This window comes from Quercus lobata, chromosome 3, assembly GCF_001633185.2.
Source record: "Quercus lobata isolate SW786 chromosome 3, ValleyOak3.0 Primary Assembly, whole genome shotgun sequence".
Lineage (NCBI taxonomy): Eukaryota > Viridiplantae > Streptophyta > Magnoliopsida > Fagales > Fagaceae > Quercus > Quercus lobata.
Window position 1 is genome coordinate 64608728 of NC_044906.1, and position 71402 is coordinate 64680129.

Below are 71402 nucleotides of genomic sequence, written 5' to 3' on the forward strand. Positions count from 1 at the left end.
TAGGATTAGTAACTTATTAATTTGTTAGGTCAATGTATTAAAATTTATAGACCTATAGCACTACTCCTCTATATCTATAAAATATTTAAAAACTGAAGTTTATTTTTGCTACGAATCTGTTTGTTTTGATAGAAAACTTTCTGTAAAGATAATTTTTTGTGTTTTCCAGTGTTTGGTAGTATAAATAAAAATAAGTCAAAGGAAAACTATCTTTGGTTAACAGAAAAAGTATAACTTATTTTTAGAGATTGTTTTCCATTAATTTTTTTTGGAAAACAACTCTATCTCACAACAAGTTAAATAAGAAAAGTTAGAAGATTATTTTTCAACTTATTTAAGGTAATTACCAAACAAAGAAAAATGAAATAATTTTACAGAAAATATTTTTTAGAAAATGACTCATTTCTAGAAAATGTTTTTGCCTAAATAAACAAAGCGTACGTACCTTTTGAGACATATCAGCGTTGAATTTTGGTCCACTTCGATTCAACTTGGTCTATTTTAGTCCACTTCAATCACATTCGGTCCATTTAGTTCCACTTCAGTCCTATTCGGTTCAATTCAGTCCCATTTAGTTCTACTTTGGTCCATTCAGTCCAATTCAGTTTACTCGGTCCATTTTGGACTAATTGAGCCTTAAATTAATTCTTTTTGTAACCTTTTCAATTTTTAGCTCAAAAAATCATGTTCCTCTTTTTTTTTCCTTAATTTTTGGGTTGAAAAATATGAAACTTTATTTAGGCCAAATTATTTAATTTTGGACCAAAAAAAAAAAAAAAACCTAAATAAGCATTAAAAATTAAAAATATTGGCCTTAAAAAAGCAATATTGTACGATACAGGGTCCCCGAACCCTTTGGGCGTTGGGCCCCGGCCCTGTGGTACGGTCCATAACCCCAACTCCTTGTATGAGGCAGGGCCCTAGGCTCGCTAGGCCATAGGCCCTAGCCTCGTGCCACAATGCCAGACCCAATGCCAATTGGACTTGTAATCTTGACCCAGACACACTTTGAGGCCCAATCCGGCCTCTCTCGATCAACTGCAACTTGGACGGGAATGTGATTGCTTGGAATGACCATGTCTCGGCTGCCCGGTATTGCCTTGGGGAATATCGCTGCCATTATCACCACTCCCAATGGAACATCCACTTAGAAACGATAGAATTGGACCCCCATTCCCACTAGTAACAAGGAATAATCATAACACTGCCATTCATCTCGAGCTATAAATAGGGAAATAGAGTGAGAAATAGGGGGGGAGGCTGGAGAGAAAAAGAGAGAAAAGGAGGGAGCAACGTTGTGAGAGGAAGAGAGGAATTTGTAAAGACAAGAGTGAGTGCAACTGGGTCTCCGGGCAAAGGACTACCCATAGTAGGAAACCCAAAACCCACAATACAAATAAGTTGTAAGCCCAAGTATAAGTCAAGCCCATTGGCCATATTTTGGGTGCGCACAAATATAAATGATAGATATTTAAAATATTAGTTTTTTTTTTTTAGACAGATTACCTTAAAATTAAAATTTCAATAATACATTCTTAAACCCCTAAATTTCTATCCACCAATTATACTTATAATTAGAATTTTTTTTTTTTTTAAAAAAAGCTACAATTCTAAACTTATATAATAATTTGAACTCAATGTAAAGGTTGCATGTGTTCCATTCCATCACATAAATATTATAAAAATATAAAATATTTTTAAATAACATGGGCATTATTTAACCTACAAATTTTACATTATATTCTTATTAAATATTTATATTACATTTTTCCACACATAGCGTGGGTGTAAGGCTAGTGTGTATGTATATATATTCTTATTTTTCTTTGAGAAACAAACACACACAAGGGGCTTAATTGTCAGCTCTTAAATTTTGGACAAATTACTTTGTCATTTAAGAGTTCCCCTAAATTTTATTTTTTTAAGGAAAAGTTCCCCTAAACCTTGTGTGTAACGCCCCAGTAAAAATAAATAAATACAAAGTTAGATTTTTTTAGTGCCCCATGTGTTCCCACCTACCCTATCATCTCCCACCACTTATACAGAACTAAGTACTTTTCTAGATGAGTAAAACAATCAAAAACATAAAAATATAAGTACTAAAACTAATAAATAATTGTTAAGAATATACCAATAAACGGTTGGGTTTCACCCCATGCCTAGCAAGCCATAACACAAATAAAACTCTAAAAAATGTAAAAAAAACTTTAAGAAAACCTAAATTATGTTCTACAGCAGATCTCCTCTAAATTTTTTCCTAAAGAGCCTTTAAATGGGTTAAGGAATCCTATTACAAGTTGAATTCCCATTTGAAGAAAATCTCAAGTTTTTATGCTTCACTTAACTGACGTTTTTGGCCAATTTAGCTTTAGAATTCAGACTTTGGTAAACTACAAAGTTGTATCCCTTTAAGTTAGCTTTCCAACTCAACTTGAATTATCTCGATTGGACATCTGAGTCAAAAGTTATACTGCAAATACTAACTGGTGGGCAAGTTGGGATCCTAATCCTGAAATGTCTTAATCCAAACCTAGCCTTGCTACACGTCCGGAGAATCCGAGGCTCCTTGGGAATTCCCAAGTATTCTGGCCTAGTTATTTTCCTGGGCTCCCCAATGATTTTCTAGACCTTTGAGTGCTAGGTTGGGCTTTTTCTCTCCTTTATTTAATGGGGCCTGAAACTTGCCCATCCATAGACCTGGGTTTCTACTTATGGACCCTTAACAGGTTTAGGCCTCTCCCTTTCTCCTTTATAGGAAGCCCAAACGCTTTATGATTTCAATCATTTGTGTTGTTTTTTGGGCTTTGGCACAACATTGTGAATTTTTGAACTTCAACACCTTGTAAATTGTAATTTATTTAAAAACCTCTGTTAATTTATTGTTAAAAGTATAATAAAATTCCTATAGATTTGTATGCCTATATATTCTTCTAGTTATTTAAATTTTAAGTTTATAACAATATTATCAAGTTTGAAACAGTGAAAAGTGTCAAAATGTTAAATGACAACAAAATTATATTTACAACAAAATAATCAAGTATAATCCGTTTCATTCATGATGTGGGCATCTTATCTTTAGGGTTTTGGCCTAATAGCATGTTTCTAAAATATGTAGAATGGGAAGAGGCAATCACATGGTCACTAAAAGAAAGACAAATATTATAATTTTCCAAGACTAAAAACACTCGCACCAACCTGAATAAAGGCTATGTTTAGCCAAAATTTTACATAAGCAAGTAAAAAACACCCCACATTAGGCCCAATAAACTAGCCAAAAAAAGAAGTTAGCAATGAATAGCACCTCGCCACACTTAGGGTCCGTTTGAGATCCGCTTATTTGGCTAAAATTAAAAACTTTTTGCTGAAAGTACTGTAGATAAAAGTAAAAGTTAGCTGAAATAGTACAATAAGACTCATGAATAGTATCAAAAAGTGTAATGAGACTCATGAATAGTAGCAAAAATAAGTTGAATAGTAAAATAAGTTGGTAAAAATAATTTTTGCCAAACACACAATTAATTTGATATTGTTCATCACCAAACTCATTTTAAATTAATCTCTCTCTCTCTCTCTCTCTCTCTCTCCATGTTGTCATCTGTCAACAAGTATGCAATGTAACTCTTTTTTTTTTTTTTTTTTAATTTTCATTACAAATTAAGAAAGAATACCTATTTTAACAAAGTTGTTTGAAGATTCTACCTATATTGCAATAAGTATCTAATTTTTTTACCAAATGCATGCAACAAGGATGCAACATAACTTTTTATTTTATTATATTTTTTACTAGCATGTAATTCATGCGAATGCATGGATTCATTTAAAATTGAACATAATTTTTATTATAAAAATATAAATAATTAGTGAAATCTATATGTGTGTGTGAGTGTGTATTGATAGGTAAAATTTAGAGAAAATCTATTTAGATTCTACAATTGAAGTCCAATTTTGCGCCATATGTCCTAAATTATTTATTTTTAGGGAGAGTTTTATTTATTTATTTTGAAGTCAAATGTAGGACCACATCATAAATATTAATTCAAGTGAGTTATTGCATATAAAAACCGAAAAGTCTAGAATTAATGAACATAACAAAATTTTAAAAAATGGACAATTTACATTTTCTACTTAATGATATTCTTACAAGACTTTTTAAAGAGTTAAAAAAATATATATATAAGAATGACTATTAATAATATTTAAAAATATATATATAAGAATGACTATCAATAATATTTAAATTATATGTAAGAATTATATTGTGCATCTTATTATATATCTTTTAAGTATATCCATGCATATGTACGGGGTTACAATAAAGAATAGCATGTAATGCATGCATATGTATAGATAAATTTAAAATTAAACACATTTTTTATCATAAAAATATAAAATAATTAGTTAAATTATTATTTTTTTAAATGTAAACATAATTAGTCACATATTAAAATTCTTACCTAAATTTAATAATACTTATGATCATTTTTTTTTTCTAATTTTTAATAAGATAAAATTTTTGGTGATATTTGTTGTGTGGTGATTTTTTTTTTGAGTATATGTGATTGTTTATTTATTTTTTATTTATTTTATAGTTCATTAATATTAGATTTTTAGTATTTTGCACTTATTAATTTACTTGGAACACAGATTTAAAAACTTAAGTGGACACATAGCACAAACTTAAGTGGATAATTATGGTGTGATCCTCACATAAATTTAGACACATAGCGTAAAATTGGATTCTAATTTCAAATTCTAATTGAACTTTTTATGAACTTTACCTATTTATATAAAATATATATATATATATATATATATGAGATTAAATTCTATAAGGATGGGGTGTAAAACCCATGTTTTACACCATCTAATAAGTGATTGTCACATCAGCATTTTAATTAAATTTTAATACATCCTACCACACCTAATAACATCTCAATAAATTCCCAATTTGGTTGAATTTATATATGAGTGTTAGAATTGATTGAGTGCGATTGTGTTTATTCTTAAATATGTGATAAGATGATGTGGTATGTTGGGATTGAATGAGAAAAACATGAGTTTTACATCACGTCCTTATAGAATTTAATCTCTCTCTCTCTCTCTCTCTCTCTCTCTATATATATATATATAGATTACAAATTAAGAAAGAAAATCTATTGTAACAAGTTTGTTTGAAGATTCTACATTTATTGTTTAACTTTTTTTTTTTTTTTAACAAATTACTACTTTTATTATTTTTGGAAATATATTTGTAATTTTTTTTATTATACATTTAACATAAAAGTTATAAAGAATTATATATTTTAATAAATATGATTTTTTTTAGGAGAAAATATATTAACATTATGTAAATAAATTATCGAATCTATATATATAACCGAAACTTTTGAAATTCTCACATTTTTTCACATCAGTATTATTAAAAAAATAAAACCCTAAACACCGTAACTATTTCTAACCCAATAACGGTTGTTTGGTTTTTGTGTTTCTATCGCTCATAACTCTATTTCCATCACCCATAACTCAAAATTTGTGGGTCCCACGGCTGAGAAGTCTGTTTGGTTTTTGTTTCCATCACTCAATTTTCTGATTTTTGAGTGATGAGTTATGGAAATTGAAAATATATTTTAGGTGTTTTCAATTTCCAAAACTCAGGGTATGTTTGGTAACTGTTTTTTTCCCTTATTTTTTGTTTTCAAAAACAATTTTCTATTTTTGATACTAAAAAAACTTGTTTGGCAACCCAAAATAGGCAAAAAACAAAAACTATTTTCAAAACTCAATTCGTGAAAGAAACTGAAAACATGTAAATTGCTATTTTCAGTTTCTAATTTTCAAAAGTCAATGAAAACACGTATTTAATTTAATGAATATGTCTCATTTAATGAGTTAACATTAAAATTCAAATCTTAGTAATAACATATTTTAATATTTTTTATTTTTTTCATCAAAAAACTATCTTTTTAATTTCAACTAACCAAACATGTTTTTGATTTCAAAAATATAAGAAAATTGTTTTCTCTTTATATTCTCAAAAACAAGTTTTTGAAATTAGAAAATAAAAACTGTTACCAAATATAACCTTAGTTTCCAATGGCATTTTCGTAATTAAACACACACTGAGGGACCCACGGTTAGAGCAACAGCCACAACTTTTGAATTTTTTTCTTTTCTTTTCACTGGGTTTGGTGAGTTTGGGTGGTCTTCTTCGTCTTCTTTTTTTCTTTTTCCTTTCACACTGGTCTTCTTCTTCTTTTTCTTTTCCCTTTCACGCTGGGTTTGGTCTGGTCTTCTTCATTTTTTTTTCTTCTTCTTTTCTTTCCTTTTTAATTCAAACAATAACCACAAACAATACCCACAAACCCAGATTTCTCAATCATAAAAAAAATAAAGCAAACTCAAATTTGCCCAGGCCATTGGTGCCCCAAGTGCAGCTAATAGCCACCATGCACCCCATTGAAAATTGCAGGTTGCCCATCTAAGGCTTTGTCTGTTATAGCCACACTTCAGCAGCAACACCACAAACCCATCGCACCACCAAACCCACCAATTAGCGGCCACCATGGAAAGCCATCCACCACCATCAATGAACAAGTTGTCTTGAACCCAATCCACCGATCTATGCATAAGAGAGAACAAATAAAAAAAATAAAAAATAAATCCTATTTGGTTTGGCAATGAACAATCCCCATCAATTGAGGTGACATACCTTCAAACGCTAGATTTTGATACTATTCTGGTGAGACTGGTGTGGAGATTTTTGGACTGTTTTGCCAAAAACAGTCTAAAAGAAAAGCAGAGAAAAGTTTAATATATATGAAGAGAAAAGCAAAGAAAAACAGGGGAAAAATAAAGAGAAAAGCCAAGAAAAATCAAGGGGAGAGGTAGAGAAAGACGAGAATCAGCGGAAAAAGAAAAAAAAAAAAAAAGGAGAAAGAAAAGTTTTATGACATTGGGTCAGTGTGTGGGTCCCAATTTTTTTGGTTGAAAACATAACTGAGTGATGGATGCCAAATGGGTGATGTTTAGGGAATTGGGGTATTTTAAGTGATGAATGACGAAAATTAAGTGAGGAGTGATGAGTGATAAAAAGAAAAAAGAAAAAAAACCAAACAACCCCTATTTCTCCCCAAAACAAACCCGATAAAATTTACTCTTTTCCACTCCTAAACAAAACCCGATACAAAAACCTATTTCACAGTCTCAGTCTCTCCTTCAAATGCAAACTCAACCCAACAAACACCGCAAGACCCATATGCAAGAACCTAAAAAGGGAAAAGCTAGATGCCGATCTAAGAGACCGCCTCTCATGGGATATTGAGACAAATCAAGTTTCAGAGACTAAGGGCCTATTTGGTAGAAGAGTTTGAGTAATTTTGTTTGTAGTTTTTTGAGATACATGTGGGTGAAAAAGTGTGTAATGTTGTTTAAAAACTGAAAATGATTTGTTTAACGATTCTACCAAACGAGGCCTAAGACGATTCCGTTGAAGAAAGGCTACAGTTATTTCTCTTAATGGGTTTTCGTCGGCCAAAATGGGAAATTAACCTTGTTTGCCAAACAATATAATTAGTAGGCACTGTTTTCAAACTATATTTTTTAATAACGTTTCGAGTCTAAGAGGCTCAATTTTGGATTATAAATCGAGTCTTTAAGGGTTGGTTTTCATGTTCTAATCGGGTCTGAACAAATATTTTTAAGTGTCTGGAGACCCAGACACAGTTCTTCTCCCACTCTCCTTTCTCAAACTTCCAAAGTCCCAAAAAACCCAAGAACAAAATCCAAAAAAAAAAAAAAAAAACTGTTCGAATCGGAAACCCAAACCCAAAAATCAAAAAATAAACTCTGACCACCGCCTGGGTTGCGCGACCCAGGCCAGCGCGACTTGGTCATGCGACCTGGCCGCACTAGCACGACCCAGGCCAACGTGACTTGGCTAGTGTGACCCAAAGCTGGGGTGGCGATTGGTGGTGGTGGTGGTGGCGGTGGCGTTTGAGATTGGGAGAATTGGGGGAGATGTGGTGGAGGACATGGTTGTTGCCTTTGTGTTTGTTTGTTGGACCTGAGAATTTGGGAATTGGAAAATAGAGAAAGAGAGAGGAAGTGAAGGTGGGTGTGCTTATAAAACATTATACTTGTTTTTTAAAGGGTGCGTATAAATCGAGTCTTAGAGACTCGATTTCCAGGTGGTCGTCACGTGGAAAAAATGCCATATCAAACGTAATCAACCCATAAAAATCGAGTTTTTAAGACTCAATTTATAAGCCCTAAATTGAGTCTCTTAGACTCGAGATGCTAGTAAAAAATATAGTTTGAAAACAGTGCCTACTAATAATATTGTTTGGCAAATAGGGTTAATTTCTCATTTTGGCCGGTTTTCGCCAGAATCTTCTAGTCGTTGGGGAGACGATATGGTATGTTGGGTTTGGTTTTTGATTTTGTTATTAACCTTGCTTTGCTTTGATTTTATGTTTATTTGAATTAAATCTTCAAATGATACAGTATTGAAAGTGAAAAAAAGAAAAAAAAAACTTTGTCTTCTCAAATCTCTTAGATGCAAGACCATTTCATTCAAACTCTTTATCTTTCAAACGCAAAAACTCTCTCAGATCCCATGCCCCACTTTTCTTAGCCTCTCCGTTTATCAAGTTCCAAAATCAACCAAAGCCTTAACTTTGAACACACCCATTTGCAATTTTCTAAGAAGATTGTCACCGCCCCTCCACCCAAATCAGTGTAGGCAAATTTTGTGGTAAATTTTTTTTTTTTTAAATTTATGTGTTGTGTGAGAATTGAGTATTGTTTTCTATGGTTATGTATATTATGGTTGCTTTGTAGATAAAATAAAGAGAGTTATTTAGTACACACTGAATCTAGATTACGGGAACTATATTATCATTTAAATTTTGTGTAATTTAGGACTTTTGATTTATATAAGTTATTATTATTTAAAATTTCATCAATTATTAATACACATTGAATCACTGGATATTTTTTGCGCAGTCTTCTGCCTCCAATAATTTTGTCTCAATAACTTCAAGTTGTATTAGTGATATTGGCTTATAGCATCGTTTTATCTGATTCATTGTTCTCATAGTTTGAATTTTCGCTGACCCTTTTTAGTATTTTACTAATCCCAAGAGAAGAAATTGATGTAGAACATCCAACAATATCAAGTCCCGCTGCAAAAATACATTGCCTTAATGGAGCTTCAGGTAGGACTTAGGAGTTTCACCGTCATTGAATTTAGTTTTGATGATGATTGTTGTACATTGTTTGCATATGGTCACCACGTGCAGACAAATTGTCTGATAATATTTTGAATAGTATTGAAAATGATTGACTTGTGCATAATGACATTTGGACTGATTGTGTATTTTCAAGTTTGGGATCATCTTGAGATGTTGAGACATTGTAGGACTATAGTTTGTTTAATTATGATACCTTAACATTTTTATTGTTTCTTTATTTCCTTCATCTTTCTATTGTTGGTATAATTAAACCCCTTTCTTTAATAAGGCTTTGTTGGGATGCATGTTTGTGTGCTTAGAATTCTGTGGAAAGACAAATGGATTTATCCTTATGTGATGAATGAAGTCCTATTGAAATTTTGAAAGAGGGGTAATACAAATTTTTTAATTTTTTTTAATTTCTTTTGTTTTATTTTTTTATAGGAGAGGAATGAAAGGCTATTCTACAAATTTCTCATTGATAATGTTGAGGAATTGCTCCCAGTTGTCTATACTCCAACTGTGGGTGAGGCTTGCCAGAAGTATGGGAGCATTTTCAAGCGCCCTCAGGGTCTTTACATAAGTTCGAAAGAAAAGTATGAATTTCTGTTTCTGCTGTAACTATGTGCAACTTAGAGCTACTTTAGTCATAATATGAAGGAGTGCTCGGATTTGGCAGGGGCAATATTCTTGAGGTGTTGAAGAACTGGCCTGAGAGGACTATTCAAGCAATTGTTGTGACGGATGGTGAGCAAATTTCGGGACTTGGGGATCTTGGCTGTCAGGTAGTTATGTTGTCAATCAACCTTTTTAAATTCTATATTTATTAAACAAGGTTCTATGTAAATTATTGGGCTGTAAAAGTGAACTAGCCTTCACATGATGGTGTTGGATATGTTTTAGGGGATGGGGATTCCTGTGGGGAAATTGTCTTTGTATACAGCACACGGAGGTCTTTGTCCTTCTGTAGTAAGTTTATTCAAATAAAACTTGTGGTTCTTGCTTCGTTTTACTACATTGTAAATTGTTGGTCACATGATGTACTTTGTTTTAAACCTTAGGGAACATTTCTAAATGCCAAGCAAAACCAAGTTCAAAATAAAAGCCTTGGTTGTAATCACATAATATCCCTTATTCTGATCAAGAATTGTATGGATTGTCTTCTTGTAGTGTTTGCCTATAACAATTGATGTGGGGACAAACAATTAACAGTTGTTGAAAGACGAGTTCTACATTGGGCTTAGACAAAGCAGGGCAAATGGGAAGTGTAGGGACGCGATTTGTAACGACCCATGAATGATGTTGGGCTCGTACACAAAGGGCCCCAACAATATGATTTGTAGAGAGTGGGCTTGAAAGGCATGACCTTGGGCACAGGTGGGCCGTTCAATTGTGGCTTCTATGGAAGCTCTTATATGGGCGGGCTTGGCTTGACTGGCTAAGCCCTCCATTAGCACGGGTTATAGGATTTAAGTCCTCGGACGGCGTCCGAGGAGCCTTGTATCCTTCCTTTTCTCCCTTTCGCGGGGAGGGGGGGGGGGAGGGAGAGACCCCCCCTTTCTTCTGGGGGGCTTTTCCTTTTATACTAGTGTTCGTTTTCCCTTTTAGAGTCCACATGTAAGTTTTACTTTTTGGGGTGCAGACCTATCCTGTCAACCCATACCTAGAGTGGTTTGGGGTCATTGGGAAAGTTAAAGGGCATGGTTTAGAGCATGGGCTTGTCAGATACAGGGTTTTGTATTATGATGTTGGCAGCTTTTTCCCTTGCCCTGCCCCTACACTCAGTTTGCTCCTTTCTTTAGGCATTTAGTGAAGTACCGAGCATGAGGTCGTCCTCGGCAATGGTTCTCCTCGACTTGGGCCCTGGGCCCCAATGTAGAGTGGGCCTGGGCCGCGAATTCTCTAGCCCCACAATAGCCCCTCAAAATCCTGCTGCCCGACTTTTAGTCGGGGAGGAGGGTTTTGGTAATGTTGGGCTTACATCATAGCTTGTTCAAATTCCGTACTCTACTAATATTTGTGTTTTTCCATTTACATGGGAGACGTGCCAAATTAAGAGGCATTCTTTTACCCACTCACGTGGAGTCCTTTGACACTTCTATACTCGAGGCGCGCCTTCACGAGGATCTTCAGATCCTACGGTTACGAATGGCGTTGGAAATTGAGCCAACTCTTCCTTGTCCATGGCATTCCTTGGAAAGTTGCATGAATTGAATGCCACCACCTTACCCTTTATATGAGTAGGATAGGAGGTTGTTCTCCTTACATACAAACCCTTCGGTTTTCTTCAAAATCATAATCCTTTAGCCATAATCGCAGTTTTCATACTCAGTGTTATCCATCCCTTGTGCAATATGTTTGAGACACGGACAGGGGTAATGGAACTACATCCGCCACAAAGGCGCCGGGTCCTTCCGAAACTCAAGGTGGCTTGGTCTGGACAGGGGAGACACAGATTCAAGACAATCTTCTGTCTTGACAAGGGGGAAATGGTATTTCTCCCTCTTTCAGTCAAAATCCGAAGCAGGTACTGGTCGCACCAGATTCTTGGTGCGTCAGAAGTAAGGTTTTCCGCCATCAGTGCCGTCTGCTTTATTGCAGGCGTGGTTACGTGGAGGCTCATCAACTTCCGGCTCCCTGCACCTTTCCTTCAATGGTGCTGGCCTCAAGTTGGGTTCCCTGCACCTTTTCTTCAGCAGTGCTAGCCCGAAGTTGGGCTCTCTGCACCTTTTCTTCAACGGTGCAAGCCCTAAGTTCGGTTCTTTTGCTGTCTGAGTTATAGGCATGTAAAAGTGTTGAGGAATGGCTTCCTTAGACAAAATTTTGGAGCGGCAGCACGTCTCTTCTCTGCGTCTCTTCTTCGGCTTTTTCTTCATTCCCTTGTATCTTTTCTTTTCGTTTGTGTAATTGATTTCAGTATGAGCTTATTTAAGCTCTTTCATTGTACGCTGTACTGTTCCTTTATCTTAATAAGAAGTGGATTCGCTTTCTCTCAAATACTTTTCTTTTCTGCAACAACTACTTTGTGCATGAATATTAAATGTGTACTATCCTTTAATGATGCTTAGTGTAGGAAAAACCTTGAAACAAATTCCTACTAGTTTGAACTTATAAACATTATCAAGTATAATAACGATAATTTCCAGTAGACTAAACTCCTGAAACTAACCAAGATAACGGCTGAGCGCTTCGTAATGCATGCAAGGTGACCGTCCGACAACGATAAACTCTAAATAATTCATCTGAGAGGGTAGCCGAGCAGTGAGGGACTTTGACTGTGTCTTTGACAACATGTGGTCCTATATTGCATCAATCCCCTTGGTATTGAGGATCCGAGGATAGACTGGGGCATCCATGCAGTTTGGGATTGGCCCAACTATCAATGGGGAACTCTTCCCCGGGGTAGATTCTGAGGGCCATATAACGTCCAGGCTGTGTCCAAACCCCGTATTGTCTCTTTTAGGTAGTTGATTTCCCCAGAGGTTTAAGTCTGAGGACCATACAAGGCCTTGATTCTGTCCAAAACTTGTAGTTTTTCTTCTAAGTAGTCGGTTTCCCCAGAGGCTTGAGTCGCCTTGGTTCTGTCCAAAACTTGTAGTTGTTCTTCTAAGTAGTTGGTTTCCCCAGAGGCTTAAGTCCGAGGACCGTACAAGGCCTTGGTTCTGTCCAAAACTTGTAGTTTTTCTTCTAAGTAGTTGGTTTCCCTAGAGGCTTGAGTCCGAGGACCGTACAAGGCCTTGGTTCTGTCCAAAACTTGTAGTTTTTCTTCTAAGTAGTTGGTTTCCTCAGAGGCTTGAGTCCGAGGACCGTACAAGGCCTTGGTTCTGTCCAAAACTTGTAGTTTTTTTTCTAAGTAGTTGGTTTCCCCAGAGGCTTGAGTCCGAGGACCGTATAAGGCCTTGGTTCTGTCCAAAACTTGTAGTTGTTTATTTATTGATTTATTTTCCAAAGGTTAGCCCCTTGATCAAGGTGGGATGGGGGGGTTAGCTTGATGTTGGAAGCCCCTAGAATTGCTTGTTTCCTTGGCACTGTCAGGCATAGCTCCTAGTGGAAACTTATGTTGGAACAATCAACAGCATGTCGCTGGAAATGGAGGCACTCTCGCAGTCCTTTACTTGACAAAGGCTCAACTCCACCGCCACCTGAGCCAACGCGTAAACCTTTCCCACAGACGGCGCCAATTGTAGGGGCGCGATTTGTAACGACCCATGAATGACGTTGGGCTTGTACACAAAGGGCCCCAACAATATGATTTGTAGAGAGTGGGCTTGAAAGGCATGACCTTGGGCATAGGTGGGCCGTTTAATCGTGGCTTCTATGGAAGCTCTTATATGGGCGGGCTTGGCTTGACTGGCTAAGCCCTCCATTAGCAAGGGTTATAGGATTTAAGTCCTCGGACGGCGTCTGAGGAGCCTTGTATCCTTCCTTTTCTCCCTTTCGCCGGGGGGGGGGGGGGGGGGGGGGAGAGACCCCCCATTTCTTCTGGGGGGCTTTTCCTTTTATACTAGTGTTCGTTTTCCCTTTTAGAGTCCACATGTAAGTTTTACTTTTTGGGGTGCAGATCTGTCCTGTCAACCCATACCTAGAGTGGTTTGAGGTCGTTGGGAAAGTTAAAGGGCATGGTTTAGAGCATGGGCTTGTCAGATACAGGGTTTTGTATTATGATGTTGGCAGCTTTTTCCCTTGCCCTTCCCTTACACTCAGTTTGCTCCTTTCTTCAGGCATTTAGTGAAGTGCCGAGCATGAGGTCGTCCTCGGCAATGGTTCTCCTCGGCTTGGGCCCTGGGCCCCAATGTAGAATGGGCCTGGGCCGCGAATTCTCTGGCCCCACAGGAAGGTTTCATGGTTTACATTTGCACCTTGCTCCAGTTTTGGTTCATAAATTTTTGCAAGTGATAGTATAATATACATTCCCTAAGGTGATTTTGACAATTCTTTTCAGGAATATTATGAACTTCTGCATGAGTTCATGTCCCATGTCAAGCAGAACTATGGTGAATTTTCAGTAGTACTTAAATTTTAAATTAGTATACATCTATTTTTAATTAAGATATAAATATGTGGATGAGTTTAAAATTGATCATTACCAAAATATAATTGATTCAATGCTCTACATCATATCATCAAGAATATATCGTATTTACTTTTTTTCACTTGAGCTAGATTAATACATAATATTGCATACTAAACCAAATTAAACAACTTTAACACGCCAAAATAAATAAGAACAATGAAGTGCTCTGTCATAGCATGGGCCAACGTACCTTTCAAATTGGTGAAGAAACATTAGGCACATATCTTTTCTTTCTTTTTTTTGGGTTTTCTTTTAGGTTGAACATTTAAATACTGAAGTTCCTATATGCATGGGAAAATTTTTGGCAATTCCACTAGTTGCTGAAATCACTGTCTTTTTTGGACAGACATGCAATATGTTTGATAAATCCCAAAGTTCAAATACTTAGAGATCATTGAAAATATCAGTATGGCCTGGCCCTTTAGCTGCCCAATAAATATCAGGATGTCTATTTGATAGCATGGCATGATAGGATAATACGGTCATTTTAACAATGCCTTCAATATTGTATCTGATTTCTCTCAAGATGCTAATTAAACTATATTAAGGATTGAATGGGTGAAGTTCTTCTTTTTCTCATTTGTTACCATTAGCAACAACATCACCAGGCTGCATTTCTGTTCCAGGTTTTTTAGACGAATCAATATAGGAACCAGAGGTTGGATGACCCAGAGTTCGTGCTTGCTTTTGAGGAGATTCATGCAACAATTAATCAATTATTAGAGCTAATTTTTTTGAGGATATTTGTTTGTGAATTTTAGTTTTAAAACTGCAATGATTATTCTTCTTATGCTTCTTGTGGATGTGATGTGGCTATTTGCTTCACTTTGCTTAAGCCGTTTAGTTATAGGACCATGTTTCCATGTTTCCAAAATGAAATGGTGATGCTTGAGGTTATTGTTGAAAAATTTTAGGTTCTTCTCTCCCCCCCCCCCCCCCCCCACCCCAAAAAGAAGGATCCTTGGAAAGGAAGTGGAGATTTCTTATGATAGATATTTATCTAATAATCAATCAAGGAGTTCCACTTCCTTTTTTTTTTTTTTTGCAAAATCTGTCTTTGTTGAGAAAAATATACTTAATTATATGCTCAATCTCCAAATTTCCAATTTATGATGGCACTTGGAGAGCCTCTAAAATGGGAAAATCTTAATGAGTGTAATATAAGATTTTAGCAGCATAATAGTGCTCAATACATAAATTTATTGCTTTCCACATTTTCATCTTTTCACATCTTAAGCAAAATCTTCACATGGAGCTCACTGTTATTACTTGGAAGAAGATATTATCTATATTGACGCAAGATTTTGATGTTTGACACAAGCTTTTGTTATTACCAAAAGAACATTTAAATTGTTGCTTTAAATTATAGGAAAGAGGCATTAATTTTCATATTGTTTTTAATCTTTAAGGGTGTTTTTTTTTTTTTTTTTGGTGTAAATTATTACTTAAATTTTAGGCTTGCTACATTTCAACATGTTTTGTTTACTGTCTGATTCCTCAAGGTGAGAACCTTAAAAAGTTTTTCCATGTATTTCATTGGTAATTCTGGCTTTCATGTTGCTTTAAACGTGTTAAGGATTGTGAGAAGGTTTTCTTGGAGGTAGCAATTGAGAGAGTTCTCGCTGAGATGATGACCATTGAGCTCCACTATTTGCTGTTTATGAAGAAACATTTAAGGCAATGTCATACTCAATTTTATTGATTTCACTGTTATTATTATTTATTTTTTTAATAAATATTTGTAATTTTTGTTTAACTATCCCGTGTATCGCATGGGTTAGCGATTAGTATAAATTGAAACCAAAGCTCAAACGTATCCTAAGTTTATTTTATATTTATTTAAGGAGATTTTATTTTTATGAATATTTAAGGAGATTCTTAAATTAATATGTTGATTATAAAATATACACTGGTTGAATATTGAATAGTGGACCCTAAAATGAAAAAACTCCCCCAAAAAGAAAAAAAAAGACGTGGACCCTTGCTTTCTTGACACCCGTGTTATACCTAGCTGGCACCACTACCCTTGCTTACCATCGCGCCACCCACTAACCACCGTCGCAGCCTCTCTCTCCAACTGCTCTATCTCAACCCCGATTGCACTGTCGCCCACTCCACTGCCCAGTAAGTTCTCTCTCTCTGATATTTTTAATAAGCTCTGGTTGGGTGAAAATGGGTAACTAATCATAATTTTCCAACTATATAGTTAGTAGTTCTGGTTCCCAAACTATATTATTTATTAGCATCTCGAGTCTATGAGACTCGATTTTGGCCTATAAATCGAGTCTCAGATACTCGATTTTCATGGTCTAACCACGTCTAATGTGACATATTTTTCCACATGGCAACCACATGAAAATCGAGTCTCTAAGACTCAATTTATAACCCTTATAAACATCAGAGAAGAACCTAGAGAAAAAAAAAAAAAAAAAAAAAAAAAAAAAAAAAAAAAAAAAAAAAAACCAGAAACAGAAAAAGAAGAGAACCCAGGCCACGCACACCATGCGCGACCCAAGCTAGGTAACACGCATCGTGCGTGACCCAGGCCAGGCAGCGCAATGCGTGGCAACCTAGGCCAGGCAACGCGCACCCTGCGCGACCCAGGCAGCGCGCGGCTTGGGTTCTTCTCTGATGTTCTGGGTTCTTCTCTCTTTCTGTTTCTGGTTTTTTTTTTTTTTTTTTTTTTTTCTTCTTCTTCTTCTTCTTCTTCTCTCTGGGTTCTTCTCTGATATGTTCTGGGTAGGTCGCCTCTCCTATTTGATCTGAGTCTCTAGATTCTTTCTCCCTTTGATCTGATTGTTGTGTTTCTAGATTTCTTAATTTTTTTTTTTTTTTTTTTGTGTATTTCGGCTTGTTCGAGAGACTTGAGACTTATAATTTTTTTAAAATTTTTTGGTTTATAAATCGAGCCTTAGAGACTTGATTTTCAGGTAGGAAAAAAATGCCACATCAGACCATGGAAATTGAGTTTTTGAGACTCGATTCATAGGCCAAAATCGAGTTTTTTAGACTCGAAATGCTAGTAAATAATATAGTTTGGGAATCGAAACTACTAACTTGGAAAATTATGGTTAGTTACCCATTTTCGCCATGTTTGATGCATTGAGAATTAAATTTTCTCATCAAAGTAAGGCACTCTTTTTTTGTTTGCTATTTGAAACTGGCTTTAGCTCTGAGAAACTTGACTGTAACTGGTTGTTTTAAAAAATAAGGAGGTAGGCCATGGCAGTGGAAACCCAAGTGTCAGAGCTAGCTATGGTTCCGAAGAAGAGAAGGGCAGGGAAGAATAAGGCCTTTAAGGGTAAGAAAAAACCAAAAACCATGATGTTAGACTGCATTGCACAAAACAAGCCTAAGAAGATTGATAGGAAAATGAAGAAACTTGTTCGAAAGAGGCCAAGAGATTACAATTCAGATAATGATGAGGATGATGATGAGAGAGATGTGGGTAGTGATGGTGAATTTGAAAAAGAAGAGGAAGAAGCAGAGGACATGGATGTGAATGGGGATAATGGGGTTTCTGATGATGAGGAAAATGGCGAAATTCAACCTGGAATCACTATGTTTTTGGAGGGTTCTAGAGCATTCAAGATGGCATTCAAGAGTATTATCAAGAAGTGTCTGCCTGAGGATGCACTTGTAAGCTAGGCTTGTTGTTTGATTGGTTTGTTAAATTGTTTTTTTTTGTTTTTGTTTTTTGTTTTTTGTTTTGTTTTGTTTTGTTTTGTTTTTTTTTTTTTTAAGGTTCTAATACATGGGATTTGTATGAAAAGGTTTGCTTGCTTTGCAGGGTCCGATGTTGTTAGCACACAAGAAGCTCATTGCGGAGAAGCTTGCAGAAGAGGAGGCCGAGTGGAAGGCAAAATTTGCCAAATAACATGTTTTTAGAAAAAATTTAGGAAAGTAGCGCACGGATGAAGTTAATTAGTTAAGTAGACTGTTTTTGGAACTCGAGTTTGGGCTGGAACTTGAGTTTGACAAACTCGAGTTCCAATCAGTATTAGTGCATACTACTTGGAACTCGAGTTTGGGTTGGATCTCGAGTTTGACAAAATCGATTTCAAAAAACAGTTTACTTAACTAATTAACTTCAACCGCATGCTATTCACCAAATTTTTTTCTAAAATGGTACTATTCAGCAAATTTTGCCCCAAGCGGAAATTCAAGGGGGAGGCCAAGAAGGAAAAACACTTGGAAAGTTAATCTCAAAAAACCAACTGGTTATGACAATCATACGTGTGTCTTTTTAATTGTTATCTATCAGATGTCAGTGGTTGCTTATGAGTTTTTAAATGTTAATTTAGGTGGGAGAAAAAGGGTATGTGAGACACATCCTGCAAATTATTTGGATTCGTATGAAAAGTTTCTGAGAGGGGTTGCTACAAAAGGGGGTACTGTGTTTATGTATGTTAATTAAGCTTTATGTGACAAGGGCACTAGTTTTATCTAATTGGTTACGTGCTATATAACACTAACTTTGTTCGTATTTACCATGTGTGTTGCTGGGGTTTCAGTGGTCAAGTTGTTTAATGCTTTAAGTTTTCTATGAATGTTTAACCATGTTCCATTTTGTCTTGAGATTGATTTTTTTTTTTTCAACACTGTTTTATTTTATTGTTTCTGTGGCTGTTACATTTAGATCCGAACTTCTGTCCTCGTATCTTGTGCAGGTCAACAAGGCACAACATGCTCAGAAAGGTTTGGATCCTTTGAGTTATAAAGATGCAAAAGGTATGCTGATAGCCTGATAGATGACACAGCTAGACGTTGAGATCCCCTTTTTCTTTTCCCTACCGTCTTTCTCAGTTATCTGTCTTGTCTTCACATCAATATGAATGTTTTCTCTAGTTATAGCTAAGCTGTGCACCTTCAAAGAAGAATTTGAAGATTAGCAATTTATCAATTATGACCAAGCCATGTATCTGCAAATGCATCTCATCCCAAGTTATATACACTAGTGTTCTGGGATTGTGATTAGTACTTTCAATTTATTTATTAACCGTTTTGTCTATACCAGATTGCATCTCTTTGAACTTCCAAATGAAGGATTTTCTACCTGTTCATAGCTCTTTAAAAAAAAATTCTCATCTGAATAAATTTTCACAACTTTGCCAACGAGCTATACCTCTAATTGCACCTTCTCCCCTTGTAAGAGCAACATGGAGGGAGGTCAAGGTGAGGTTGTGAGTTCTAAACCCTCCAGGTGCATGTTTAACTTACCAATAAGAAATTAAATTTCCACAGTTTCCCAATTTCACTTATCCATTTACAAAATTTAATCTTACATCCAAATACTCACTCTTTTTGTCATTGTGCCCAAGTGTTCTCCATTACTGGACTTTTGAGAAAGATGCATATATGGTATTGTGATTTCTGTTGGAAGTTGCCATGCAGTCCTCCTATCCATCTTTTGCCAAGAGCTGCAACTTCATGTGGTTTATAGGTAATGCATCGTTGTCAAATATTTTGCTGAGTCAGCTATTTAATGCTTATTAAAACGAAAATTCTTCTATTTTTGGGTAGAGAAGGGGAAAAAGACTTGGTTCTAGAGGTTCAATTCTCAAAGCAGATTATCTTGTTTCTATGTTTGAATCCTGGTCACACTTTTGAAACTACCATTTGATCATTACTTGGAAAAGAAGATTGTCTGAGACTTCTCAGAAGACCCATGTTTTGCTGTTGTTGATTTCCCTTTTTTTTACTTCAGATGATTAAATACCATCTTGTTCTGTGGTCAAATGGCCTCATTTATACCACAGCTGTGCTATTTTTATTTAAGCCCCACTTAGTGTAACTTACCAATCCAAGAAATGTTTGCCTCATTATGTTATCGTTGATCTGTTCCACATTCTTTTCTTTGTGCTGTCTCCTTTTAAGTGATTTTAAGCGAATATTGTTTGAATATTGCCAGCAATAAAGAAGTGGAGGAAAGAAGCCTTCTTCTCAGCACTGGGCAAGCCATCAAAGCCCGTTGACACTCCTGCTAAGGTTGTCTAGGATTTTTTTATTTTTTTTATTTTTTTTAACTTCTTGCATACTTTTTATCATTTTCTACAATTTTCTTTGATCTTTGAATTATGTAGACTCTCACTCCCAAAATTTGTCTTGGGAAACTATAAAATGCATTTGCAAACAACATTGATCAGATATCTCACCTGTATCATCTATTTATTATATTTACAAATGCATTCAACTTTATACTTCATTTTCCATAAAATTATGCTGTTAGATGTTTGGTGAGCTGGGAGTGACAGCACTGCATTTAGGTTATTTTGAGGCTTTAACAAATTAAAATGTCTACAGTTTTGTGATATGCAGGGCCATACATCTAAAGGTGAGGAAAATAGAGTAGGGCCTGCCTGGGCTCCATTGCTTGACAATTACATGTTAACGAATTCTAAGTTGAAGGATTGGGATAATATGCTGGTAAGAACTGTTTTTATTTATACCATGTTGAATGTTACTTTAGTAGGGTAGTAGCTCTGTCTCTCTATCAGCACCCACCCATCCAGATCCATTTGGAACTTCATTTTTTGGTTGCATGCAAGAAACAACTGTAGCTGATGAATATGGAAGGATTTCAGAAGATAGTAGTTCTGATGGTGATTAATGTTTAGTAATTCAACAAGGGGACTAAGATAATTATTATTTGTCAGGCAGACTTTCTGTCGGGGTAAATTGAAATCTTGTTGTCATGTTATTAGTTATTTTTTTGGTAAGTAACAAAAAAGAGTTGTTAGAAAAAGAAAAACAAACCTAGTACACCGGCGGGTTACATAGAAGTTAAGTAATGTGTATCATTTATCAATGATCATATGAATGAATTCTTCACTCAATATATGGGGTTTTTTCCCTCTCTACTTGACTTTCTTCCAGTAGGAAATTTCTTTTTGCAATTGATTTCTTTTTACTATAATTGAGCATAAAAGTTGGTTTTTGGATCAAATAGTAAACAATATTTGATTTGTATTAAATTTGGCATACATGTTAATAGCATAGAGAACATGTAGTCAAATAGTGGGATTTTCATACCTCAAAAAAAAGAAGTAGGATTTTCAAAATTTTAATCAAATAAAAAGTTCTAAGGTAGTGTAATGCTAATATTACTTAGAGTTATATTAAGTGTAACTTGATCATGACATACACACACATATATAGCATTACATGTGAGTCTTGTGCATTAAACCCATTAAAATCATGACATGTGGTCAAAAGTGGATACGTTATAACTTTGATAAGTTTAGTGCTTAAAAGCACTTGAACCAAGCCAAATCCGATACATATATGGGAATTATTGTGGCCTAAATCTATAAATTTTTGTATCCACAATTTAGCTCCTTGGAGTGTAATAATTACTTTGGACCAATCCCCATATCTTTTCTCTTTAGCTGGGTTTTTGCTTGTCAAGATGGAGATGGCTATGATGACTAGGCCCAAAGTCTTCATTTCAATAAATTCTTGATAATCTAGAAATAACAAAAAAAAAAAAAAAATCATTTTTCATTTTGGGTCTTGAAATGCCTAGTTTTTTTTGAGTAAAGAAATGCCTGGTTCTTTTTTTTTTTTTTTGGATATATATATATATATTTTTTGAGATTCCTAGTTCAGTTTGCCATATATGAAGATTTAAACTCTAAATGTTACTATATATATTTATGAGGGTCAATTTATTAACGATCTCTCACTTTATCCCCTTTCTGAGCGATCTCAATATTTCCATCAAAGATTCATTGCCAAGTTGGTTCATGTTCTCTTCTTTAGATATAGAATAATCATCGTACCAATAATGCTCAACCCCCACAAAAGAAGGCAATGCCTAAGGAAACAAGATGGTCCCTAACTCCAAATTATCACATTCCAAAAGTAAAATAAATTCCATCCAAATCATACAATATCACACACTCACAAGTCACAATATTTTCATTTTATCCAAAAATAAATAACATTCACAACTCAAACCCATTAAAGTCTCTCTCGATAACAACATTTTTCAACATAATTCTTTTCTTTTCTTAATTTTTTTTTTTTTTTTCAGCAAGAAGATTTAAGCCTTAAACATACTCCAATCTCATATTTACGTCTTTATCACATGTTTCAATCCCAGCCATTTAAAATAAAACTTTGACATACCATGATGGTGATTTTTCAGTACCAACCTGCAACAAAAACTGTGGCATTACAATTTCCACAAAGAAAGAAATAAAAAAAGAAGAAAAGCCAGTGAAAAAGCAGTACAGGTGGCATCCTACATCGTCATTACTCCCTTGTTCTCTTGCAAATAAATACATAGATAGCCAAAAAACTCTTGACTGTAAGGAAAAAAAGGAACTGTTTTGAACGGGGTAAAGGAAACAAAATATCAGCACAATTCAGCTTCAGCCGGAAAGCCCCCTCTGAAAAGACCCAAACAGATATCTCACGCGTTCTCATCAAATTTTTCTCTTCTTCCTTTCTTTCTTGACACTCGTGCTATACCTAGCTGGCACCACCACCCTTGCTTACCATCGCGCCACCCACCAACCACCGTCACAGCCTCTCTCTCCAACTGCTCTATCTCAACCCCGACTGCGCTGTCGCCCACTCCACTACCCAGTAAGTTCTCTCTCTCTGATATTTTTAATAAGCTTTGGTTAGGCGAAAATGGGTAACTAACCATAATTTTCCAACTATATATATAGTAGTTTTGATTCCCAAATTATATTATTTACTAACATCTCGTCTTATAAATCAAGTTTCAAATACTCGATTTTCATAGTTTAATCACGTCTAATGTGTACGTGCATGAAAATCGAGTCTCTAAGACTCGATTTATAACTCTTATAAACGTCAGAGAAGAACCCAGAGGAAAAAAAAAAAAAAAAACTAGAAACAGAAAGAGAGAAGAACCTAGGCAGCGCGCACGGTGCACGACCCAGGCTAGGCAGCGCGCACTGTGCGTGGCCTAGGCCAGGCAGCGTGGCGACCCAGGCCAGGCAGCGCACGGCTTAGGTTCTTCTCTGATGTTCTGGGCGCGCACTGTGCGTGGCCTAGGCCAGGCAGCGTGGCGACCCAGGCCAGGCAGCGCGCGGCTTAGGCTCTTCTCTGATGTTCTGGGTTCTTCTCTCTTTCTGTTTCTGTTTATTTTTTTTTTCTCTCTAGGTTCTTCTCTGATATGTTCTGGGTAAGTCACCTCTCCTATCTGAGTCTCTAGATTCTTTCTCCCTTTGATTTGATTGTTGTGTTTCTAGATTTTTTTTTTTTTTTTTTGTGTATTTCGGCTTGTGCGAGAGACTTGAGACTTATAATTTTTTAAATTTTTTTTGGTTTATAAATCAAGCCATAGAGACTCGATTTTTAGGTAGGGAAAAAATGCCACATCAGACTATGGAAATTCAGTCTTTGAGACTCAATTTATAGGCCAAAATTGAATCTTTTAGACTCGAGATGCTAGTAAATAATATAGTTTGGGAACCGGAACTACTAACTATATAGTTGGAAAATTATGGTTAGTTAACCATTTTCACCTTGTTTGATGCACTGAGAATTAAATTTTCTCATCAAAGTAAGGCACTCTTTTTTTTGTTTGCTATTTGAAACTGGCTTTAGCTCTGAGAAACTTGACTGTAACTGGTTGTTTTAAAAAATAAGGAGGTAGGCCATGGCAGTGGAAACCCAAGTGTCAGAGCTAGCTATGGTTCCGAAGAAGAGAAGGGTAGGGAAGAATAAGGCCTTTAAGGGTAAGAAAAAACCAAAAACCATGATGTTAGACTACATTGCACAAAACAAGCCTAAGAAGATATTGATAGGAAAATGAAGAAACTTGTTCGAAAGAGGGCAAGAGATTACAATTCAGATAATGATGAGAATGATGATGAGAGAGATGTGGGTAGTGATGGTGAATCTGAAAAAGAAGAGGAAGAAGCAGAGGACATGGATGTGAATGGGGATAATGGGGTTTCTGATGATGAGGAAAATGGCGAAATTCAACCCGGAATCACTATGTTTTTGGAGGGTTCTAGAGCATTCAAGATGGCATTCAAGAGTATTATCAAGAAGTGTCTGCCTGAGGATGCACTTGTAAGCTAGGCTTGCTGTTTGATTGGTTTGTTATTTATTTATTTTTTTAAGGTTCTAATACATGGGATTTGTATGAAAAGGTTTGCTTGCTTTGCAGGGTCCGGTGTTGTTAGCACACAAGAAGCTCATTGCGGAGAAGCTTGCAGAAGAGGAGGCCGAGCGGAAGGCAAAATTTGCCTAATAGCATGTTTTTAGAAAAAATTTAGGAAAGTAGCGCACGGATGAAGTTAATTAGTTAAGTAGACTGTTTTTGGAACTCGAGTTTGGGCTATAACTTGGGTTTGACAAACTCGAGTTCCAATCAGTATTGGTGCATACTACTTGGAACTTGAGTTTGGGTTGGATCTCGAGTTTGACAAAATCGATTTCAAAAAACAGTTTACTTAACTAATTAACTTCAACCGCATGCTATTCACCAAATTTTTTTCTAAAATGGTACTATTCAGCAAATTTTGCCCCAAGTGGAAATTCAAGGGGGAGGCCAAGAAGGAAAAACACTTGGAAAGTTAATCTCAAAAAACCAACTGGTTATGACAATCATACGTGTGTCTTTTTAATTGTTATCTATCAGATGTCAGTGGTTGCTTATGAGTTTTTAAATGTTAATTTAGGTGGGAGAAAAAGGGTATGTGAGACACATCCTGCAAATTATTTGGATTCGTATGAAAAGTTTCTGAGAGGGGTTGCTACAAAGGGGGTACTGTGTTTATGTATGTTAATTAAGCTTTATGTGACAAGGGCACTAGTTTTATCTAATTGGTTACGTGCTATATAACACTAACTTTGTTCGTGTTTACCATGTGTGTTGCTGGGGTTTCAGTGGTCAAGTTGTTTAATGCTTTAAGTTTTCTATGAATGTTTAACCATGTTCCATTTTGTCTTGAGATTGATTTTTTTTTTCAACACTGTTTTATTTTATTGTTTCTGTGGCTGTTACATTTAGATCCGAACTTTTGTCCTCGTATCTTGTGCAGGTCAACAAGGCACAACATGCTCAGAAAGGTTTGGATCCTTTGAGTTATAAAGATGCAAAAGGTATGCTGATAGCCTGATAGATGACACAGTTAGATGTTGAGATCCCCCTTTTCTTTTCCCTACCGTCTTTCTCAGTTATCTGTCTTGTCTTCACATCAATATGAATGTTTTCTCTAGTTACAGCTAAGCTGTGCATCTTCAAAGAAGAATTTGAAGATTAGCAATTTATCAATTATGACCAAGCTATGTATCTACAAATGCATCTCATCCCAAGTTATATACACTAGTGTTCTGGGATTGTGATTCGTACTTTCAATTTATTTATTAACTGTTTTGTCTATACCAGATTGCATCTCTTTGAACTTCCAAATGAAGGATTTTCTACCTGTTCATAGCTCTTTAAAAAAAAAAATTCTCATCTGAATAAATTTCCACAACTTTGCCAACGAGCTATACCTCTAATTGCGCCTTCTCCCCTTGTAAGAGCAACATGGAGGGAGGTCAAGGTGAGGTCGTGAGTTCTAAACCCTCCAGGTGCATGTTTAACTTACCAATAAGAAACTAAATTTCCACAGTTTCCCAATTTCACTTATCCATTTACAAAATTTGATCTTACGTCCAAATACTCACTCTTTTTGTCATTGTGCCCAAGTGTTCTCCATGACTGGACTTTTGAGAAAGATGCATATATGGTATTGTGATTTCTGTTGGAAGTTGCCATGCAGTCCTCCTATCCATCTTCTGCCAAGAGCTGCAACTTCATGTGGTTTATATGTAATGCATCGTTGTCATATATTTTGCTGAGTCAGCTATTTAATGCTTATTAAAACGAATTTCTCTTAAATAAAATTCTTCTATTTTTGGGTATAGAAGGGGAAAAAGACTTGGCCCTAGAGGTTCAATTCTCAAAGCAGATTGTCTTGTTTCTATGTTTGAATCCTGGTCACACTTTTGAAACTACCATTTGATCATTACTTGGAAAAGAAGATTGTCTGAGACTTCTCAAAAGACCCATGTTTTGCTGTTGTTGATTTCCCTTTTTTTTACTTCAGATGATTAAATACCATCTTGTTCTGTGGTCAAATGGCCTCATTTATACCACAGCTGTACTATTTTTATTTAAGCCCCACTTAGTGTAACTTACCAATCCAAGAAATGTTTGCCTCATTATGTTATCGTTGATCTGTTCCACATTCTTTTCTTTGTGCTGTCTCCTTTTAAGTGATTCTAAGCGAATATTGTTTGAATATTGCCAGCAATAAGGAAGTGGAGGAAAGAAACCTTCTTCTCAGCACTGGGCAAGCCATCAAAGCCCGTTGACACTCCTGCAAAGGTTGTCTAGTTTTTTTAAAAAAAAACTTCTTGCATACTTTTTATCATTTTCTACAATTTTGTTTAATCTTTGAATTATGTAGACTCTCACTCCCAAAATTTGTCTTGGGAAACTATAAAATGCATTTGCAAACAACATTGATCAGATGTCTCACCTGTATCATCTATTTATTAAATTTACAAATGCAGTCAACTTTATACTTCATTTTCCATAAAATTATGCAGTTAGATGCTTGGTGAGCTGGGAGCGACAGCAATGCATTTAGGTTATTTTGAGGCTTTAACAAATTAAAATGTCTACAGTTTTGTGATATGCAGGGCCATACATCTAAAGGTGAGGAAAATAGAGAAGGGCCTGCCTAGGCTCCATTGCTTGACAATTACATGTTAACGAATTCTAAGTTGAAGGATTGGGATAATATGCTGGTAAGAACTGTTTTTATTTATACCATGTTGAATGTTACTTTAGTAAGGTAGTAGCTCTGTCTCTCTGTCTCTCTATCAGCACCCACCCATCCAGATCCATTTGAAACTTCATTTTTTGGTTGCATGCAGGAAACAACTGTAGCTGATGAATATGGAAGGATTTCAGAAGATAGTAGTTCTGATGGTGATTAATGTTTAGTAATTCAACAAGGGGACTAAGATAATTATTATTTGTCAGGCAGACTTTCTGTCAGGGGAAATTGAAATCTTGTTGTCATGTTATTAGTTTTTTTTTTTTTTTGATAAGTAACAAAAAAAAGTTGTTAGAAAAAGAAAAACAAACCTCGTACACCGGCGGGTTACATAGAAGATTTTTTTTTTTTTTGAGACCAGGTTACATAGAAGTTAAGTAATGTGTATCATTTATCAATGATCATATGAATGAATGCTTCACTCAATATATGGGGTTTTTTCCCTCTCTACTTGACTTTCTTCCAGTAGGAAATTTCTTTTTGCAATTAATTTCTTTTTACCATAATTGAGCATAAAAGTTGGTTTTTGGATCAAATAGTAAACAATATTTGATTTGTATTAAATTTGGCATACATGTTAGGGGTGTCAATTCGGGTTAGCGTGTTAGGTTCATGTCGTGCCGAGGTAGGAGCATTTGACTAAATGGCTCAACCCTAACTTGACTCATTTAATAATCGTGTCATGATCTTTCAATCCTAACCCGACCTATTAATAAGGCGGGTTGACCTGACCCAATCCATTTGACACACTTAATAAACGAGTCGTGTTGGGTTGACACGAATGTAACACAACCCATTTCAACTTGCATAATATTAAATATAACATCCATCTAAAAATAATTTTTTTTACATCCCAAAAAGCAATGCATACATTTCAAGTTTTTAATCCACATTCAAAATAATATAGTTCAACAAAAATGTAACATTCATCTAGAAATAAGTTTTTTACACTCCAAAAAAAGTGCATACACTTCAACTCAAATTCAAAATAACAAAGTTTAACAAAAATAAAATAATATAGTTCAACAAAAATATAATATCCTTGGAACTCGCCAAATGCTAAGTATCAATACTGAAATAATTTGAGCAAACAGTAGACTAATCCTGACTATGACCACAATTATCATCCATAGATTTTTTTTTGATGTACAAATTCATAACATCTTCCACAAGCTCATCCAATTTCATTTGTACAAGTTCTATGCCAAAAAAAAAAAAAAAAGTATTAGTAGTTCTAGGGTCTGTAAAGTTTCAATTTTCAATTATATCCCTTGTAAATTTTTGTAATTACTCATTTTTCTTTTTAAATTTAAAATATATGTTGGATATAAAAGTTATTTGACAAATCTAAAATAAAATAAATATTTATTTATTATACGAGTTAAACGGGTTTTGTTAAGTGGATCATTTCGGGTTGACACAAATAAACTGACGTGTCAAACGTGTCTATTGCGGATTATGCGGGTTGACCTACTTATAACACGTTTCTTATCGTGTCGCTTTCGAGTCAACCCGTTTATAACTCAAACCCATTAAAACCCAACCCTAACCCGAAAAAACCCGTGTCGGGTTCGTGTCGTGTTCACGGGTTGGGTCAAACACCCCTAATACATGTTAATAGTATAGAGAACATGTAATCAAATAGTAGGATTTTCATACCTCAAAAAAAAGAAGTAGGATTTTCAAAATTTTAATCAAATAAAAAGTTCTAAGGTAGTGTAATGTTAATATTACTTAGAGTTATATTAAGTGTAACTTGATCATGACATACACACACATATATAGCATTACATGTGAGTTTTGTGTATTGAACCTGTTAAAATCATGAAATGTGGTCAAAAGTGGATACGTAATAACTTTGATAAGTTTAGTGCATAAAAGCACTTGAACCAAGCCAAATCCGATACATATAAGGGAATTATTGTGGCCTAAATCTATAAATTTTTGTATCCACAATTTAGCTCCTTGGAGTGTAATAATTACTCTAGACCAATCCCCATATCTTTTCTCTTTAGCTGGGTTTTTGCTTGTCAAGATGGAGATGGCTAAGATGACTAGACCCAAAGTCTTCATTTCAATAAATTCTTGATAATCTAGAAATAACCAAAAAAAAAAAAAAAATTCATTTTTCATTTTGGGTCTTGAAATGCCTAGTTTTTTTTTTTTTGAGTAAAGAAATGCCTGGTTCTTTTTTTTTTTTTTTTTGGATATATATATATATATATATTTGAAATTCCTAGTTCAGTTTGCCATATATGAAGATTTAAACTCTAAATATTACTATATATATTTATGAGGGTCAATTTATTAACGATCTCTCACTTTATCTCCTTTCTGAGCTATCTCAATATTTCCATCAAAGATTCATTGCCAAGTTGATTCATGTCCTCTTCTTTAGATATAGAATAATCATCGTACCAATAATGCTCAACCCCACAAAAGAAGGCAATGTCTAAGGAAACAAGATGGTCCCTAACTCCAAATTATCACATTCCAAAAGTAAAATAAATTCCATCCAAATCATACAATATCACAAACTCACAAGTCACAATATTTTCATTTTATCCCCCCAAAAAAAAAAATAAAATAAAATAACACTCACATTCACAACTCACACCCATTAAAGTCTCTCTCAATAACAACATTTTTCAACATAATTCTTTTCTTTTCTTAATTTTTTTTTTTTTTTCAGCAAGAAGATTTAAGTCTTAAACATATATTCCAATTTCATATTTACGTCTTTATCACATGTTTCAATCCCAGCCATTTAAAATAAAACTTTGACATACCATGATGGTGATTTTTCAGTACCAACCTGCAACAAAAACTGTGGCATTACAATTTCCACAAAGAAAGAAATAAAAAAGGAAGAAAAGCCAGTGAAAAAGCAGTACAGGTGGCATCCTACATCGTCATTACTCCCTTGTTCTCTTGCAAATAAATACATAGATAGCCAAAAAACTCTTTAACTGTAAGGAAAAAAAGGAACTGTTTTGAACGGGGTAAAGGAAACAAAATATCAGCACAATTCAGCTTCAACCGGAAAGCCCCCTCTGAAAAGACCCAAACAGAGATCTCACGCGCTCTCATCAAATTTTTCTCTTCTTCCTTTTTTTCTCGGAAACGAAACGAAGACATCAAGACTAACGATTCAAATGGCACCGATTCCCTCAGAGAACGGCGTCGAAGGAGACGATGAGAGAGAAGAAGAAGACGACGACGAAGAAGAAGAAGAAGAAGAAGAGGAAGAAGCAGCTGGAGAAGAAGAAGAAGAGGAAGAGGAGGAAGAGGAGCCGAGGCTCAAGTACCAGAGAATGGGAGGGAGTATACCTACGCTTCTCGCCAGCGATACGGCGTCGTGTATCGCCGTCGCGGAGCGCATGATCGCCCTTGGGACGCACGGCGGCACCGTTCATATCCTCGATTTTCTTGGCAACCAGGTGATCCTACCTTTGAGATTTTTCTCTCTCTCCCTATTTCTTTCTTTGTGAAAATAAAAGCGTGAAATTGGCTTTTTTTGCTTGAATTTGGAGCTTGTTAGGTCTGAATTTTTTTTTCAATTTTGATTTGTTACGATGGTGAACACTCTTTACAAGGAACAAATACAACCAAATCAAGAACTAAGAGGAAGGGAAAGTAAGAATTTAGAAATTGAAATACAATTCAAACACCCCCAAATATAAGCTCATTGAAACGAAGAACCGAAGAGAAGAGAAAAGAAAATAAGATATATATATCATAATGTCTGAGTGGAGATCAGTATAAACATCATACAAAACCAGGAAAACCTCTTTTAGAGGTTGAATTTAAAAATTCATTTATTGTTCCTAGATTTCTAAAATTAAAACCAGCTTATAAAAAAAATCAGAACCATTTATGTAATTTTTTACAATACATTATTCACCCAAAAAAAAAAAATATATATATATATATATATTTTTTTTTTCCCAATACATTGAACTGTCCAAAGAATATGTCATTAGTATCATCGGTTCAAATTTTTTCTACCAGCTAATTGTATATAAGAGCTCCAAGTTTTTCATCATGAAGTTGAGGCTAGTGTTTTGCATTAACCACACTTAGTATCCTGGCTTCGGCTGATTGATGGTTGCAGTGGATTATTTGTTCTAGGCTTTAAATGACATGCTTTAGGTTTGAAATATGTAGTTCGTTTTATTCTTTCCAGGTTAAGGAGTTCCCTGCCCATACTGCTGCCGTCAATGACCTTAGCTTTGACATAGAAGGTGAATATGTAGGAAGCTGTTCTGATGATGGGTCTGTTGTAATAAACAGCCTTTTCACTGATGAGAAACTGAAGTTTGAGTATCATCGTCCAATGAAGGCTATTGCACTGGACCCAGATTACTCAAGAAAAATGTCAAGGAGATTTGTAACTGGTGGTTTAGCAGGTCATTTATATTATAATACTAAGAAATGGTTTGGCTATCGCGACCAGGTTTGTACTAGTCAACTAACCAATAAGATGTGCAAAATACCTAATGCCTTTTGGTTTCTTGAAACTAAAAAATTTATCTGTTTTCTAGGTCTTGCATTCTGGTGAAGGTCCAATTCATGTAGTAAAGTGGAGAACAAGTCTCGTTGCTTGGGCCAATGATGCAGGTGTGAAAGTTTATGATACTGCCAATGATCAGCGTATAACATTTATCGAAAGACCAAGAGGAAGCCCACGTCCCGAGCTTTTGCTTCCTCACTTAGTTTGGCAGGTTTGTCAATGATTAACATGGCTGCAGAATGGGGGCATGCTTATGGATTATGCAAGTACTAGTGCAGTTGTTTCAGGCTTGCAGCAGTAGCTTGTACATGGAGAACACCAACACACACATATATTTCCTCTGCATCATGCCATCAACATGAGTGCTTTGCTGTTTTCTAAAATTTTTCCTTTGCTTGTCTCATCACATTCAGGATGATGCTCTCTTGGTCATTGGCTGGGGAACTTCTGTAAAAATTGCATCAATAAGAACAAATCAGAATAGAGCAACTAATGGGACATATAAGCATGTTCCGATGTCAAGTGCGAACAAGGTGGATATAGTGGCATCTTTCCAAACTAGCTATTTCATTTCAGGAGTTGCTCCTTTTGGTGATTCTTTGGTTGTTCTAGCTTATATTCTGGGGGAAGAAGATGGGGAGAAGGAATTTAGTAGCACCATTCCATCACGGCAGGTACTTTCACCCTTGCCTTTTATGAAATACATTGGTGTTCTATTCCTAACTTTGCACGCAGTAGACTAAAAGTTGAAGCTGAAAAATTATTATTTTATAAATTTTAAGGGTGTGCCTTCTCTTTAAAACCACTCCTAAAGGAGAGATGTTCATAGAATAAATTTTGCAATGAATCTGGGCCACCCATGGTGTTCTTCTTCTTTTTATTTATTTATATTTTTTAACTCGTACAATTTATTTACCAATTCTTGAACCCCACTTTTTTTATGGTAATGATATATGATATTATTTTTGACTTGAACATTTTAAATTGTATTTTCTTTGACCAAAATTTTAAGTTATAATGTTTTGGCACACATTCACTCCTCTTTTATAACATGGTATTCCTAGTAATTTTTCCATGGAATACAGGAATAGAGGCTTTACTTCCCCCTCCCCCCCACCCCCTTCTTTGTTTTAATTTTATTCCTCTTCTGAATATTATGACAGTAAGAGCAGATTCTAATTATATGTTGTAAATTCCCTTTGCAGGAAGGTTTTGTTATTGTTAATTTATGGTGGTTCTCATCCAAACTTCTTTGGTTTACCCTTCCTGTTATTCTGTTCTGATATATATTTATTCTTTGCTCATTGTTTCTGACTTGGGAAAATGTTATTTAAGCAGGGAAATGCACAGAGACCAGAAGTACGTATTGTATCATGGAATAATGATGAGCTTTCAACTGATGCCCTACCTGTACATGGCTTTGAGCATTACAAGGCAAAAGACTATTCCCTTGCTCATGCTCCATTCTCAGGTTGATTTATTTGTTATTGAAGTTCATGCTTTATGTATGTCAGGTTTTTAATATATAAATCATTGTAATACTTTTTTGTGCCAATGTAGGTAGCAGCTATGCTGGTGGTCAGTGGGCTGCAGGTGATGAACCACTGTACTATATTGTGTCCCCAAAGGATGTAGTTATTGCAAAACCTAGGTTAGTATGATTGTCTCTTATTTCATAGCTCCTTTGTAGAATGAAAAATGCGATAATGTTTCTCTGCAACATTATTAATCAGGCTTGATGTTAGTATTTATTCAGTGATCCTGACAAATTAAAGTAAAATTAGCCTATAACTATGTTGATTAATGGGTATGACATCATAGAGCTTTTTCACTTACAACTGACATCATAGGGCTTTAAAAAAAATTATATAGGCTAGTTTTTCTTTAAGCTAATTATATTCCCTGCGTACTTGTCTTTTTTTTTTGATATCAATAAATCTTTATTACTTATCAAAAAAAAAAAACCTATTTTGAAAATATATTTGTTTTGGAGACTTACATGCATTTATGATTTTTGTTAGGGATGCAGAAGATCATATTGCTTGGCTTCTTCAACATGGCTGGCATGAAAAAGCTTTGGCAGCAGTTGAAGCTGGTCAGGGACGGAGTGAACTCCTGGATGAGGTACTAAAGTTTGTCCTGCTTCAATTTATTTTATTTTTTTTACTATTATTTACATGAAACATGAAATGAATGTCCTGTGTTCACTACTTGGGGGTGCCTATGATTCTCTTTCTCTTTTTCTTTTTGTTTTCCATTATTTTTTAATATCTAAGTTGTTAACTTTTGTAGGCAATGCAAAATTTATTTGTTTGGTTGGTGACATGACATAAGATTGCTATAATTCAAGATGCATGCTCACAAAAGTTAATGAAAGTTTTTTTTTTTAATTAATTAAAATAAAACACATGCACCCTATGGGTATTAAACCCCCAATCTCACACAATACTTTACTAACATTCAAGAGCATGCCTATTAAGGTTAATTAGAGTTCTGTTTTTGGTAATTACACACACACACACACCTGGTGGTTCACTTGCGAACTCACACCTTGCTCTTACAAGGGGAGGAGATGCCATTTGAGTTAGAGCTCATTAGCTAGGTTAATAAGATGTTTTATGACTTTATCTTAATTGTTCAACAAATGCAATTCTAGCATATTGGCAGCGCCAATAGGGTGGACTATTTATAAACATAGTACAGGCAGTGAGGGAAGGGGTTTGTGTATTTTTGCAGTATTTAGGTTGAATGATTTTTCCTGTTGCCGAATGTGATGTGCCTGTAGATGTAATGGTGAGGTTGATGATCATTTTGAGTTGGAAATTGTCTCGGAAAGGGGTTTTTGATATTCACTCTTATTATAATTCTTTGTTTGGTCCTGTTAATGTGTCTTTCTCTTGAAAGTGTATTTGGTGTGTAGCACCTAAAAGAGTGTCTTTTTTTTTTTTTATTTATTTATTTATTTTTTTTATGGACAATAGCTTGGGATAGGATTCTTACCATTAATAATCTTGTTAAGAGGGAATTGTCCCTAGTTAATTGGTGTTGCTTGTGTCGATGTGAAGGGGAAACTGTAGATCATCTTTTGCTTCATTGTAAGTTTGCTCATGCTTTGTGGAGTGAAGTTTTTTGATGTTTGGGATTCAGTGGGTGATGCTAAAGGAGGTTGCCTCTTTACTTTTGCATGGAGGAATTGTTTGGGAAAACAGTTTACAAATATTTGGAATATGGTACTAGCTTGTCTGATGTGGTTAATTTGGTGGGAGCACAATACCTGTACTTTTGAAGATTTTGAGAGACCTTTAGATTTTTTGAAGTCTTTGCTAGTTGGGACTTTGTTTGAGTGGTCTCGTATTAGGGGCTATACACGTTGTACTTCCATTTTTGAATTCTTAGAATCTGTTAGTGTTTCTTTTTAATTTGTTGTTGTATTTGTTTCAAGTACAGAGTGTTCATCATCGTGAACATGATGTACTTTTTAATCAATAAAATCTCTATTAACTATAAAAAAAAAAAAAAAAATCATTTGCCTTGTATATGGAATTGGAATCACTGGCTGTTAATATTCATTAGTTTTTTAAGGGTAAGCATATCTCTTCCTACCCCACCCCCCCCCCCCCCCCCTCCCCTCAAAATTTTTTTTTTTTTTTTGATAAGTAAGAATGATATATAAACGAAAGGCTACTCTATGCATGAAGAACATAGAGCAAACCTAGAAAATACAACAAGAAGAAAACAGAACAAAAACAAAAAAGAAAACCAAACAACAGGAAAATTACAAAAGAGAAAGAGAAAGGGAGCTAAGAAAAGAAGGGAGAGAGTCACTAGTCGCGAGTCCCCATGCCCTAGACCAATCAAAAAGAGTCCCACTAAAAGAAGCAAGCAACTGATCACCGGTGCTATCCAAATCTTCAAAAGTCTGCCGATTCCGCTCCTTCCAAACACACCATAGGATGCCCAACGGAACTAAATTCCAAATCTAAGACGAGTGCTTCCCTAACTAATTCCACCGGCCAAAAAGCAAATCTGGAATCGATCTAGGAATAATCCAAGACAAGCCAAAAGTTATAAAGACAAAGGTCCATAACCGATAAGCCATCTCACAATGAAGAAGTAAGTGGTCTACCGTCTCTCCACAATGACGGCACATAATGCACCAGTTCACAAAATCCAATCTCCTCAATCTCAAGTTATCACCCGTTAGGATCTTATTTCAAGCTGCACACCAAACAAAGAAAGAAACTCGCCTAGGGGACTTTGTTCTCCATATAGCTTTCCAAGGAAAGACAATTGAGGGAGAATCCCTTAATTTATTATAAAATGACCGGATGTCAAATTCCCCATTAGGCTTCAACTTCCATCTCATCCGGTCTCCAACATCCATTGGAGGAGTATTAGCTCCCAAAAAACGAAGGAAATGCAGCCCTTCATCCAATTCCCAATCAAAAAATTCTCTAATAAAATGAACATCCCAAATTCTTCTCTCCTCTGCCCCCTGCCTAGACAAAGAAGCTTCTACGATAACCTCCTTATCAATGGCAATACCATACAACCTTGGGAAAGCCAATTGTAAAGGTTGATCCCCATACCAACCATCTTGCCAAAACCTCACTCTATTCCCCATCCCAACAACAAACTGGCAATTTTTTCTGAAATCCTTCCATCCCATGCGAATACCTCTCCACAAACCACACCCATGAACTCCCCTACCCAGCTTTGAGGTCCATCTTCCCCAATCTTCCCCAAATTTTGAAGCTACCACCCTCCTCCATAACCGATCCTCCTCCTTTCCAAACCGCCATAACCATTTCCCCAATAAGGCCTTATTGAAAGTAGTAAGTTTCCTTATTCCCAAGCCGCCATTTGCTATAGGCGCACAAACTTTATCCCATCCTACTAGATGGGTCTTACTGTCACCCCAAAGAAAGTCCCTTTGCAACTTTTCAATTTTATTAGCCACGAGTAGGAATGGTGAATAACGATAGAAAATAAGTAGGAAGACAAGATAACGTACTCTTGAGTAACATCAATCGACCCCCCTTAGACAAGTACAACTTCTTCCACCCGGCTAATTTCCACTCCATTTTTTCCAAAATTGGATTCCAAATTGAAGGGGAATTATGTGAAGCCCCCAACGGCATACCAAGATAAGACATAGGCAAAGATCCAACTCTGCAGCCCAAAATTTCAGCCAGTACATGCACATCAACAACCTCCCCTATTGGAACCATTTCACTCTTGTGCACATTGACCTTCAAACTTGTTACCGACTGAAAACTAAGTAACAACAATCGAATATGAAGAATTTGCTCTACATCTGCATCACAAAATAGGATAGTATCGTCTGCAAACAACAGGTGTGAAACACATTCCCCACCACCCCTCTTACCCTCAACTTTAAAACCATGGATCAAACCAGCTCCCTCCACTCTTCTCAACATCATACTAAACACCTCCATCATGATTAAAAACAGCATAGGAGATAACGGATCCCTTTGTCTTAAACCCCTTGAGCTACCAAAGAAATCAGCTAGAGACCCATTAATCAGAACAGAGAACTGAACTATGGAAATACAAGTACGGATCCACTTACAACACTTCACTCCAAAGTTCATTTTGTTCAACAAATACAGCAAAGCCTCCTAATTCACATGATCGTAGGCTTTCTCAATATCAAGTTTACAAATGACTCCAGGAACCCTACTCTTCCCTCGGCTATTCACACACTCATTCGCATTAAGAACCGAGTCAAGGATTTGTCTCCCACCCACAAAGCTATTCTGAGTCTCAGAGATCAACTGATCTAAAACCACTCTTAAACGATTTGCCAAAACCTTAGCCAAGATTTTATACACACTCCCCACCAAGCTAATAGGGCGGAAATCTCTAATATTAGAGGCATCATTCTTTTTAGGAATTAATGCAAGGAAGGTAGCATTAAGGGATTTTTCAAACTTACAATGAAGAAAAAACTCTTCAAAGACCGCTAGGACTTCTTTCTCCACTACTTTCCAACAATGATGATAAAACGCTATAGTAAACCCATCCGGACCTGGAGCTGTGTCCCTTTCCAAGTCACTAACAACTTGAAGAATCTCCTCACTCTCAAACTTCCTTTCAAGCCAAACCCTCTCCATATACCCAATACGATCAAATTCCAAACCCTCCACAAAAGGCCTCCACCCCTCAGTCTCCTTGTACAAATTTTTATAAAATTGTACTATTTGATTATTTACCTCGGATTCCTCCTCAAAAACCACCCCATCCACTGCCAAGGTCCTCAGATGATTAAACCTTCTATGGGAGTTAGCCATTTTGTGAAAAAACTTGGTGTTATTATCCCCTTCCTTGATACATAACATCCTAGATTTTTGTCTCCAAGAAATTTCTTCCAAGGAAAGAAGATGCTCCACCTGGGACCTCAAATCTGCCCTATGACATTTCTCCCCATCAGTGATACCAAAAAAAACATCTAAATTAAGATTATTCAATGATGCCCATATTGAATCACAAGCTACTAGTTTTGGTTACACATTGGGTAAGCACTTTGGTAAATGGCTAGTCAGTGACCTTGTATGTGACTACGTTACATTATTGTGAGAAATGGTAGAATAGTATTTTGTAGTTGATTACTACCGATTAAAAAAAAAGTATTTTGTAGTTGATTACCTTATTGTCTTAACATTAATAATTTTAATTTACCATATATACTTCATGGCATGGTTTGATCAATTTGGCCACTACATGCAGGTGGGATCTAGATACCTTGATCATTTGATTGTGGAAAGGAAGTATGCCGAAGCTGCATCTTTGTGTCCCAAATTGCTGCGAGGATCCGCTTCAGCATGGGAGAGGTAGCATCTATCTTTTTTTATTACTTTCTGGTGCACTTTCTATAAATAACTGGCAGTGGGCTACCTTCCACAGATGGGTTTTCCACTTTGCTCATCTTCGTCAGCTTCCTGTGCTGGTTCCATATATGCCAACAGATAACCCGAGACTGCGTGATACTGCTTATGAGGTTTGTTAGGACAAAACAGGGTGCCTAAATATATTTAATCTCTTTTCTAATGTGCCAACTTGGGATTCAAGGCCTCTTGTTGCCTTTTGGCTACAGGTTGCTCTTGTAGCTTTGGCTACAAATTCTTCTTTCCATAAGGAACTCTTGTCAACAGTCAAATCGTGGCCACATGTGATTTATTCTGCATTGCCTGTTATTTCGGCCATAGAACCTCAGCTTAATACTTCATCCATGACTGATGCGCTCAAAGAGGTTTGTCAGAAAAACATGCATACACATTCACATAATTTGGAACCTCATGATAGCATTTTCTATTCTATATTCTTGATAACTACATATTATTATTTAGGCATTCTCTTTCTCTGTCAGGCACTAGCGGAGTTGTATGTAATAGATGGGCAATATGAGAAAGCTTTTTCTATCTATGCTGATGTAAGTATTACTGATACTCGTGGGAGATTCTTGCCGAGCAGCCAGCAACCTTATTTCATATATTAGATAAAATACTCTTTTTAAAAAAAAATTATTTATTCATTTATAATTTTATTTTTATGAAAATAATTAGAAAACTATGTACAACACAATCCATGTACACAGGGATTGTACTAGAGTTGTTACAAACATAATTTAAAATTACATAAATCCATATTTGACAAAATGTCTACGTTAAATGCTTAGGAAAAGAAGCTTTCACATCTCTATTTTGTTTCTAACATCAATTTGGATGCTCTTTTTTTGGCTTTAATTTTTCAGCTCATGAAGCCAGAAGTATTTGACTTCATAGAAAAACATAACTTGCAAGATGCAATTCAAGAGAAGGTATGTAAATGCAAAATCGGGTGCAATACTTAGTGTTACAAGCCTTATATGGGTTCCTTTGTTTAAGCATTTTCTAAGTGTTCAAGTCCTTTGATGATTATTCAATGTATTTTTTGCATAAATGTGAGGTCAACCTCTAAAATTTCAGAAACAATGTATCAAGGCCTATATATCTTATTTATTTATTTATTCCAATAATCAAGAGATAATTGAAAAACACACTGGGAACATCACAATATACAACAAAGGCTAAAGAGCCCAATTTGAACTACAACAGCACAAGGGTCATCAATCTTATGTTTGGTTAGTGAAATTGGGTTGGATTAGCATTTGTCAGATATTTGGAAATTTGTTCCATTACTTTTTATGTGGACTATATGGAGGGAATGCAAATTGGCGCACTTTTGAAGATGCGAAAAGTACGGGGATTCAGTTGTTAGCAACCTTCACTAGTTCCTTATATGAGTGATCTTACGCTCTAGGTTTTACAACTAGCCATTCTATTGCATCGTTTATTTTTTAATGTACTTCTTTCTTCTTGTTATTTTTAGGCTTCTTTGTGTCCTTCGTACATGAAGTAGTTTCTCTTTAATAAAATAATTCTTACTTATAAAATACAGAGCCTGACCGAACCACAGCCAACAGTTTTGACAGAGCAGAAAACACAGCACAAACCAAACCACAAAGCTAACAAGAGCCTAAATGAACCACATCATAGAGTTCTGCCAAGACCGGCAAAAACAACAATACAAATCAAACCACTATTAGAATACTTGCTTGAAAATTGAAGAGGAAATGCCTCATCTGCAACAGACCTCCTTGTTGATGGCAGAACCAAGGGTAAAATCCAGCACCTTTAATCCTTGCTTTCACTTGCTTCCTAATGGTTCCAATTAGTTGTTCCTCAGACACATTCCCATGATGCAAAATAGCATTTCAAAGCCTCCAAATGTTGTAAACAGCAGCTCCAAGGCCAAGCTGCAGCAATATGAACTCAACTTGTTTTTCCAATTCTCTGCAGCCCAGGATATAAGACTATCCCTGTTATCAATCAGGTTTCCTTGAGGGAGAACCCCATAATCACTTTCCACACCCTTCTAGAAAAGGAGCACTCAAAGATAGATGGTTTCTACTCTCTATAATGGATCTGGAAAATACACACACCATATCACAACTAATTCCCCATCTAACCTATCCTTGATCATTAATCTGTTTTCTATTGCCAGCCAGCATACAAAGGAATGTCTTGGAATGTACTTTGGGAACCAAAAAACCTTCCACCATTTAACCACTTGGGTCTTCTGTCCAATCAGATCACAAGCCTCAGCACATGAGAATGAGTCTGAAGTGGATGAGACCCATATAGCTTTGTCAAATTCCCCCAACTCAGTTTTCTTTGAATACTCACAAGATCATCATACCTTGCAGGCTTCCAACGCCAAGCTTTATCACATAAAACACTAGCTTCTTCTTCCTTTATTTAAAATTATTATTTAAAATAAGTAATTTAATCTCATAAAACACTAGCTAGCTTAGCATTGACAAAGCTAGCAGTGTCATAAACCACAGAATGGCCAAATCTTTTTTTTGATAGGATGGCCAAATCTTAAGTATAAATGCTCACAGGGTCTACTATATATCATTAATCTGATTGTTGTTTTCATCCTATGATACACATACCTCACAACAAAATTGAACTCAATTGAGCTTTATCCCTGGTATCTTGGTTGGGAACACATTCTGCAAAATACTTAAAAAGGAAAACCGAAGAATTCTTTCCTTTTCTTTGTCCTAGTTTTCATGCTAGTTTTTGTGGTGTTCTTACAAAATTCCTCACTCCTTTTGTGTTACCTATGCCTGTATAGGTTGTGCAACTGATGACGATAGATTGCAAGCATGCAGTTCCATTATTGATCCAAAATAAGGACGTGATTACTCCATCTGATGTTGTTTCACAACTTCTGAATTCCAGCAATAAGTGTGATAATAGATATTTCCTGCACCTATATCTCCATTCATTATTTGAAGTGAATCCACATTCTGGAAAGGATTTTCATGATATGCAGGTATGGTAAACACTGAACCGTGCCTTTGAACTCTGTGCTTCTCAGTGACAATATCCATATTTAATTCAGTTATGAATAATGTGTTCACAGTTATATGATAGTTTCCATCTTTAATTGTTTGGATTCTTTGAAATCTGATTGCAGGATGGAAACTATGAACGAATAAACCTAAGTGCATACTTATCAAATTGGTTTAAAAGTATTGGTTGTAGAATCATCTTAATTTATGCTTGTGAGTCAATTAACGTGTAGTATTGAACTAGAATGTGCATTTTCTTCCATTGGTTTTTCATTAGGGTAAAATTCACCTACCGCTGTGGTTTGGTCCACGCTTATTGAATTCCCAAGTTTTTTAATTTTTCTAATAACAGTTTTGATGGTAAACTACTTACATTAATTACTAAAAAAATTAGTTGACATGTGGGGGACGTGCGTCTCATGTAAATTTTTTTTGATAGGTATGCGTCTCATGTAATTAATTTTAGTTAATGATTTTAACAAGAAGTGATGGGAGTGGTCGATTAGAAGAATTGGATACTAGAAGAGGGTTGTACCTAGTGCCCAAAGCCCCCATTTTTTGCGGGATCTAGGAATGGTTATGGCAGGCAGCCTTACCTTCAATTTGTTTTGGAGAGATTGATTCTCAAACCCGAACCTGTGACTTGTTGCTTTTAGGGAAAGGCACTTGCCATTGTGCTAAGGTCTGACCTCTGGATACTAGAAAAGGGTATGATTAGGAAAAAGTGGAAATTGTTTAGGGAAAGGCAGTAGAACTGAATCCAGCCACCGGGGGTATAAGCTACAACAACAACAACAACAACAAAGCCTTCATCCCAAATTTTGAGGTTGACTATGGATCCTCAACAAATAAGCACAAGGGTATAAGTCTATTTTACCATTTTCTTTATGAATTTTTAGGGAATCTTACGGCCCGTTGGAGATTTTGAATGACATGTTCCCTTTTTTATTTGCATATGCATATTATGACATGTTGGTCTGTGGAGATATGATAGTAGTTGTCTTTGGTGGGTGCTATCACTTTTTTGGTTGAACCTTTATGTAGGGTCTGTAAGAAAATTAATTTTCCTTGGTTGGAGTTTTGTTTTCATGAAAGTATTAAAGAAATACTTGAAACTAGTTATGAACTGTTTATGATTTGCCTCTCCACTGAGTTGCAGTCTCAAAGAAAGTAGAGTTTCTATTACCAGCGCCAAGTCATCTAGTTAAGGAATTTTGTGGTCAAGTAAGCTGTCTGAGGGCATAGTTGTGGAACCAAAACTGTGTGGTCAAGTAAGTTCATAGAGAGATTGTCTTGCAAAGCTCTATGCCATGGATAAGCCCTTTCATTATTCCTTGTTTGCCTAACTTATTGAATTCCTTATTTGCCTAACAAGATCCTGATGGAAGCACAAAGCAATTTGCACTTGCTAGTAGCCAAAAGTTGCTGATACCAATTATTGGTTAGAGTTTTTACCTAATCTGTTCCACAATAATTTACCTTAAAAACGGCCAAAGGAGTTCAAGTACTTGAACACTACAGGATTTTCAACAAACAAAGATTCCTTATGGATTCTTTGGATGTTATGAACATGTTTATTTTATGACAATGTTAAATATGGCTCATGAGTCTTCCATTAAAGTTGAGGTGTATGAATCTGACGATCAAACTGGTTTCAATTTACTTGCATTTCTGATAAATTTGACCTGTAATATGGTGTTCTTGATTACAGTATGGGTATCTTTATGATTTTGTTGCAAGAAAGAACTGGTCTGCTTCCTTATGTTTATTCATTAGTTTTGTGGTAATTATGATTTTGTTGCAATCAAATGAATCACTCTGCCTTTGTAATCCTTTGTTATTGCTTTGAAATTTATTTGTTGGTGTTTAAGGAAACTAGGTTGGGATACTTCTCTTATAAGGTTTGTCCTTGATATTGTCTACAAGGTTCATTGCTTATCTAGTTACTATAGCATCTGATGGGTCCTTTTTTTGTCTTTCTCCCTAGTTCTAACCTTGTATCTGGTTATTGCAACTCTTAGTTGGTGCATTTAAACTGATTTGGAATCACACATCTTACCTGAAGATTCTTGCCCTTTTTATTTATGGTGATAGGTGGAGCTTTATGCCGACTATGATCCAAAGATGCTACTTCCTTTTCTTCGTAGTAGTCAACATTATACTCTTGAAAAGGTTTGAGCTGTCAACAAATGATCAATTGTAATAATTTTGTTAAGTGTATACATTAACTTGTTAAAATAATATCTCAGGCATATGAAACTTGTATCAGAAGAGATCTTCTAAGGGAGCAAGTCTTCATCCTTGGAAGAATGGGAAATTCAAGGCAAGCCCTGGCTGTCATTATAAATAAATTAGGCGATATAGAGGAGGTACTTTCAGCTTCTGTGAGATTGTTATTTGTGTCAGTTAGTTTTGAAGTTTGGTGGTGGGATCAGATAAGAATTATCATTGTGTGCAGGCTGTAGAGTTTGTGACTATGCAGCATGATGACGACCTTTGGGAAGAATTAATAAAGCAATGTCTTAACAAACCTGAGATGGTATGTATCAAACACTAATATGCGACTGAATGTTTGTATGGGTATGATAGTTGAATATATATTTCTGTCTTGCAAGTTCTTCTAAAATTGCTCAACCTAATTACCAGGTGGGCGTGTTGTTGGAGCACACAGTTGGAAATCTTGATCCTCTTTATATTGTAAATATGGTTCCCAATGGCTTGGAGATACCTCGGTTAGTATGATCAGATTGATACTGAATTGTTTCTCAAAAAAGAAAAAGAAAAAAGATTGATACTGAATTTCTGCTAATAGTTCCTTCTTGCTTTCCTCTTCTATCTTGAAAAGGAAAAAAGTCATGGTTTTTTTAAACTAGAATTTTAAGAACTGAATAATAACTATGCAGAACACTAATCTTCATGCTGCTCCTCCTCCCTTCACCCTGCTCCTCCCTTCACCCCATCTGAAAGAAACTGAAGGAAACAAAGAAGAAAAAGAAAGAAGAGCAGCTTATTAAAACTTATGTTTTTCCTGGGTAAAAAATGCTGTAAAATGCTCTATTTCTGCATGTTAAGTTCTCTTCAAATGTCCTTCTTTACAGTTAATATGGTTAATAACTTAGATACACACCTAAATATACTGGAATTTGATACTTTTTGCTGAACTAGCATTGTCATCAGTAACAGTGAGACATGTTCTGAAGCATTAAGTTCTTCACTGATAACCTTGTATGTAAATTCTCTCTTTTTGCGTGCATCTGTCAGGCTTAGGGATCGTCTGGTCAAGATCATTACTGACTACAGGACTGAAACTTCTCTTCGACATGGTTGCAATGATATCCTCAAGGTACTCTGCTCCACATCATTCTTTCTCTCTTTTTATTTATTCATTTATTTTTTTAATTTTATTTAATGAAACACTGAAATGCTTGACATTTTGTTGTGATTGTGACACAGGCTGATTGTGTCAACCTTTTGGTTAAATACTACAAAGAGGCAAGACATGGGATTTACTTGAGCAATGATGAAGAAGAAGCACGAGCAAAACGGAATGACAGTAGTGCTTCTCAGGCGATTGAAAAATCAAGTATGAGAACCACCGAGGTCAAGTCCAAAACTAGGGGGGGTGGAAGGTGTTGCATGTGTTTTGATCCCTTTTCTATACAAAATGTATCAGTCATCGCTTTCTTTTGCTGTCATGCTTATCACATGACTTGTCTTATGGATTCGACCTCTAATGTTAGTGGCAAGAAAGGGTCTGAAGCCACTTCCCGGGAGCCTTTAGTAGAATATGAGTATGATAATGGTGATGTGGCGGATGATGAGGATGATGATGAGGATACCCAGTCAAGTTCGCGTCGTGTGCGTTGTATCTTATGCACTACAGCTTCCAGTTAAAGTTTGTTAATGCGTGTGAGCTTGTGGCCGTGTGTGTGCACGTGTCTGTGCATGTCTGAGTTATTTGTCATTTATTTGTGTGTGCATATATTGTGAGTGGGTGCAATCATTTTTTTCTTCTTTTGTGCGTCAATAGTTGTCAATTTTTGTGTTATAGTTATATATTTTTCATGGAAAGAGTCCAATTTTTTTTTTTTTTTTTTTTTTGGGGGCTAGTTTTGTAGCCTTCGGAGGCCAAGTTTCTTTTTTCTATGGCCATGGTTGTTGTATTGATATATACTTTCATTAGTAGTGGTGTTGAAGGTCGTGGTTTATGGGGAAAAGAAGAATTTTCATCCTTTTATTATTGCTATTTTAGAGTAAATGTTAAAGATGTTTTGCAAGTTGAAAAAGAGACTATCGTTTAAAGCAGGCTCCAAGGCTATGCTAAAAGAAGTTTGCCTCGTCACGGTTATATAAGGATAAATGTAGATCAATGTATGTATATCAAAAGGTTACTTGATGGTAAATTTATTATTCTTTTGTTTTATGTAGATGATATGTAGATTATAAGAAACTATATTAACATGAATGGAAGTTAGAAGAATGAGTTGTCTGAATCGTCTGATATAAAGGATCTTGGCACGAAATGACAAATTTCGGGAAGAGGTGATTTGAATCTTCCAAGTATTTGATAGGTAGCTCTATGATGTGCTTGGGTTTTGGTGGCTTTAAACCAATTTTGGATGGTTATACAGATGCATATATGGTAGTAGGTGACTTTAAAGGTGTGTTTCCCTATTTTTTAGGGAAGACAAGTACATTGTCATGATCAAAGTAGGGAAAAAGATGTCTTGGACGAAACAACTTTGATAAGTTTTGGGTTTGAAGCAAGATGAATAGAAACTTGCACCATTTTCCAACAATTTATATCATAAAATTAAGGGAATAATTCATTGATCTTCCTTGAGAACTCTCATAATTGCACTGGCTATGCATTTAGTTTGGAATTAGACACGTACCAGTCCCTTAAAATGAAAGCTATTTACATTGGTCTCCTCTAGACTTGTAATGTCGTATATATATATATCTAAAAGCTGAAATGTAGCATTTATTGTTGCTTGTGCTCATATTATGTCACCTCATTCGTCACGTCATTGTCTGCATAATCATTCTTTTTCTTATTTAATTTTTATTCCTAAATTTTGTTGACAATATTAGAATATATAATTTTCTTTTGAGAATGTATTAAATATATAAATAAATTGACTTTACACATTCATCTTGGACAGTTTTATCTTTATATATAACTTTGCATTTATAAATTCATTTACTTTATTCAGATATTTATAACTAAGCAATAAAATCAATGAAGAATTTAAAACCAAAAACAATGTCTATACATATCTATCTATACTATTATATAAGAATGGAAGCTTTAAAATAAATTTTACAAAACTCATTTTGTGCCATGTCATTAGCAGCTTTTTTTTATTTTTTATTTTTTTTGCAATTTTTAGTTTTTTACTTTGTTTAACCTTTCATCTTCTTCAACCATTGTCTTCTTTGTTCAAATTTTCATCTTCTCCAATCATGTCTTTTTAAAATTTTCATTTGATTTCCTTTGTATCTTCATAAATTCTTTGGTTTCACTTTTTTGAACCTTTCATCTACTTCCACCCTTCTAACCCTTCATCTCATAAATTCTACGGTTTTACTTTTTTGAACCTTTCATCTGCTTCCACCCTTACTCTTCTAACTTAATTTTCTTATAAATTTCTTTTACTTTATTTCCACCTCTTTCCTCTATTCTTTCCAAGTTGTTCATTGCAAAAAGGTCAATACTCTCTCTCTCTCACTCTCTTTCTCTCTCCAAATTTGTCTCTTTTGATGCATACTTTTTTTCCCCGCTAATAGTTCTTTTTGTTATTGTTGATTTAATTGTCACTTTACATTTGTTTCTCTTTTTGGTAAAGTTGTATCGACTTTTTATGCATATTTAGGTATTTTGGTATTCCAATTCTTGATCAATTTTTTTTTCCTTTTCTATTTTTTTAGTGATCCATTTAGATATTAAACTATGAGACTTTACTAAGTTATTTATTTATTTATTATTTTTATTTTTAAATCATTTTGGGTGAACAAAATTGTAGTTTTTGTAGGGAAAATACTCTTAATAATTGTATTAGAAATACTCTATATATAGTGCCACTTATTTAGATAAAAGCAAAGGTTAATCAAATGGAAATAATTGGATTAGTGACATATTTTAGCTTTCGCAATTGTATTTTCATTATTATTTTGTTGTTGTTGTTATTATTATTATCAATTATTATAATGATGCACATAGAAACTTAATTATGAGATTTTGCTAATAATTTTTTATATTATAATCTCTTTGGGTGGACAAATTTGTAGTTTTTGTAGAGAAAATAATCTTAATAGATTATATATAACAAATTATTTTCCTAATCGATCAAATCAATCATTATTAAGCAATGACTGATATGACATTTTGCGAAGCGATGATTGATAAGACATTTAATTTCTTTTGCAACGTATCTTCATATAGGTTTGTTTTGATTCAATGTATTTTTATGGATATATTGAGATAAGTAATGTATTCAAGAAGAGAGATCAGAATTATACATTGTATACTTTAAAAGATATATAATATTAAAGTAGGATGCCACAATTTGAAATTTTTTAATAATGGGAAAAAACTATTTTTCCCATTCTTTTCTAAATGTCATAATTGGAAAATTTTAATCCACACTATATACTATCACTAGCAAATTGGCTCATAATATGAATAGATGAAAATATTAATATAAAATAAAGTAAAAAATATATATAATTTTTTTATTTATAGAAAACACAAAATTCATTACTTAAAAAAAAAAAAAAAACTTGCCCTTTGTTTGTGTGGTAAACAATTATATAAAAAAGAAAATGAAATGAAAATGTTTTGTTACAGATTATTAATCCTAATATATAATTTTTTGAATTTTTTTAAAATAAATTATATATTACATTTCATTTCAAAATAATCAGATATTTCGACTAGTTTAAATAATAGTTAGAAAGTTATTAAAAATGCAAAATTCTATTTTTTTACCCTCCCATTGAATGATTACATCTCAAGAACATAGAAGTTAAAATTTCACCTAGGTCCATTTAATCCAAGGGCTATAATTTAACCTCCCCAAAAAGGTTATTTTCCTTTTATTTCATCCCAAGTTTATTGAAGGACTTTAAATGTCACTTTATAGGACTTCAAAATGTCACTTAATTTATTAGAAATTAGAGCTAACAAAGAGACATATAATCAAATCTCCACTTATATTCTCTTTTATTTTTTTGTTCCTAGATTTAGTGAGGATGACTTAGTTATGTGAATGTCATATATTTTAATCAAGTGTCTATTTGGAATAGGTTCTTTTGGATTGCTTACTTTTAAAACTAAGCCATTGAATCAAATGAACGCAATATATCTTTTTAACAACTCCAATAGTTATAACCCTTAGATAAAGGAATATAAGTGGAATTTTAATTTTACGTACTTTATAGGCATAAATGTTTTTTTAACCACTATTTGATTGTTGTTTAAGTTAGTTAATAATGTTACACATCTAGCCTAGAGGAGGTAGCGGGTAAATAGCTAGTATTGTAAGTGGGGTAAGTGTTTAATTCCAAATTAGAGGAGGTAGCGAGTACAAATATGACAAATCTTAGAGGAGATTAGTGTAATTTTTTCTAAAACAAATATAGAAGGATAAAGCGAATATGAGCTATACCCATCTTTGTCTATGTAGGTGATGAGGCAAGTATCATATAGAAATAGTGGCATTGCTAGATTTATTCTCTCTCTCTCTCTCTAAATTTCTTAATAGATTCCTTGTTGATCTCTTTTCAACGGCTTATTCTTATATATCAAAGTGATTAGGAGTGCATTTGGATTAACTTTTAGTAAAATATTTATCTATTTATTTAATGAAAGTTGGTTAAAATATAATTGCACTTGTCCGGTTGTACCCAAGAAAAATGAGGCTTTGAAAGGCCTGCACAAAAAGAAATAAACTAAAAACTTAAAAGAGCAAATTGTTGCCAAATAGACACCATATTTATCATACATGACTCATATTAAACTATAGTTAACATTAGTCGACTCTTAAATATTTTTGAACTGAATTCACACTATTTGCAGGAAAAATTGAATTCTAACTCGTGGTTTGGGTCTAAACAATACATTGATTAATGAAAAATAAGTGTGAAAATACCAATTCATCTTTAGAATTAAAGTTTCCATTGAGATATTTTTACGTAATATTCAAAAGCAAAAAAGCTTTTTGACATCAGAAGCTTCTTTTCCCACAAGAGAGAAAACTTCACAACTCCTTATTGGGTCTTGCTAGCATCAATCATTGAATGATTGCCTGATGCTCCTGTAGCCTAAAGCCATAAACTACAAGACATCTATTAGGTTGTCCCCAATGTGGATCACGACATGTTGACTTGGCCCTTAGTATATCTTGATTGTATAATTATTAATTATTTTTGTTTTCTCCTCTTCTTAACAAAGATCTACAACATCTTGGTTTATGTTTGTCCAAACACATTCTTATCAACGATTGTGGTATAAGATGTTTACATGGAATCTGCTTTCTACATTTCTTCCAAAAAATGAATCTTCCTAGACAATAAACGTGCTTTCCACTTTGCACCTTATTTTCTATACTTTCACAAGTTCGCTTTTGTTTTTCTTGCCTATTTTCCGGGATAGAAAATGATAGTTTTACAAGTTCACTTTGACTTGAATTAAAAAATTAATTTCCACAGATCCCATAGATCAAAAGATGATATGATGCTGGATATGCGAAATTTTCATAGTTGTGAATGATATCTAGTCCTCGCCAACACTTAAAAAAAATAATAATAAGCGGTATCTGAAGGTTCTAATTCACTGTTCTATGGGTCCACAAGGAAAACGTATATAATTTGAAAAACGAGCGATAATTTATCTCAATTTGATGAAGTTTCTTAGAACTTGGATTGAATATTATCTTCCCAAAAAAAATTATTAATGTCTTTATCTAATGACATTCTTTTTTGATGAATCATACAAAACAATTATCATGCAATGCATGTCATAGATTTGAAATCTTAACGTATTTATGGAAAAAAAAAAAAAATTCTACAATTAGTCAATAGCTTTATCGTTTACTGGCATCTATTCTTTCTTGAAGAGTTTTTTATTTAAAATTTTTTATGGGACTTTCTAGAAGGGCTTAGTTACGGAGTTGAATCTCTCTATTTACAATTAAAAAAAAAAAAAATCAATCTACCAGTATCTTGTCTTTTATGGTTGGTTCTTAATAATAAAAGGGAGACTTTTCTTTAGTGATATGGGGTGTTTGACAGAGGAGTTTGAGTAATGTTGTTTGGGTGTTTTTGATATAAGTGTGGGTGAAAAAGTGTGTAAGTGTACGTCCGTGTTGTAGCTGGGTTTCTATGGAACGCAGCTCAAGTAGCTGTGTTTTTTATAATGCTTTTTTTGTAGTGTGTGTTTAAAATGCTCAAAAGTGTACTTGAAATATCCTACCAAATGGGTTGTTTCAATCATTTTGCTAATTGACTTTATGTCATGTTTTTTTTTTTTTTTTTTTTTTTTCAGGCGCGTAATAAAATTCTCTTCCTTTCTATATGTAGGGTATTAAGAATTTTCACCACTTTAGTTTAAACTTTAAACCAAGTTGAAAATGGCATATTAAGAGTTAATTTCTTAATGATTTTGGACAAAAAAATTAACAGTCACATAATATTATTTATTTTTTAATTAATTATTATTATTATTATTATTATTTTGGTAGAACATCACATACATTAATTTACATATATAGAGAAGAACATGTTTTCAGTCTGGACCCGCCACAAAAAAACAAATGGATCTTACTTTATTTTGGCTTAAAAATAACCAATCAAACACTTAACCCATTCTTCCAACAAAATCATAATGCTGTTGACAACAACTCTAAGAATCCTTCACCTGCCATTATCGGTTTGAGTGACGAATTTATATATGTAACTTGACCCAATCCAACTTGTGATCACCTCTAAATTCTTTCCACCTCACCAAACACCCACATGAGGCAATTGAGTCAATCAAACACTTAACCCATTCTTCCAACAAAATCACGATGCTGTTGACAACAAATCTAAGGCCCGTGTGGTAGGGCATTTCAAGCACTCATTTTCAGTTTTTAAACAACATTACACACATTTTTACACACTTTTCACCCACACGTATTTCAAAAAATTACAAATAACACTACTCAAACTCCTCTACCAAACGGGAGAATCCTTCACCTGCCATTATCGGTTTGAGTGACGAATTTATATATACTCTCCGTCTCAATTTGTTTGTCCTGTTTGAAAAGTCAAACTTTTTAAAGGAATATCATTTATTGTCTTTTCTACTTTATAAAAATGTATAAGTTTACAAAATTACCTTTAAATAAATTTATCAAATTTTTTTTAAAGAGTTATTATTAATGAGGCAATTAAAAAGGTGCCTCAATTAAATTGATTTTTTAAATATTTGTTAGTTTTATTTTCAAATAGTCTTGAAAATAAAGTAGGGGTATAATAGGAATATTAGTAAATTAATGACTTTTATTTTTAGAAACAAGACAATATTTTGGGACATCTCAAAATGGAATAGAAGACAAACAAACTAGGATGGAGGGAGTATATAACTTGACCCAATCTAACCTATAATCACCCCTAAATTCTTTCCACTTCACCAAATACCCACCTGAGGCAATTGAGTCAACACGGAATATTAGGCGAAAATGGCCAAGTACACTGTTTGGAAAAATATGTATAGATTTATCACTGTTTACAAAATAATTAGGAATCTATTATTTTTTAAAAATTCGAGTTTGTGAAACTCGAATTTGCTGTGTAACTTGAGTTCCATGGAAAATTTCCACCAATTTTTTATGTAACTTGAGTTTCATAAAAAAATAGCATGGCAAATTTGAAGGCTATTTTTTCAAAGAACTCAAGTTTCTGGAACTCAAGTTACACGGCAAACTTGAATTTTACAACCTCGAGTTTCAAAAAGATGATAAATTGCTAAATATTTCGCAAATAGTAGTATATTGCTAAATATTTTGCCAAATAGTGGTATATGACCATTTTTTACCCAATTTTAAGAGCCAAATTCATCCGGTTCCATATTTTCCTAAAGTCTATAGAAAATTCCCAAATCATTTGACTTTTCACGCTGGGAACGCATACTCTAAAAGATAGTATACGCGTGAAAAAAGAGATAAAAATCTCAAGGGGCTGTCTATTTCAACTTATCATGAATCATGATTCATGAGACTGTCACTGAACACTTTTTTTTGTTTCTTTTTGCTTCCATAGAGAACTGGAATTAGGCAATGTGTACTCAAACTGGAATTAGATTTTTTTCAAATTGTTAAATCTTTATAGGCATATGTAACATCTTGGTGCTTGGGGGAAAAAGGTTATTTAGTTTAAAATTTTAAACTATGTAGCCAAATAGTCAATTTCAAAACAAAATATCCATGTTTTGGAATTTGACATTGCGAGTTTTACTTGAAACTCAATACTAAATTCTATATATATTTTGCCACTTAATTTTTTTTGGAATTTTGCATACAACTCAACATTTGAGTTCTACTTAAGAATATACATAAGACTCAACATTACTAATATCGAGTACTACTTAAAACTCAACATGAGTAATATCAAGTTCCAAAAAAATGATATATTATACTACATAATTTAAAAATGTGACTATTTCACTGCAAACAGCCAATTTTCCTGGTACTTGGTAGCTGGTACATGAAATATCACAAAACTTCCCACTCTTTTATTTTATTATTATTATTATTATCTAAGATGTGGACGGATTCCTCCCTCTCATGAAGTCATGACATGATGGTCAGCTTCACGCGTGGACTCTTTACTTTTTTATTTATATTTATTTATTTATTTATTTATATTTTTTGTTTCTCAAAAAAAGAAAGAAAGTGAGGACTAAGGCTGTGTTTGGTTGCCGTAAAACGTTTTCTGGAAAATACATATTTTCCGGAAATGCTAATTTCCGGAAAAGGAAAATATTTTTGTGTGTTTGGTTGTATTTCAAAAAATTTTCCGGAAAATATTTTCTAGTGTTTGGAAAAGAAGAAGGAAAACACAAACCCAGAAAACACACAAGCCACAACCCAGAAAATACATCAAATCCGGCGAAACGCTCGTCCGACGAGCGTCCGACGAGCGGCGCTCGTCGATCGACGATCGCGATCGATCGACGATCGCGATCGATCGACGAGCGCGATCGACGAACGCGATCGTGCACCGCGCCGCTCGTCGGCGCGGTGCGATCGTCGGACGAGCGGCGCGATCGTCCCTCTCTCTCTCTGATCTGGGCTCTCACTGAACTGGGCTCTCTCTTTTCTCTCTCTCTCTCTCTCTCTCTCTCTTTTTCCGGAAGTCATTTGAAGTGAAAACAAAGACAGAATTCATTTTCCGTGGTCAAGGTTGAAAATTTCGGTCAACAGGAATTCAATTTCCGGAAAATAACGTTTTCCGTCACAGCCAAACGCTCCATTTTCCGGAAATTGATTTCCGGAATTCGTTTGAAGTCGAATCAAACGCAGCCTAAGAAAGGACTCCACTCCAGATCCAAACAGACCTAATCATCTCATGCATGCTGGGTTTTTTTTTTTTGCTAACCTTCAATAGTAATTCATTAAAAAAGATAAGAACAGAGAGGGAAGTCTGCCTTACATACTTCAAGTAACTCCACTGGCAGACTACCCGTAAGAAAAGACATAAAGCATTGGGTCCTAAGAGCTAGCTTGGCAGCGCTGTGAGCTGCAGAATTACAAACTCTTCTGACCCAAACAAAAGAAACAGTACAAAAGGCCCTACTCACGCATGCTGGGTTGATATCACTATATATTCAATGTCTGATTTTATTGCGAAAAGTATTATTCATTTTTTATGACAAGTCATGGATAGGTTAATAAACCAATGAAAAGTATTGTTCATCTAAAAATAATTGGCCTTTATGTGTAATATTAATTATAAGTATGTATTCTTCTATATAAAAAAAGATTTACAAATATAGATTTCATTGTAATGTATTCAAAAAAAAAGAAAAAATGATTCCACAGTCCTGGTCCAGCGGTTAAGGTGTTACTGTAGTTACACTTAGGTGGAAAACACCAACTCTAGTCACCTTTACCAATTTTTTTATCATTAAAAAATAAAAAAAGTAAATGAGAAAATGTAGGCCATAGAATCTGAACAATTTTAAACTAGATATGCCTCCTCTCTCTGTCTCCCAATCACAAATTTCTACGTGGCATTGGAATTGGGTCTTGAATCTTTTCACTTATATGATTTTTCTCTTGTTGGTGATTTCTAATATAATTAGCTTCGCAATAATATTTTATTATCCATTTTTTTTTAAATAAAAAAAATAGGAAATATTGCTGCTGTGTTTTACATGTTGGTAATTTTACCTATGTACTTCTTGCTCCTAGTAACTTGCTTTATAGAAAAAGATTTCATGTTAAATTATAGTAACATCTTTATAGGAAAGTTTATTGTAGATTTCTTATTAAGGAGAAATTTTCATTTTAATGACATTATTTTCATGTGCAATTAAAGTGTTTACATTGGTTTATATCAAGTTTCACTTTTATTAACTAATTTTCTTGTAGTAAAAAAAAGTATAAATTTTAGAAAATATATCAAATTTAGATTTAATTTCTACAATTTGTGCATTTCATCAGAGATTTTTTTTTTTTTTTGAGGGTGGCATTTCATCAGAGATTGATTTACAACTTGAGAAGACTTCTTATGGATATTTAGAAATTTGATTTATTTGTAATGGTTCTCTACCTCTTTGAAATTTCACCTAATATGGAGTTGAACTCCAACTTTATCCTTATTTCAAATAATTTTATTTGTAGAAACAAGAAAAATTTTACTATTAATAGTCTAATTGGAAAAATCTTAACAATATTCATAAACAATTTTGGGACGATTACATCAGTATTAACAAGTCTAGGACTGTTCAATCTCCTGCCCTTGAATTTTAAAAGTAAGAAGAGTAGAAGACACAACCACTCAAAAAAAAAAAAAAAAAAAAACCAGCACCAAGCCTAGCTAAAAGTCCTATGGGAATTGAGAGTTAGACACTTGATTTGTGGAATTTAATAACCATATGTTGCTTTTGTGTTTTACATTAACTAGTTGGAATGGATCTATTTCTTTTGAATATTATGAGTTAATCTACGATAAAGTGAGATTCATCTCAACCATTGAATCTATATTATAATCGCTGAGATCATGATCCACCATAAAAAGAGATACCGATTCTTCTTCTTTTTAATCGAAGGATACAATTTTTTTTTTAAAGAAAAAGGGATATGATTTTTTTATTTTATTTTAATACAAGATAGAAATTCCATTATAACCTAATCTAAGTGTATATATGTGTGAAACTCCCTCCTGGAGACTTGAATTCCGGCCTTTGTCCCCCACACTCCACAAGTACTTATAGTTGTGGGGATACGATTTTTCTAAATGCATAATCATGGATATCAATTTTTGTTTTTGTTTTGCAAACCAATTGTGTATTGGAATAATAATATCCACTCATGCCTGAGCTTATCCAATTGTTGATGTTGTGGTTATAATGTTATATACAATAATGGATGTCATCTTTGATAAATATTAATTTTTTCAATTTCTGGATTCCGATATTTCTGGTCAAAATTTTAATTAATAACATCAAGTTCAAGTAGCCAATAATTCAATCTGATGATAATGACTATGGTGACAATGAATTAAGACACACAATCATAGTCTTCATTTGTATGTAAGATGAAGATACCATAGATATTTTTACAATTAAAATTTGTCTTAACCAAGAATCACCAGCTCATTAGTTTTAATCCATCTAATTCAAATTTTCATTATAGCAATTTTACTTTATTTTAGGGTAGTGTGAGATTCCTATTCCTAATACCTGTATTGGGGTTGGAGGAAACTTTTTAATTAGAAAAATATTGCTGGGTCTCTTGAAATTTTAGCTAGTGTTGTGATTCTACTTGTCTATGGTTTGATAATTGGCATTTTGATGGGCCTTTATACCAGCAGTATGGGCACAGAGTGATGTAATAGTAATGATACAGGAAGTCAGTTTAATGCTATAAGTTTTTAGTATGATTGCTTGTTAATGTTTTCAAAGGGATTGGGTGCGTGCTAGGTGCCAGCTATGGCTCATCTGGATTTCTTGCTCTTGCAGGCTCAGGTCTAGGTAGAGCACCACTATGGTCACACCTAGATGGAAGATGCCAACTCAGGTCGTCTCCCTACCCATTTTTGTTCATTAAAAAAAATAAAAAATAAAAAAAATTTCTAGTATGATTTTAATAAATTAGGCTAGTATATTCAAATTAAAATTTCTAGCTAGTATGATAATGACAATGGTTACGTACCTTCGAATATTGTTGGGCTTGGCCTCCAACAATGTTAGGATAGTATGCTTGTTAAATTCATATTTCTGATGAGGATTATTTAGTGGTGTGGCTACTGGCTACTTGCTGTTAATAGAAATTTCAAATTTTAATTGATATGATACATGAGAAACTTTAGAGCTGAAATGGAAACGATTAAATCAATTGTGCGAGATGTTAGATTGATGGAAAAATTATGACTATATATTGTAGTTTGACTGGAACTTGATGGGCAGTGTGTAAATTGAATGCCATGTACTACACAGGTAAATTGAAGGCTTTAGTCTTTAGGTTATTAAACTACTTGACACGTGTCTTTCGTGATGGCGAGAATTAAATTTTTACTATAGCAGTAACAGTTAAGGAAGAAATTCAGAATTTTATCTCATAGTAGAATTCTTCGATATTTTTGGAAGACCCCATTGAATAGGCTGATCAATTGGTTTATGTATTTTATTCGTAGTTGGTGCTTTGAATGTTGTCTTTCTTTCTTTGTTCTATAATTGTGGTTTTATCAATGTTGATTAGTGTTTCTGATTGCTTGTAGTTTGAAGATTTTTGCGTGTTCTAATTGTGGTTTTGGTTCAATAAAATCAAATTCATCCAAAAAGGAAAGTGATGTGAAACTAAAATTACAAGTAAAGACCAGCTATTATATGTCAGTTTTCGAAGCATAATATAATTAATAACACCTTCCCAAGTAGCAATCCCATGCTATATAATGAAGTGCGTAGTGCTTACTAATATAATATATTGAAACTTCAATGAACTTTCCTATGATTTCATTTCAATGGCTTCCTTTTGTCTTACTTATTTTCTTATCCTCTGTCTCTGCAACACTAAAAAATATTCCCAGGTTAAGTCCAATTGGAGGAAAATTTCTACACGATCTTGAAACAGTATCTGCATCTATTTCGGATGACTTAAAAACATTTTACTATGACCAAACACTTGATCACTTCAACTATAGGCCAGAAAGCTACACAACTTTTCAGCAAAGATATGTGATCAACTCTAAGTACTGGGGAGGTGCAACTAGAAACGCACCAATTCTTGCTTATTTTGGAGCAGAAGCACCTTTGGATGGTGATCTTTCTGTTGTTGGTTTTCTTGCTGATAACGCCCAGCAGTTTCAGGCTCTCATACTATATATAGAGGTATAAATGAAATGTTAAGCAGACACATGAACACACACACAATCAATATTCTTCTCTCCCTCACTTCCTTGTGTAATTTATTGCTGAAAAATTGTAATGAGAGCCATAATTAATTTAAAGAAGAGATGATGAATCGTATAGGCCAAAATCATAAACTCAAACAATTTATATTTTAGCTTTTCCTTCAGAAATATAGAATAACAGAAAAGAATAGATGTGACTGACTCTGATTAGTTCATTGAGGATCAACACTCAAAATACAAAAAATTTGAGACTGAAGGCTTAATTTTTCTTGTTGTTATTGTTGTTTTTATTAACCAGGTATAATCAGCATGTTTTACTGACTATCTAAAACTTCAAATTCTGAAATTTGGTTGTTAACCAAAACTTTAAATTGGAAATTGTTACCTTTTTTCATCAGCATCGATATTATGGGAACTCAATACCATTCGGATCAAGGGAAGAAGCACTTAGAAATGCAAGCACTCTTGGGTACTTCAATTCCGCCCAAGCTATAGCAGATTATGCAGAAATCATTACACATGTAAAGGAAACACTACATGCCAATGATTCTCCAGTAATTGTCATTGGAGGATCATACGGAGGAAGTAAGTGATGAAGTTGCTTCTATTTTGATTGAAAGTTTACGAAATAAACTCTAATAGGTTGGTATGTGTATATAACTTTTTCTTCATTTGTTCAGTGCTAGCTTCATGGTTTCGGCTAAAATATCCCCATGTTGCCCTTGGTGCCTTGGCCTCCTCGGCTCCAATCCTTTATTTTGATGATATTACGCCACAAAATGGATATTTTTCTGTTGTCAGCAAGGATTTTAAGGTAGTAGATTGAATATTTTTAGTTTCTTCTATGGGAAAATTACATAAAAAAAGGCCTTAAGTTTATAAAATATTTCAGATTAAGCCCAAGATTTTAATTTTGTCAATTAAAATTCCAAATTTATGAATCGTTTCAATTTGAAGCATCTTTCCATCCCCATTATTCATTTCTTTTTATTATGGGTATTAATTGAACAAAGAAAAGTGGGAAACCATTGTTTAAACTTTATATTTCACCTATAAGCATGTTTATAAATCAATTGGACAACCATTGAACACAAAGTATAGAAAGAGAAAATTTTTGTTTAGAGAGAGAGAGCTTTATTTAGAGTGAGAAAACTATTAACAGAAAATCGAAAACTGATTTTAGATGGAGGCATAATCTTTTATCAATAGCTTCCCCTTTTTTCTCTACTGTGTTACTTCCTAGAAGAACATAAATGAATGAAATAGATGAACAATGGCTTCAAATTGAAGTAGTTGTATAAGTTTGAGAATTTAATTGACAACATTAAAAACTTATGAACTAATCTGAATTTGGGTATAAAATATGGCATTTTTATGTAACTTTCCCTCCTCATTTTCCTGTTCATTTTAACGAATTTAAAAGTTGTCACACTCGAGTGGTGCAGGAAGCTAGTGAGACTTGCTACCAAACTATACAGAAGTCATGGTCTGAAATAGATAAAGCCACATCTCAGCCTAGTGGTCTTTCAAACCTTAGCAAGGAATTCAAGACTTGTAGGTACATGCACATAGATACCCTTTGCCGTAAACTTGTTAGAATCAATAAAGTTAGACAAAAATAATAATTAATTATGTTGTTCTTAAAAAAAAAAAAATTAGGTAATTAATCTTTTGTTTCTATTTTAGACCCCTAAGCGAATCTTCGGAGCTCAAGAATTACTTGGAGTCTGTGTATTCCAGTGCAGCCCAATATAATCATCCTCCAGATTATCCGGTTACCATTGTTTGCGGTGGCATAGATGGAGCTCCTTCTGATGCTAGTATTCTTGAAAAAATATTTGCTGGTCTTGTTGCTTATAGAGGAATTAGATCATGCTATGTTAATGAACCCAGAAATATATCTGAAACAACTGTGGGATGGAGATGGCAGGTAAATAATGCATCTATTTATTCTTTATCACTAATCATAACATTAATGACAAAGAGTGGATAACATATGGACCAATATACACACCTTGTATAATTGTATTATCAATATATTACCTTAATTAATAATATTAATTTTTAGTTATTTTTTAAATTATGAATAATGTACCATTTAAATATGAAGACTTGGACTATTACTATTTTTTTTGAGAGGAGAGGGGAATTGGGTCAAACCCATGACATGAAAGAGAAGGAGGGGTAAGTGCCATTGGGCTAGAGGCCCATTGGTGACTTTAACTATTTCAAGCATGGACGAGAGCGTAAATGACTTGACACAGATTCCTCTTACTTGTTAAGAATTTTTTGATAATGAAAAAGCTTTTAGTTTTTAATACGGCTATGAGGTTCTAAGCTAATATAAGTTATCTCTACAATGTACACTCATGGAGAGTTTCATGAATTGTGCCAGTTATGTACATAGCTCGAATTTTTCTTAACATTTGCATTATTTGTACTCATACAAGTACAAGTAGCACACTATGCGACATGAGTTTGCTTTAAAATAAAGAATAAAAGTGTGATAATTATTTTTGTCTACTTAAGTTTTTGGTATAAATAGTAATTTATCAATAGTTAAAAAAAGAAAAGAAAAGAAAAGATTGTAGGTTGTATTCAAACTATTATGACTCATGCATATTATCTAAGAGCTTTAATATTTTTTTATTATTATTTCTAACCATCTACAAGTATTTCGTAATCAACGTAAGACCTCCAACTTGCAAGCGTTTTTATTAAGAGAGGTATTATCACTCACGCTTATTTAAGAACTTTAAATTTCTGATAAGTATTTATAACAATCAACAAATATTTCATTATCAACATAGGACCTCTAACTTCCAAGTGTCCCAAGACACAAAAAGAAAAGAAAAGAATGCAAGTTGTATCCAAGCTATTATGACTCATGCATATTATCTAAGAGTTTTAATATTTTTTGATTACTATTTCTAACCATCCACAAGTATTTCATAATCAACGTAGGACCTCCAACTTGCAAATGTTTTATTAAGCGGGGTATTATCACTCATGCTTATCTAAGAACTTTAAATTTTTGATAAGTATATTAACACGTAGGACCTCTAACTTCCAAGTGTCCCAAGACACAAAAAGAAATTGAATGTAAGTTACATCCAATGTAAGTTAAATTACATGTTATTGAAAAGAGAAAACATGTACCTAAGTTTTTCCCTACACCTTATTTATATATCTAACAATCCTTCCCTTGGCATAAAATTTATATTGCCATTGAAAAATTGTACTTACTTTTTTTTTTTTTTTTTTAATTTTTAATTTTAGTTTATGTGAAAATGATTGGTCTTGTGCATTTAGACATGTAGTGAGATGGTGATACCAATAGGCCATGGCAATGATACCATGTTTGAACCGGATCCTTTTATCCTAAGCAGCTACATCGAGCAGTGCAAGAGCATCTACGGTGTCCCACCTCGGCCTCATTGGGTCACTTCTTATTATGGAGGCCATGTATGCATTCTTACATATCTTCACAAGCTATTAATTTTTAGAGCACTTGTAGAAGTACTTTATTATGCAAATATTTTGTTGGTTGCCATGTTGTTTTCACAACTAATACTAAAACAAACATTTCTAAAATTTTATGGCATATTCCAGGATATCAAACTGATTCTCCACAGGTTTGGAAGCAACATCATATTCTCTAATGGGCTGAGAGATCCTTACAGTACTGGCGGGTAACTAGATAATCAAACAATTACCACCACACAAACTTTTTAGGTTTACTTGATCGACTATAACAACTTTCTATTTTTGATTCCAGGGTCTTAGACAACATATCAGACACTATTGTTGCAGTTAGTACAGTTAATGGTATGTGCTCAACTCATTTATTTAGTTTATTGATGCCATTTAATGGGATGCATCATACATTATGTCTAGAAGTAGAGTAATTGGGTGTCCATAAGCATTTGAGAAATGCTCAATAATGTTTAAACTTGAGGAGATTTCTTAGCTTTTGGCCAAGAATATTTCAAAGAGAAGAAAATCATAGCCGAGTTCATACTCAAATCAATTTTCAATTTGCAGGATCTCATTGCTTGGATATACTCTTTGCAAAGGAAAGTGATCCAGAGTGGTTGGTCATGCAGCGAAAGGTTGAGCTTAGGATTATTGAACAATGGATCAGCGAGTACTATGCTGATCTTCTCGCCTACAAGAAATAAATTGAAGTCACACCAAAGATGAAAGAAGCAATAAATGTTGTGCAGATCAAAACCTTCATATGTGTGCATGCGTCTATGTATTGCAATAAAACATTATGTAATCCGTTCCATAATTTTTTTTTTTTTTAGACAAAAAAAATAAAATAAAAAACTAAACCATCATGTAGTCTAACATTAAAGTTATTAATTGGCGACTTGACCTTCAAATCTCCTTATGATAAATAGAGTGAATTTTAGTTAACTCGATTAGTTTGTCATTGTGGCCTTAGCAGGGTGCTCACGGGGCTCCCATGGCTCGTTGGCACACTGCCAAGGTCATGGTTCCCTCCTAAAAACTTGAACCCCGCCTTGTCTCTTCCCACACAACAGAAGTACTTATACTTATGAAGTGACTATCACGCCAAAGATGCGTGGTAGTGTGTCAATTTACCCATGCACTTTTTTCTCTTAGTAATTTACTATATAGAAAAAGATTTCATGTTAAATTATAGTAACATCTTTAAGGAGAAATTTTCATTTTAATGACATTATTTTCATGTGCCATTAAAGTATTTAACGTTGGTTTATATCAAGTTTCACTTTTATTAACTAATTTTCTTGTACTAAAAAAAAGTATAAATTTTGGAAAATTGATCAAATTTAGATACAATTTTTGCAATTTGTGCGTTTCATCAGAGTCTAATTTACAACTTAAGAAGACATCTTATGGTTGTTTATAATGGTTCCCTACCTCTTGAAAATTTAACCTAATATGGGGTTGAACTCCAATCTATCATATCATTTAAATGATATGACAAATTTTTTTTCAAGAGGTAGAGAACCATTATAAATAACCATAAGATGTCTTCTCAAGTTGTAATTCAGACTCTGATGAAACGCACAAATTGCAAAAATTGTATCTAAATTTGATCTATTTTCCAAAATTTATACTTTTTTTTTACTACAAGAAAATTAGTTAATAAAAGTGAAACTTGATATAAACCAACGTATTTAATTTAATTGCACATGAAAATAATGTCATTAAAATGAAAATTTCTCCTTAAAGATGTTACTATAATTTAACATGAAATCTTTTTCTATATAGTAAGTTACTAAGAGAAAGAAGAGCATGGGTAAATTGACACACCACCATGCATCTTTGGCGTGATAGTTACTCCATAAGTATAAGTATTTCTGTTGTGTAGGAAGAGACAAGACAGGGTTCAAGTTTTTAGGAGGGAACCATGACCTTGGCAGCGTGCCAATGAGCCATGGGAGCCCCGTGAGCACCCTGCTAAGGCCACAATGACAAACTAATCGAGTTAACTAAAATTCACTCTATTTATCAAAAGGAGATTTGAAGGTCAAGTCACCAATTAATAACTTTAATGTCAGACTACATAATGGTTTAGTTTTTTTTTTTTTTTTTTTTGTCTAAAAAAAAAAAAAATTATGGAACGGATTACATAATGTTTTATTGCAATACATAGACGCATGCACACATATGAAGGTTTTGATCTGCACAACATTTATTGCTTCTTTCATCTTTGGTGTGACTTCAATTTATTTCTTGTAGGCGAGAAGATCAGCATAGTACTCGCTGATCCATTGTTCGACGATCCTAACCTCAACCTTTCGCTGCATGACCAACCACTCTGGATCACTTTCCTTTGCAAAGAGTATATCCAAGCAATGAGATCCTGCAAATTAAAAATTTGTTTGAGTATGAACTCGGCTATGATTTTCTTCTCTTTGAAATATTCTTGGCCAAAAGCTAAGAAATCTCCTCAAGTTTAAACATTATTGAGCATTTCTCAAATGCTTATGGACACCCAATTACTCTACTTCTAGACATAATGTATGATGTATCCCATTAAATGGCATCAATAAACTAAATAAATAAGTTGAGCACATACCATTAACTGTACTAACTGCAACAATAGTGTCTGATATGTTGTCCAAGACCCTGGAATCAAAAATAGAAAGTTGTTATAGTCGATCAAGTAAACCTAAAAAGTTTGTGTGGTGGTAATTGTTTGATTATCTAGGGTCTCTCAGCCCATTAGAGAATATGATGTTGCTTCCAAACCTGTGGAGAATCAGTTTGATATCTTGGAATATGCCATAAAGTTTCAGAAATGTTTGTTTTAGTATTATTTGTGAAAACAACATTGCAACCAACAAAATATTTGCATAATAAAGTACTTCTACATGTGCTCTAGAAATTAATAGTTTGTGAAGATATGTAAGTGTGGACACCCAACCTCAGCCTGAAGGACTGGGCCTAGAATTGGGCTCACAATTTACTTATGGAGTGGACTTGGTGTTTCCTACTAAGGGTAGTTCCACCTTGAATGACACTTTAACTTCCCTTAACCCCAGCAAACACCTTTACCTCCCTCTCCGAATTACTCTCTTGCCCGGTTTCCCTAATTCGCTCCCTTTTTCTCTCTTTTCTCCCTTTTTCTTTCCAGAGTTACCAACCCCCCTTCTTTACTCAAGCCTCCTATTTATATCATGAGGTTTGTAGGGGTATCATGATTGCATTCTAGTCTCACTCGTGTGGGTGGGGTTCGATGTGATTTTTCCTGACATGGAATATATCTCGTTGGAAACGGTGGTAGTGACTTTGGAACTAATTTTTGCCTCCAAAAGATCACTCGGTAGCAATACTTCCCAAGGCAATACCGAGCCACTGGGGAGGTATGTTGTTTCGGGCATACACAATCCCAAACAGACCATAAACGGCCGGACATGGGCTTATCTATCATGCACTCAAAAATGATATGGACTTACTATGAGGTTTGGGCCCAGCTTCAATTCTAGAGAATGTTCAGGCTGAGGCCCAATGGGCTTTAGGCCATACCCCGTACAATAGCCCCCCTTTGATTCGTGTTCAATCACTGAGAGTGAATCAAGAACAACCCAAAAGGTACTAGAGAATCCTCGAGAAGTCCAACCATTAGCCATTAAATGAGCAGGACGATTATTATTGCCCCCTCGAAAGCAATGTAATGACAGCTTGTCACGTCTGAGTGTAATTATGGCTTGGCAGTTTATGAACCGAGGCTACGCGTGTGGATGTTACAAAAAGAAGCTAAAAGGATTTTTCCCGCTCCTTTTCATCAAATGCCTTCCCCTTATAAATAGTACTTTTTGCCCCATCCCACCACTCTTTACACCCCCACTCCTTGAATTTCATCCTCTGTCGAGCATACTCCTTCAATGCATAAATTCTCAACCAAGATCTCCAATTCCTAGAGCCCATAGTAAGTTCCCTCACCCATTCCTTTTCTCTTTTAAAGTTCTTTTATTTATTTATTCTAGTTTCAAAGATGGGGTACTCTCACCTTCTTAACACCGAGGCATCCTTGACTAACTTTAAAGCGACCTATAATGTTTTTGAGGATGTAGAAGTGGCTTACTGGCATGAGGGTAATATCGCTCTTGAGCAGTGCCTTTAGGTAGTGTTTTTCCCCCTGATGGCTATCCTAGAAAGAGGGGTCAGGTTCCCTGTGGACCTTCTGATACTTACGGTGCTTAGATTTTATGGGTTATGTCCCGACCAACTTCCTCCCAATTTTTACCAAGTAGTGAGTTGCGTCAGCCGGTTAAACCAACTATACGACTTGCAATTAGATCACAATGATATCAATTTCATGTATAGTCTATGCAGTAACATTAGGACATATTATTATTTGAAAGTTAGGGATGTACGGGTATGGCTTATATCATGCCTACCTGATTCTAAGAGAAATTCAGTAGGCGAATACGTTCGAGTGAGCGACAATTGGCATGCCAACGAGCTCACCTGCCCAACCTTGCCCCAGGATGTTGGTCGGTACCGTGCATAACTAACTACTTGTACTTGTGCTTTGTTTACTTTTATTCTTGTCCTTTTTTTTAATTTATAGACGGTAAGAGATTTAAGCCGGACATCAAGGTCGTACATGTGAGGGACTTAAATTTTGTTCTCCAATTAGAAATTTTTGTGAACTTCGATAGGTAGCTTCGAGCATCCCACCTTATACTCGATTGCACCCCAGTCTACTCTACTTGGCAACTATTTGGGCAAGCTTTATTAGTAGATAGCCCACTACTATCATACATTGATGTACGCCATCCGAAATTTCTCCCTCCCAACCTTACTGTAGGCGAAGCTCAGGACCTCAACCCCCGATTGGTTAGAACGGAGTCCTTAGTTCCCGTGAGAAACGCATTAGCCACCTCCGTTTTCCAAGGTTGTGCCGTCCATAGACCCGTTGAGGAGTCCAGTACTTTAGTCCAACCAGCTGAACAGGCAGAGGTAGAATCGATAAATTTTTTCGAAGTAGAAGCCGAGCAAGAAGAAGGCAACATGGTGACCAAAAGGACAATGACAATGGAAAGGTTCATTCCCAGCACACACCCATCAGCTTAACAGTAGCTGGTCCCAAGCAGAGATCAGCACCCTCCAACCGCCCAAACCCGAAAAAGACAGCGCACTACTGATCCTCCCTAAGTGCAAGAAGAAGCCCTCGAGGAATCCCCCAGTTGCTGCAGCAGGCGATGTGGTTATCTGGGAGCCCACCGGCGGAGCTCATCCTACCTGGCAGCCTGGATCCAATGTGGCGTCTTCCTCCACACAACCAATTGTAGGATGGCAGATTATTTTAGGCTCAGGAACAAGCCCCTCCCCGTGATGGCTAGCATGAGAACCTGGGCTTAGGGCGAAGGTGCCCGAGTCTTGCAAAGCCTGGGTCAGGGCCTAAAGCTCGCAGAAGATGTGCACTTCTTCTCGGGCGGTGCAAACGAATCCTTATCCTCTTGGCTCTAGTGGCACACCATAGCAATAATTCACTTTTCTTTCCTTTCACAGATAAGTGTTTGCACTTTTCCCTCATACTTGTTGACATTGCGATTACAGGCAGCACAACTGGCTTACATGCTCAAGGATCTACTAAAAGAGGTTACTGAGGATGCTGATCAAGAGAGGGCATTGAAAGATGTAGCGGTGGCCATGGCAAAGGACAAGAACAAGGCTGCCGAGGATGCTAAAAGGAGAGCACGGGAAGCTGAGAGAGCCCGGGCCTTAGCCGAATAGAGTCCGATCGAGACGGGTGAAAAACTAGGGGTGATGGAACTTAAGCTGACTGAAGCAGAGAGCTTAAACTTGGCGTAGGCCAATGAGATTGCGGAGTTAAGGGCAGCCCTTGAAGCGGCCAAGAACAAGTGGTACAATACAAGCTTCGTGGATGCCGAAAATTCTATGGAACCAATCTTCTACCAGTCACGACGCCACGGGTTTGGCGAGGGGTGGATGGCTGCTTTGCGAGCAATGGGGGTGCCAGATGACTCTCCCTTAAGGAACCCCAAGCAAATACCCTATCCCAAGCCTCCTCCCCCTCCAGTTCAAAATCCTACAGATGCCAAGGAAGAAGGAGACATTCCCAATATGAGGGAGCTGGTGAAGGCAATTGACTCCCATGTGGAGTTAGTTGATCTCGAGATCACTAGCAACCCAGATTCCTTGCCATGCAGCACCTTATCTTCCAATCCAGATCTTGCCACCCAGCCTACTGAGGATGTCCAAGCCGAGCAAGCCCCCGATATTGTTCCTCGTCAGCTTGATGACCCTATTGTTTAAAGAAAATTTACTTATTCCTTCGTTTGCTTTTATCTTTATTTCATTTAGTTTGCCTATGGTCATTGGGATGTGGTGACAGAACACTTGCTTTATTTTATCTTCCGCCTAGTTTATTTAGTTTACTTATTGTCACCAGGATATGGTGACAAAACATCAGCTTTACTTAAATCCGTGGACAACTTTTATTGATGTTTGATTTTGTGAACAATTTTCATTAATATATTTGCAGTTAAATTACTTCGGCTACGTTTTTCTTTGCTTGACAAAATTAGAGTGCTTTTTTGACCGGCAATCAAGGTCAAAAGGCTTCTGCTTTTAGATTAAACAGAGGGAGTGATTAGGTTTCCACCTATTCAATAATGAGGATCGTACTGGGAACAGGTTTTCATGCTGAGATAAGAAAAAGACTAGGTTTTCCACCTGTCCGATAATGGGATAGAAACGGGAACAGGTTTCTGTACTTAGAAAAAATAGAGAGTAGGTTTCCACCTGTACAGTGATAGAGATCAAATTGGGACTATGTTTCTGTCCTTAGACAAAATAGAGATTAGGTTTCCACCTGTCTGGTGACAGGAATCGAATTGGGAACAGGCTTCTGTCCTTAAACAAAATAGAGATCAAGTTTCTACCTGTCCGGTGATAGGAATTGAACTGAGAACAGGCTTCTATCCTTAGACAAAATAGAGATTAGATTTCCACTTGTCCGGTGATAAAGATCCACCTGTTCGGTGAAAGGAATCGAACCATGAATAAACTTCTATCCTTAGCTACTAGACGAATCAATAATGATTGCAACAAGAGTGTGAATACACATGCAATGCATATACATTGTTCACATATTACATTATACTCAACCCAAGTTATTACATTCCAACGGTCAGTAGTAGAACTTCTTCAAATTGTGAACATTCCATGGCCGAGAAAGTGGTCTTCCATCCAAATCTTCCAGATAGTATGCTCTTGCTCCAGTAATGACAGTAATTCTATTTGGCCCTTCCCAAGTCGAGGCCAACTTTCCCACACTAATGTCTCTTGCGTTTCCTACCACTTTTCATAGCACTAAGTCTCCAGCATTAAACTCCCTCCTTTTCACATCCCTGTTGTACCACTGATCAAGCTTCTGTTGATATTCTGCTAGTCATATGGTTGCTAATTCCCGGCATTCCTCTAACGAGTCCAGCTACTTCACCATTAATTCATCATTCTCGGTGGGGACAAATCCTGAAACCTGAGCGCTGCATAAATGTACCTCGATTGGTATGACTACTTCCGTTTCCTACGTTAGAGAAAATGGAGTTTCTCCCGTGGACCTTCTGGGAGTCGTTCAATATGCCCACAAAACATTGTGCAGTTCTTCGGCCCACCTACCCTTAGTTCCCTCCAATCTCTTCTTTAAACTGTTTACAATTGCTTTTTAGTGGCCTCAGCTTGGCCGTTATTTTGTGGATATGCCGGGGTAGAATACTTGTTCTTTATACCGAGATCACTACAAAACTTGTGGAAGGTTTTACTATCAAATTGCAATCCGTTGTTAGATACCAGGGACTCTAGTACTCCAAATCTCATTACTATGTTTCTCCACACAAACTTTTTGACATTTACGTCTTAGATATTAGCCAATGCCTCAACCTCCGCCCACTTAGTGAAGTAATCCACGGCCACCAGAACAAACCTATGATTTCCTGTAGCCCGAGGGAACGAACCAACAATGTCCAACCCCCATTGTGTAAAAGGCCATGGGCTACTGATAGGGTTTAGACTTCTTGCTAGCTAATGGATCAACAGGGCGTGCTTTTGACATTGCTCACACTTCCGTACGTACTCGACAACATCCTTGTGCATTTGTGGCTACCAAAATCCCTTGGTCATTGCTCGATGGGCCAATGAACGTCCCCCAATGTGACTGTCGCACACCCCTTCATGGAGTTCGGTCAAGAGCCCATCAACTTTATTGGGGTGCAAGCATTAAAGATACGACCCCCCAAAAGACCTTCGGTACAACTAACGGTCAACTGATAACTAGTACCAAGTAGTTGCCTTACGCACCTTGCCTACTTCTTTTTCATCCTCTAGCACTCGATCCTCGACCAAGAAGTCAATGATTGGGCCCATCCAACACGACTTGGATATTGCTACCACTGAAACACCCACACCTACGTTAATACTTGGCTCTGCCACCAACTCCACTTTAAAGGTACTTCTTCGGTCAGTGATGAATCCAGAGTGACTAAAGAGTCGACATGCCAGTTTTGCCCTCTGGCCATTTGAACCACCTTTACCTTCAAAAACTAATTCATAGTTTGCCTAACCAACTGCAAGTACTCCATCATTTGGGGATCCCTAGCTTCGAAACTGCCATGCACCTAATTAACCACTAATTGAGAATCCAAATAAACCTCAACTTCCCGAGCACCCAAATCTAAAACAGCTCTCAATTCGGCAAGTAAAGCTTCATACTCGGCTTCGTTGTTAGAAGCCCTAAAACCCAATCTAAAAGAATGTTCCAATCTTATCCCTTCCGGGGTAATGATAACAATTCCTGCCTAAGCCCCCATTACGCTAGATGCACCGTCCATAAATACCTTCCACAGGTGAACCTTTACATGACAAACCACCTCCATCTCCTTCCTTAGGGAAAACTCTGCAACAAAATCAACGAGAACCTGACCCTTCACCAAATTCCTAGATCTGTACCTAATGTTAAAAGAGCCCAACCGAGTTCTCCACTTAGCTATCCTGCCTGTGAAATCAGACCTCTTTAATAATGACTGTAAGGGATACTCGATCAATACATAAATGGTATGGGTTTGAAAATAATGGGGTAGCTTCCCGGTAGCATGTACTAGTGCTAACACCAACTTCTCCAAGGGTAAGTACCTCGTATCGGCATCAACCAAAGTTTTGCTAACATAATATATGGGTTGTTGCTCGCCTTGATCCCTCAATAGTACAGCATTGACAGCATGCTCGAATACTGAAAGATACATGAATAAATCCTCGTCGAGCTCTAGGGCTGACAGCATAGGTGCCCGTACCAAATAATCTTTTAAATCCTAAAAAGCCTTTTCACATTCTTCATTCCACAGGAATCCTTTCCGTTTTATCAGAAGCTGGTAAAATGGACGGCACCGGTTTGCAAACTTGGAAATGAACCGGTTCAAGGCGACTAACATGCCGGTCAGCACCTGGACTTCCTTCGGATTACTCGGTGGCTTGAGGTGCTCTACAACTTTAATCTGGTCAGGATTGACCTCTATTCCTCAGTAAGTGATCATATACCCAAGGAACTTGCTAGCCCCCACTCCAAAAGTGCACTTGTCAGCGTTGAGGTGCAACTTATGTCGTCGGAGCACTTCAAACACTCCCTTAAGATCACCAACGTGCCCCTTCTCCTATTTGCTTTTAACCACCATATCGTCAATATACACTTCCA

At 35.3% G+C, this 71402-nt stretch overlaps 5 protein-coding genes, 1 long non-coding RNA gene and 1 pseudogene across 8 annotated transcripts; 6 read left to right on the forward strand and 1 right to left on the reverse strand.

Moving 5' to 3' along the window:
* Positions 1-9203: 9203 nt before the first annotated feature.
* On the forward strand, positions 9204-10526 carry LOC115981274 (NADP-dependent malic enzyme-like). The gene is made up of 5 exons (XM_031103434.1): positions 9204-9215; positions 9675-9826; positions 9910-10015; positions 10134-10199; positions 10443-10526. The coding sequence occupies exons 1-5, from the start codon at positions 9204-9206 to the stop codon at positions 10524-10526; spliced, it is 420 nt and encodes a 139-aa protein (XP_030959294.1).
* A 6937-nt stretch (positions 10527-17463) lies between these two features.
* LOC115982842 lies at positions 17464-21067 on the forward strand (annotated as a pseudogene).
* Positions 21068-24093: 3026 nt separating this feature from the next.
* LOC115981275 lies at positions 24094-24541 on the forward strand. Its single transcript, XM_031103435.1, has 2 exons — positions 24094-24360; positions 24458-24541. Exons 1-2 carry the CDS (start codon positions 24094-24096, stop codon positions 24539-24541), a joined length of 351 nt encoding a protein of 116 aa, XP_030959295.1.
* LOC115982843 lies at positions 24540-27571 on the forward strand. 2 transcript variants are annotated; one of them, XM_031105561.1, is made up of 5 exons: positions 24540-25057; positions 25335-25395; positions 26592-26668; positions 26971-27093; positions 27223-27571. In XM_031105561.1, the coding sequence occupies exons 1-4, from the start codon at positions 24932-24934 to the stop codon at positions 27028-27030; spliced, it is 324 nt and encodes a 107-aa protein (XP_030961421.1). In that variant the 5' UTR covers positions 24540-24931; the 3' UTR covers positions 27031-27093; positions 27223-27571. The 2 variants fall into 2 exon arrangements, with proteins under 2 accessions (XP_030961421.1, XP_030961422.1); XM_031105562.1 differs by having other exon boundaries at positions 26986-27093.
* A 2507-nt stretch (positions 27572-30078) lies between these two features.
* Positions 30079-45800, forward strand: LOC115982844 (vacuolar protein sorting-associated protein 41 homolog). 2 transcript variants are annotated; one of them, XR_004089752.1, is made up of 19 exons: positions 30079-30565; positions 31312-31581; positions 31670-31849; positions 32052-32312; positions 32977-33109; positions 33199-33289; positions 33660-33762; positions 38389-38492; positions 38566-38659; positions 38756-38911; positions 39029-39091; positions 39413-39478; positions 41344-41544; positions 43658-43735; positions 43813-43932; positions 44022-44102; positions 44210-44295; positions 44467-44595; positions 44825-44907. XR_004089752.1 is itself a non-coding variant. In XM_031105563.1 (19 exons), exons 1-19 carry the CDS (start codon positions 30281-30283, stop codon positions 45455-45457), a joined length of 2895 nt encoding a protein of 964 aa, XP_030961423.1. In that variant the 5' UTR covers positions 30081-30280; the 3' UTR covers positions 45458-45800. The 2 variants fall into 2 exon arrangements, 1 of the variants encoding a protein (XP_030961423.1); XM_031105563.1 differs by lacking the exon at positions 44467-44595 and adding an exon at positions 45017-45800 and having other exon boundaries at positions 30081-30565; positions 44825-44906.
* Positions 45801-57526: 11726 nt separating this feature from the next.
* LOC115978646 (lysosomal Pro-X carboxypeptidase-like) lies at positions 57527-62402 on the forward strand. Its single transcript, XM_031100480.1, has 9 exons — positions 57527-58160; positions 58582-58768; positions 58864-58997; positions 59629-59741; positions 59870-60113; positions 61496-61648; positions 61796-61875; positions 61962-62011; positions 62228-62402. Exons 1-9 carry the CDS (start codon positions 57768-57770, stop codon positions 62362-62364), a joined length of 1491 nt encoding a protein of 496 aa, XP_030956340.1. The 5' UTR covers positions 57527-57767; the 3' UTR covers positions 62365-62402.
* Positions 62403-63767: 1365 nt separating this feature from the next.
* Positions 63768-64325, reverse strand: LOC115979002. The gene is made up of 2 exons (XR_004088914.1): positions 64260-64325; positions 63768-64043 (listed from the first exon to the last, which is right to left on the reverse strand). It is a non-coding gene; the product is annotated as an uncharacterized LOC115979002 (long non-coding RNA).
* Between the last annotated feature and the right edge of the window lie 7077 nt (positions 64326-71402).

Bases quoted from the DNA above. Each gene is read 5' to 3' on its own strand.
- LOC115981274 (XM_031103434.1), top strand. The intron at 9,827-9,909 runs GTATGAATTTCT...CGGATTTGGCAG, and splicing joins TACATAAGTTCGAAAGAAAA to GGGCAATATTCTTGAGGTGT. The intron at 10,200-10,442 runs GTAAGTTTATTC...AACAATTAACAG, and splicing joins GAGGTCTTTGTCCTTCTGTA to TTGTTGAAAGACGAGTTCTA.
- LOC115981275 (XM_031103435.1), top strand. From the start codon at position 24,094: ATGAAGAAACTTGTTCGAAAGAGGGCAAGAGATTACAATTCAGATAAT. The intron at 24,361-24,457 runs GTAAGCTAGGCT...CTTGCTTTGCAG, and splicing joins GTCTGCCTGAGGATGCACTT to GGTCCGGTGTTGTTAGCACA.
- LOC115982843 (XM_031105561.1), top strand. From the start codon at position 24,932: ATGTCAGTGGTTGCTTATGAGTTTTTAAATGTTAATTTAGGTGGGAGA. The intron at 25,058-25,334 runs GTACTGTGTTTA...TATCTTGTGCAG, and splicing joins GAGGGGTTGCTACAAAGGGG to GTCAACAAGGCACAACATGC. The intron at 25,396-26,591 runs GTATGCTGATAG...GAATATTGCCAG, and splicing joins GAGTTATAAAGATGCAAAAG to CAATAAGGAAGTGGAGGAAA.
- LOC115982844 (XM_031105563.1), top strand. From the start codon at position 30,281: ATGGCACCGATTCCCTCAGAGAACGGCGTCGAAGGAGACGATGAGAGA. The intron at 33,763-38,388 runs GTACTAAAGTTT...CACTACATGCAG, and splicing joins GGAGTGAACTCCTGGATGAG to GTGGGATCTAGATACCTTGA. The intron at 39,092-39,412 runs GTAAGTATTACT...TTAATTTTTCAG, and splicing joins CTTTTTCTATCTATGCTGAT to CTCATGAAGCCAGAAGTATT.
- LOC115978646 (XM_031100480.1), top strand. From the start codon at position 57,768: ATGAACTTTCCTATGATTTCATTTCAATGGCTTCCTTTTGTCTTACTT. The intron at 58,161-58,581 runs GTATAAATGAAA...TTTTTTCATCAG, and splicing joins CTCTCATACTATATATAGAG to CATCGATATTATGGGAACTC. The intron at 61,649-61,795 runs GTATGCATTCTT...GGCATATTCCAG, and splicing joins CTTCTTATTATGGAGGCCAT to GATATCAAACTGATTCTCCA.